General features: G+C 37.2%; 1 protein-coding gene, 1 long non-coding RNA gene and 1 other non-coding gene across 3 annotated transcripts; 1 reads left to right on the top strand and 2 right to left on the bottom strand.

Annotated features, from left to right (window-relative positions):
• Positions 1–8,108: 8,108 nt before the first annotated feature.
• Positions 8,109–8,215, bottom strand: LOC117197221 (U6 spliceosomal RNA). The gene has a single exon (XR_004477760.1). It is a non-coding gene; the product is annotated as a U6 spliceosomal RNA (small nuclear RNA).
• Positions 8,216–11,492: 3,277 nt separating this feature from the next.
• On the bottom strand, positions 11,493–20,328 carry LOC117197126 (uncharacterized). The gene is made up of 3 exons (XR_004477646.2): positions 20,179–20,328; positions 18,215–18,446; positions 11,493–11,724 (listed from the first exon to the last, which is right to left on the bottom strand). It is a non-coding gene; the product is annotated as an uncharacterized LOC117197126 (long non-coding RNA).
• Positions 20,329–20,399: 71 nt separating this feature from the next.
• On the top strand, positions 20,400–33,739 carry GJA1 (gap junction protein alpha 1). Its single transcript, XM_004263870.4, has 2 exons — positions 20,400–20,590; positions 30,835–33,739. The coding sequence occupies exon 2, from the start codon at positions 30,851–30,853 to the stop codon at positions 31,994–31,996; it is 1,146 nt and encodes a 381-aa protein (XP_004263918.1). The 5' UTR covers positions 20,400–20,590; positions 30,835–30,850; the 3' UTR covers positions 31,997–33,739.
• The last annotated feature ends 38,350 nt before the right edge of the window (positions 33,740–72,089 follow it).

The raw sequence follows: 72,089 nt of genomic DNA, 5'->3' as shown, positions 1-72,089 counted from the left end.
CTCGCTGTGCTTCCTCGACTTGGGTGGCTATTTCCTTTCCCATGTTAAGGTAGTTTTCAACTATAATCTCTTCAAATATTTTCTCAGGTCCTTTCTCTCTCTCTTCTCCTTCTGGGACCCCTATAATGCAAATGTTGTTGTGTTTAATGTTGTCCCAGAGGTCTCTTAGGCTGTCTTCTTTTCTTTTCATTCTCTTTTCTTTATTCTGTTCTGCAGCAGTGAATTCCACCATTCTGTCTTCCAGGTCACTTATCTGTTTTTCTGCCTCATTCATTCTGCTATTGATTCCTTCTAGTGTATTTTTCATTTCAGTTATTGTATTGTTCATCTCTGTTTGTTTGTTCTTTAATCCTTCTAGGTGTTTGTTCTTTTATTCTTCTAGCACTTTGTTAAAAATTTCTTGCATCTTCTCAATCTTTGCCTCCTTTCTTTTTCCAAGGTCCTGGAACATCTTCACTATCATTATTCTGAATTCTTTTTCTGGAAAGTTGCCTATTTCCAATTCATTTAGTTGTTTTTCTGGGGTTTTATCTTGTTCCTTCATCTGGTACAAAGTCCTCTGCCTTTTCATTTTGTCTGGTGTTTTTCTGTGAATGTGGTTTTCATTCCACAGCCTGCAGGACTGTAGTTCTTCTTCCTTCTGTTGTCTGCCCTCTGTGGATGAGGCTATCTAAGACACTTGTGCAAGCTTCCTGATGGAGGGACTGGGGGTAGGTAGAGCTGGGTGTTGCTGTGGTGGGCAGAGCTCAGTAAAATTTTAATCCACTTGTCTATTGATGGGTGGGGCTGTTCTCTCCCTCTTGGTTGTTTAGACTGAGGCGACCCTGCCCTGGAGCCTGCAGGCTCTTTGATGGGGCTAATGACAGACTCTGGGAGCAGTCACACCAAGGAGTACTTTCCAGAACTTCTGCTACCAGTGCCCTTGTCCCCACAGTGAGCCACAGCCACTCCCTGCCTCTTCAGGAGACCCTCCAACACTTGCCGATAGGTCTGGTTCAGTCTCCTATGGTGTCACTGCTCCTTCCCCTGGGCCCCGAAGTGCACACTACTTTCTGTGTGCCCTCCCAGAATGGTGTCTCTGTTTCCCCCAGCCCTGTTGAAGTCCTGCAATCAAATCCTGCCAGCCTTCAAAGTCTGATTCTCTAGGAATTCTTCCTCCTGTTGCCGAACCCCCAGGTTGGTAAGGCTGACGTGGGGCTCAGAACCTTCACTCCAGTAGGTGGACTTCTGTGGTATAAGTGTTCTCCAGTTCGTGAATCACCCACCCAGCAGTTATGGGATTTGTTTTTATTGTGATTGCACTCCTCTTACCATCTCATTACGGTTTCTCCTTTGTCCTTGAATGTGGGGTATCCTTTTTGGTGAGTTCCAGTGTCTTCCGGTTGATAATTGTTCATCAGTTAGTTGTGATTCCGGTGCTCTCACAATAGGGAGTGAGGGCACGTCCTTCTACTCCGCCTTCTTGAACCAATCTGCTACTTCTTTTTCTTTTTACACATTTGTTTTTTAATTAATTAATTTATTTTTGGCTGCAATGAATGTTCATTGCTGCACACAGGCTTTCTCTAGTTGTGGTGAATGGGGGCTACTCTTTGTTGTGGTGCGCGGGCTTCTCATTGTGGTGGCTTCTCTTGTCGCGGAGCATGGGGTCTAGGCGCGAGGGCTTCAGTAGTTGTGTCTTGCGGGTTCTAGAGCACAGGCTCAGTAGTCGTGGCACATGGGCTTAGTTGCTCTGTGGCATGTGGGACCTTCCCAGACCAGGGCTCGAACCCACGTCACCTGCATTGGCAAGCAGATTCTTAACCACTGTGCCGCAAGGGAAGTCCAGGCTTTGCTTCTTGAGCCTGATAACTCCTTCTTGCCTAACATCATTCCTATCATCCCTTTGGGTTCAGTTCTTACTTTTTTCTCCCTAATTGCAAAATTTCAACCTGTTTCTTGCTTCCTTATCCACTTTCACTAGTGTTACAATATGTGTTGTTCTGTATCCATGCTTCATTTATGCACGGGACTAACCTCATTTTTCCATGCATAGCATTGAATTGAGGAATTCCCCAGTCACCAGGGAGAGGAAATATTTTATTTATCCTGGGGCCTCAAGTCTTCAGGAGATTTTGGATCTCTGAGACAGTGGTTCTCAATCAGGGGCAATTTTGCCCCTGGAGAGACATGTGGCAATGTCTGCAGATATTTTTGATTTTCACAGTTGGAAAGAGAGTGCCACTGGTGCCTAGTAGGTAGAGGCCAGGGATGCTGCTAAGACTCTAATGGTGCACAGGACAACCTCCAGGAACAAAGAATTAACTGGTCTAAAATGTCAATAGTGCTGAAGATCAAATCTAGGATACTAAGTATATTAGCCTCTCTCACTTCAAGGCTCCACAACTTGGCTCTTCTCTTTACTGAGGTTGCAAAATCATCTCTTCCAGGTAACAAGAAGACATCTGTCTTTACTAACAAAGGGCTCCCCAGTTTCTGCTCAGGCTACTTCCAGCTGCCGATGAATGAATTGGCCAAGGAATTCCTTAGTGGACTTGCTGCTCCTCTCCATGGTCTGATCCCTCCCTCTAGTGGTAAGCATTGCAAATGCAGCTGGAAGGACTGAATTGCCCATGTGCTGGCACCAATACAAGCAGGGTGGTATTGGGAATTGGATTATAATGTTTAACAGACTATCCCCCATGCCCCAAACTTCCAAGAACAAAGATATTTTAAAAGATGTGTTCTTTTTTTCTTAAAAGAAAAAAAAACACATCAGGTAAGCTTGAAAGAAATTTCATTTATTCAGTTTCAGTGTAAAAATTATGCATTTTTTATGAAGATAAAAATGAAAAAAAAAATGGAAACCTACCACTATCAAGTATAACTCGTCTGTTTCCTTTCAGCATTTTAAAAACCAACCCTGGGATTCAGAGCATGAATTTGAGCTCAGGCATTTACTAACTGTGTGATCTTGGTCAAGTAACTTTTCAAAGCCTCACTTCCTTCATTTGTTAAAAAAAAGAAAAAAAGCTCCTTCATCTGTATAATAGTACCCATCCTATAGGGTTTAGTGAGGAGTAAGTGAACTGTTGTGTGTGAATCACTAAGAATTAAGTTATCTGGACACGCTAAGCTCTGCGTTTAGATGGGCAGCATTTGTCACCTTCTTGCTTTGCGTTAGGTGGGGAAAATAATAAGCATGCAGTGCCTCTCCTCTGTCCTGCTCAAAAACTACTCCAGGCCATTGCAGCCTGCTTTGTGACACTCTATAAAAACGTTCTCTCACAGTTACTGTTGACAACCCCATCAGAGGTTTCAACCTGGAAACCTCTGCCTACATCTCTTTCTTGTGAGAGTTGGCTGCAGCAGTCTCCTTGGAGGTTTGGATGCACTGCCTCCCCAAATAATGTCCTCTCATGATCTGAAATTTCAGGGTGTGGCAGCCACAAACTCCCACCAGAAGATCCTTTGGTCAGAAAACTTTGTAACCTTTATCCCACTTGAGCCAGCAGATGGAATGAAAATTATTCATAAATAAATGTGTAGGAAATAAACTCTGAATATATTTAATGTGTATATAGTATATATATATATATAATATATACACATTATATATTTAAACATTAATAACAGGAATTACAATAATTCCAAAATCTTGCAGAAAGACCATTTACATAATAAATGATTTTTATGATTGCAATTGAATGCTACTGTACATGGATATAATCTCTTCACACACAATGGCTTTGACATAATTGCTGACATTCATGTAACTCTTCACTTACTTAAAGCAAAGAATAACTAACATATTCTAATCATAGCAAAAACCTGTTCACTGACCTATGATAATTTAAAAGCTTTCTTACCTTTCCAATTTTAGGAAATTTAGGGGTTATTTTTTAATCCCTTCAACAATTCATAGGTGGTGATTGGATGAATGAACAAATGAATCACTCTGTCAATCAACAGATTTTATTTATGGCTCCTATAGAAGAAAAATACTCTCGTGGAGCATATAGAGCTGACAACTGATTTCATAAGGGACACATTGAATGAGACAGTGTACCTGAAAGCATGATGAATGATGTTTGGAACATAGTAAGGATTTAAGTAAGGTTATTAGAATTTCAGTCTAAATGTAATGCACCTCTCAGTTGCTTATTTTAACATAGGTAAAAATATGGAAATTATAGAGACAACAATATTCTGAATAAAAATTCCTGCCATAAAATAAGCATTCCAAAAATATTTTTATGAATAAGTGAATTCCAACAGTTCTTAGAACTAATTATTATTTTAATAGGTTTTTCCTCATTTTTTCTGCACATTTTTTATAGAGGTGAGATCATACTCTATAAATTATCTCATATTCTGCTATTATGGCTTTCTATTATAAAATGTTCTTTCCTCATAAGCACTAAAAACCATTTGAAAATATTATTTTAATGACTCCCTAAAACACTTTATATCCCTTAATTTACAATTTCCCTGTTGTTGGACAATAAGATTGTTTAAGTTTTCTTGTTTTCTGTTTTTTAGCATTAAAACTAAAGCTGTAATAAACACTGATGTAAATCTGCATCTATTATTTCTTAACATTGATTCATAGGAGAGTTATTAAAGGGTGAAATTACGTAGTATCTATTGATTTTTCCTGACTGGCCTTTTTTCCCCTTCTTTTGGTGGCAGCACCTCACTTTGTATCCCAAGATGTTTGAGTAAAGTCATTTCCATCCCTCCTGGCTGCAGTTACTCATTCAGGACTGAATGGGAGACCCAACACAGGCACCGAGATTCAGCCCTGGTTTTTCTAAGAACTACTGTGGAAGAGTCTTTCCCTTTCATTAGGGATTGCTAATGTGATCTGTTACGAGCCCAATTTTCTAGTGCCACCGGAGAGAGCCAACCTTGGTATGAAGCTAACACAGAGGAAAGGCAGAAGCTAGAGATTTAAAAAGGCAGATTCCTAATAACAGAATTTCAGTAGCAGATTCCATCCTAAAACTAGGATATAATAATTTCTTTTTTGACCTAAGCAGGTGTAAGGTGAGAGTTTCTACAACTTGCAATCCTCAGAGACCAGACTAGTTAAAAGAGTGTAGCATGTTTAAGATTGATGCTTTATTGCTACTTTCAAGAAATTGTAATTTATATACACAGTACCATTTAATGAGGGTATCATCATATCAATGTTTCACATTGCTATTTTTAAATCTCTACTAATTTTATAGGGGAAATGCTATTTTATTTTAATCTATATTTCTTAAACTAATGGTGGTAATTTTTAAAATGTGTTAACCATTTTAATTTGTTTGTTAATCAACTTTTCCCATTTATATATGATGATTATTGATGGGGTTTTATGCAACCTCTATTAGTTTTATACAAAGTTTTCTAGCTTTTTTTTTCCCACATGTGTTACATTTTTTAAAATCTGTTGCTTAACTTTTAGATATGTGATATCTATTTTTTCCCCTAGTGAAATTTCTCCAATTCAAACTTGAGAAAGAGAGAGATTGGGTCAAGATGGCAGAGTAGAAGGACATGCACACATTCCCTCTTGCGAGAGCACCAGATTCACAACTAACTGCTGAACAATCATCAACAGGGAGACACTGGAACTCACCAAAAAAGATACCCCACATCCAAAGACAAAGGAGAAGCTGCAATGAGATGTTAAGGGGGGCTCAATCACAGTAAAATCAAATCCCATAACTGCTGGGTAGGTGACTCATAAAGTGGAGAACACTTATATGACAGAGGTCCACCCACTGGAGTGAAGGTTCTGAGCCCCAGAACAGGCTCCCCAACCTAGGGATCTGGCAATGGGAGGAGGAATTCCCAGATAATCAGACTTTGAAGGCTAGTGGGACTTGATTGCAGGACTTCGACAGCACTAGGGGAAACAGAGACTCCAATTTTGAAGGGCACACACAGGGTACTGTGTGCATCGGGACCTGGGGGAAGGAGCAGTGACCCCATAGGAGACTGAGCCAGGCCTGCCTGCTGCTGTTGGAGGGTCTCCTGCAGAGGCGGGGGGTGGCTGTGGCTCACCACAGGGACAAGGACATTGGCAGCAGAAGTTCTGGGAAGTACTCCTTGGTGTGACTGCTCCCAGAGTCTGTCATTAGCCCCATCAAAGAGCCTGCAGGCTCCAGTGCTGGGTCGCCTCACAAACAACCAACAGGGAGGGAACACAGCCCCACCCATCAGCAGACAAGAGGATTAAAATTTTACTGAGCTCTGCCCACCAGAGCAATACCCAGCTCTACCCACCACCAGTTCCTCCCATCAGGAAGCTTACACAAGCCTCTGAGATAGCCTCATCCACCAGAGGGCAGACAGCAGAAGTGAGAACTACAATTCTGCAGCCTGTGGAACAAAAACCACATTCACAGAACGATAGACAAGATGAAAAGGCAGAGGGCTATGTACCAGATGAAGGAACAAGATAAACCCCCAGAAAAACAACTAAATGAATTGGAGATAGGCAACCTTCCAGAAAAAGAATTCAGAATAATGATAGTGAAGATGTTCCAGGACCTTGGAAAAAGAAAGGAGGCAAAGATCAAGAAGATGCAAGAAATGTTTAACAAAGACCTAGAAGAATTAAAGAACAAACACCTAGAAGGATTAAAGAACAAACAAACAGTGATGAGCAATACAATAACTGAAATGAAAAATACACTAGAAGGAATCAATAGCAGAATAAATGAGGCAGAAAAACGGATAAGTGACCTGGAAGACAAAATGGTGGAATTCACTGCTGCAGAACAGAATAAAGAAAAGAGAATGAAAAGAAAAGAAGACAGCCTAAGAGACCTCTGGGACAACATTAAACACAATAACATTCATTATTATAGGGGTCCCAGAAGGAGAAGAGAGAGAGAAAAGACCAGAGAAAATATCTGAAGAGATTATAGTTGAAAATTTCCCTAACATGGGAAAGGAAATAGCCACCAGAGTCCAGGAGAAACAGAGAGTCCCATGCAGGATAAACCCAAGGAGGACCACGCCAAGACACATAGTAATCAAACTGACAAAAATTAAAGACAAAAGAAAATTATTGAAAGCAACAAGGGAAAAACAACAAATAACATACAGGGGAACTCCCATAAGGTTAACAGCTAATTTCTGAGCAGAAACTACAAGCCAGAAGGGAGTGCTATGGAGAACAGTATGGAGGTTCCTTAAAAAACTAAAAATAGAATTACCATATGATCCAGCAATCCCACTACTGGGCATATACCCAGAGAAAAACACAATTCAAAAAGACACATGCGGGGTTTCGCTGGTGGTGCAGTGGTTGGGAGTCCACCTGCTGATGCAAGGGACGCGGGTTCGTGCCCTGGTCCGGGAGGATCCCACATGCCGTGGAGCAGCTGGGCCTGTGGGCCATGACTGCTAAGCCTGTGTGTCCAGGGCCTGTGCTCCACAGCGGGAGAGGCCACAGCAGTGAGAGCCCCGCGTACCACCAAAAAAAAAATAATAATAATAAGACACATGCATCCCAATGTTCATTGCAGCACTATTTACAATAGCCAGGTCATGGAAGCAACCTAAATGCCCATCAACGGACAAATGGATAGAGAAGATGTGGCACATATATACAATGGAATATTACTCTGCCATAAAAAGGAATGAAATTTGTTCATTTGCTGAGACGTGGATGGATCTAGAGACTGTCATACAGAGTGAAGTAAGTCAGAAAGAAAAAAACAAATATCATATATTAACGCATGTATGTGGAACCTAGAAAAATGGTACAGATGATCCGGTTTGCAGGGCAGAAATTGAGACACATATGTAGAGAACAAACGTATGGACACCAAGGTGGGAAAGCTGTGGGGGGGGTGAGGGGGTGATGAATTGGGAGATTGGGATTGACATGTATACACTGATGTGTATAAAATTGATGACTAATAAGAACCTGCTGTATAAAAAAAAATGTGATCAAATGTATTCTATTTTAAAGAAGCAAAAATAGACCATGTTTACTGTCTAAATTGTATAATAATTTAATGATATTTAGCATCTGTTGCAGATGTATTTATTATTGCAGATTGTATTTGCTTTATCAATGTCTTTGCTTTTGTAATTAAAATAAAATAAAGTAAAATCTGGAAAAAAAAATGGAACACTTCATGAATTTGTGTGTCATCCTTGCGCAGGGGCCATGCTAATCTTCTCTGTATCATTCCAATTTTAGTATATGTGCGGCCAAAGCGAGCACTAGACTAGGTTTTATCATTTAGTACTGTGACTTCAGGCAAGTTACTTAACTTCCCAGAATATCTGTTTGATCGTCTGTTAAATAGATATATAATGCTTACCTAATTTAAGTAGTATGAGGATTAAATGAGATAGCATATTGACATGGTAAAAAGGAAGAAGGGATTATGTTCCTGTGTTACATAGCAATCTTTCTAGATTTCATTGACATCTACTTGTCATTGTTCAATAATGCCAGGACTGTAGTGAGAGAGTCAAACACATTACCAAACCATTCAGTTATAACTAGCAGTCAACTGATGAAGCTTTTTGGGGGGTGAGAGGAAAATTTTATTTACTTTTTCGGTAAAAATAATTTTTCTGACCATCCCGGTCTTAAAAAAAATGGATTCATGATTATTCTTCAGAGGAGCCTCTCCTTTAAATGCTCTGGTTCTAAACATTCCATTAGCTCAAGATTGGTAATAGATTTTGTGTGCCCAACAAACTAAAATGCAGCTTTTTTTTTTTTTTAAGACACCTTTTATAGAAAAATCTTATGGGAGCAGTTCCCCTTCTAATGATGATGGAATAAGATCAAACCAGACTGAATCCTCCACAGAAAACAACCATAAAATCTGGACCTAATACAAATAGCAGCTACGTGAAGCACTGGAAAGTAAACAGAAAAAGATCGACTATAGTGGATTATACTTGTCTAGAAAAGTGGGGTCCCCATTTTTTGAAACTTTTAGCCTGAGACCAGGTGCAAATTGTGCTGAAGGCAGTGGGGACATGATGGAAAATGGCCTCTGGTAAACCAGAATACTGAAGCCAGAAAACTGTGAGAATAAGTAAACTCTGGAAGAAAAAAAAAATCACAAGAGCGTTATCAAATTCTTCCCTACCCATATCTTTGACCCATTAACCACACATGCATGAAACATAGAAAGCATCTTGGCCAGTAGTAATCGAACTGAACGGAGACTAAAGCTGCCACCCAAGAAACAAAGTTTGCATTTTCAATTTTGCATAGATTGATAATTGAAAGGATTTATCAGACTCCACAGAGCACACAGTTGGCCCTCTCTATCTGTGGGCTCCACATCTGTGGAATCAACCAGTCGTGGATTGAAAATATTCAGAAAAAAAGAAATTCCAGCAAGTTCCAAAGAGCAAAACTTGAATTTGTCTTGTACAGGCAACTAGTTGCATAGCATTTACATTGTATTTATAACTACTTACATAGCATTTTCATTGTATCAGGTATTAGAAGTAAATGTACAGATGATTTAAAGTATACCAGAGGATGTGGGTAGGTTATATGCAAATACTATGTCATTTTTTAAAAGGTAATTGAGCATCAGTGAATTTTGGTATCTGCTGGGTGTCCTGGAACCAATCTCCCGTGCATACCGAGGGATGACTGTACTCATGTAAGACTTTTATTAAAGGCAGAGGATATGGTACGTCGAGAGGAAAAAAAGTTAAAAAAAAAAAAAAGCACTGAGGGTGCTTGAAACCTCCAGGCACAGCTCCCCAGGGTCTGTTATGTTCACAAAATGAATATGTATTTCACCTTGGGATTGAATTGCCAATATTTCTCTGATAAATCTTGGTTTCAGGAGAGCTGCCCAAAAGTTTCTGGCAGACTCTTTTATGCTCTTCTGGGTATAAAAGCCAAGCCCAAAAGTTTAAATGGTCATGTCAGGTGTAATTCATCAATAAACAAGCTGATCTTGGGTGCCTCCGGGGAAGTTTTGAACTTAAAACAGAATATTATAAATCATTAGTTAGCTGACTGATCTTTTCTTGGCCAGGATAAGGTGCCAAACTTCCAGATGTCCCTGGAGATAAACATAGAGCTGTTCTAGTCCAGATCTAAAATAATTTTATCCTACACAAATTCCAATAAGATAATTGCCTGCTAAAACAAAAGAAATGACACACATCGGGGGAAAATAATAGAATCCAGAATCTCAACAACTTAACGTTTATAATCCCTAGGGTATAATGAAAAATTGCCTGACATATGAGAAACCAGATAAATGGAACATATTGCCAATAGAAAAGAAAACCAATTAAGAGCAACTCTGAGATGACACAAGTGTCGTTACTAGAAATTAAAGGTTTTAAAGTGGCTATTTTAACTTACCTCAATGAAGTAAAACAAAATATATTCACGATTGAATAAAAAGGTAGGAGATCTCAGCAGAGAAATAAAAATGGTAAAAGAAAGACCAAATGGAAATTTTAGAACCAAAAAATATAATATGTTAAAAAAAATCACCAATGGTTGGTCTTAGAGGAATGGAGATGACAGTAGAATGAATTTGAAGATAGATCAAAAGAAATTAGCCAATATGAAGAGGAAAAAAATAGAGAGCCTCAGAGATCTGTCAGATGATAGCAAATGGTTCTATATGCATAATGGTTCAAAAAGGATATGAGAATGGAACTATAATAGAAAAAAATTAATTGAAGATATAATGGCCAAAATTTCCCAAATCTGATGAAAGACAGAAATTTTCAGTTACAGTAGTTGCACTATTGAAAATGAAAGATAAAGAGCAAATTGTGGGGAAGCAAGAGAAAAATGACATTTTACATATAAGAGAATAATAATCCAATTAATCAGCTCACTTCTCATAAATTATGAGGCCAGAAAAGAGTGGAACATTATGCATGAAAATACTTAAAGAAAAAACTGTCAACCCCAGAATCTATAACCAGTAAAAATATCCTTGAAAATAAAGGCAGAATAAAAATCTATAGAACCATCTTAATGCCATCTCAATCAAAATCCCAACAGTTCAATTTTCTTGTTTATCTTTTAAATACTTTGTGTGTATGTGAAAACTGAGAAGATGGTTTTAAAAAATCATATGGAAATGCAGAGCCAAGTACAGCCAAGACAATCTTGAAGAAGAACAAAGCTAGAGTACTTATATTATCATATATCAGGACCTATCATAAAAGTATAGTAATTAAGGGAACATGTTATTGGTGCAAAGATAAACAAACTGACCAATGGAACAAAATACAGAGTTCAGAAATAGACCCAGATATGTATGGTCACCTGATTCACAACAAAGATAATACTGAGAAAAGGATGATCTTTTTAATAAATGATGCTGAGTAGACTGAATTTCTATAGCAACAAAAATGTATTCTGACCCCTAATTTATACCATACACAAAATCAACTTCACAGGTATTGTAGATCTAAATGTGAAAGATAAAACAGTAAAACCTTTAGAAGGAAACATGAGAGTATCTTTTTTTAAAAAAATATTTATTTATTTATTTGGCTGTGTCAGGTCTTAGTTGTGGCACAGGAGATCTTCGTTGCCTCATGCAGGATCTTTAGTTGTGGCATGTGGGATCTAGTTCCCTGGCCAGGGATGGAACCCAGGCCCCCTGCACTGGGAATGCAGGGTCACTGGACCACCAGGGGAGTTCCTAGAGAATATCTTCTTGATTTTAGTTGGAGAAGGCAAACATTTCTTTAAAAGATTCTAAAAAGTACAAACTGTAGAGAGAAAATTTGACAATTTAGACTATATTACATCTACAATTCTTTTTTTAATCAAAAAGAAACCGTTAAGCAAGTAAAAAGGCAACCCAGAGAAAGAAAAGCTATTCACAATACACTTACCTGACAAAGGACTCATAGACAGAATAAATAAAGAACTCCTACAAAATGACAGACAACTCAAAAGACCTGTACTAGAATGGTCAGAGGATTTTTATTTATAAAATCCTCAAATTGGAAATTACCCAAAAGCCCATTAACAGTAGAAAAGATAAATAAATTGTGATATAGTCATACAAGGGGATATTACACATCAATAATAATGAATGATCTATGACGGCCTGCAAGAATATGAATGAAAATGAAAGAAGGCAGACACACAAATAAGTTAACACATTAGCATTATTTTAATAATCATAATAAAGTTTTTAATAATCCCCCCAAAAAAGCCAGACACACAAAATAGTACATTCTTTAAGATTCAACTTAATTATTAAAGAGAAGGAGAAAAATAGGAAAGAATTAATAGTGATTATGCTTATGGAGGAAGTATTAATGAAAGGAAGGGCCTTCAAGGAAAGCTACAGGGATGTACTGATGTAATTTTCCATTTCTTGATATGACTGCTGGTTAAACAGGTGTATCTGATTTGCAAAAGTTCTCCAAACTTTACATTCAGGATATGTTCCCTCTTCTTTAAGTATGTTATACATCAAAAAGTTCGTATAAAACAAAAGAGAGGCAGAGGGAATTATCCAAAGCAAAATTAACTAGCAAGTCAGTGGCAAAAGAGGAGTTCTAACTTCTAGCCTGGAATGCAGATCCTTTCACTCAGAGGCTGGGGACAGAGCGGGGGCTGGACAAAAAGGCCATTATCAGAAGGACCATTTGGTCTGGACCTCCTATTCAGGAAGGGCCCCAAATGTGAAGTTTTTATATCACTTCCAAATAAGATTATACATATAGTTAGGAGATAAACTGACATTTTGAAGAGTATGTTCATCAAGAATCTTTAAACATTACCAGCTCATCCTACCTTATGATAAACTATTAAGCAATTATATACTGTTTTAGTAGATCCTGTAATTTATGATATGAATAGCAAAGTTATATATCTTTATGGGGGCTTATATTAAAGTTATTAACTAGTTAATTTAAATTTCAAAGTATATCAAGCATTTTATAATATGGCTTTGGCATGTCTTCATTTTTAAGGATATTGGAAGCCCCTCCAAATGAATCTGACTTATTAGAATTGCCTGTACGTAAAACCACAAAAATATTAAAGAAATAATAGGGTTTCCATAAATGTTTCTTGAACCTGAATCCAAACTTGCAGTTTTCATTGCCTAATTAAGGTCTAAAATAAAGATTGATTCTATGTCCTATCTGGTTTAGTGGTCAATTCATTAAAAATTTCTGTTAAAACTGGCTATAATTTAGAATTTAGTCGAAACACACAATATGCTATCTTTTTATGGATGAGTGTAATTGAAAAGTCTGATTCACAAACCTGTAGTCTTTTCCCCCAATGGATAAACTGTTTCATAAAAAGCCAAGAAAGTTACTGAAACTCTTTATATAGAAATCCGTAAAAGGAGAATCATATCACTGAGCTATATCCATTGCCTCTATTAATGCTTTGGAATTTAAAACAAAAACAAAAAAAACTTCTATAATCTATAATAATCAAAGCTTGATTTCTTTCACTTTCCACATGTTAATATTTTGAACTTTAATATTTAAAATCCATTCATACTTTATTCAAGAATGAAAATAAAAGAACTACTAAAATTATTGAGGGGAAATCAGTTATTGGAATGAATCCCATCTAATAGATTTAAAAAGTCACCTGAATCTTCCAAACACATCAAGTTTGCTGTTTTTTTTTTGTTTTTGTTTTTTTTTTTTTAAGTTTGCTGTTTTGACTGGAAATTTTATAAAACAGGATTGCCAGGAGAATACTGAAGACCAACTGTTGCTGATGCTTGTAAGATCAGAAGTTAGGTGATAACAACCTCCTGTCGGTATTTCAACATGAGTGGCCCAAGGCCAGGAAAATGACAGGGGTGCAGGGGTGGACTGAAGAGGGTCAGCGTGAAACACAAAGGAAAGCCCACTGAATATGAATCAGTCTGAACTTCACATGATGTAGGATTCAAGTTACTTATGAAGCAAATATTTAGAAAGCATTATGAAGCATTAAGAACACATATTAACTTCAAACAAAAAGCATTTAAAATAGCTATGCCATTTTTAAAGGTAGATATATAACGTCTTGAGATGGGGCCATTCAAATGTAAAATTGTTAAAATATCCCTATATGTTCTTAAGATGCTCCAATTCTTCTGGTATCTCCTTTCAACTCATGGCTTTTGCTTCCATCTCTTAACACCAGGAAGCCAGGAGCTAATTCCATTTTCCAGGGTACTAAGTTGCACTATAAAAGCAATACACAGTTTCCCTGTTTTATGATGTCTGTAATTTACTTTTAAAAACTTCAGCAAAGATGCAGTACTATAAACGTGTGTGTTGGTTGGTTGCATACAGAGTTAGTTACATGTAGAGTATGGGTACTTAATCAAGAATTCATGGCTTGGCATGGGTGGCAAACATACATCAAAAAGGCCACCTCAGAGAGGACTACAAGTGCTTCTGTATTCATGTCTTTGAAACACACCAGATATTTGCTAATTAGCATCCTGAATGTCAGATATGGATTTTTACTGATGAAATTAGTGATTTGTTAATTAGCATAATGGTTGGTAGAAACAGCCTCTCCTTGGTGAAATGAGTGGTATTCAGTTTACGTAGATTGGCTATAATCTAGAGACATTTGCATGAACAGAATTTAAGAAACTATTTACTTGACCCCCAAATGGTCATGTATCCAGTCATTGGTTGGGAGGATATCCGGTGGCTGAGTCCTTCTATTACAATCAAGTGCTGTTTCTGGAATATTGTCGCTTCTGCTTTAAAAGAACTTTTCGGGCTTCCCTGGTAGCGCAGTGGTTAAGAATCTGCCTGCCAATGCAGGGGACACGGGTTCCATCCCTGGTCTGGGAAAAATCCCACATGCTGCGGAGCAACTAAGCCCGTGCGCCACAACTACTGAGCCCACGTGCCACAACTACTGAAGACCGGGCACCTAGAGCCCGTGCTCTGCAACAAGAGAAGCCACCACAATGAGAAGCCCGCACACTGCAATGAGTAGCCCCCACTCGCCGCAACCAGAGAAAGCCCACATGCAACAACGAAGACCCAATGCAGCCAAAAATAAATAAATGTATTAAAAAAAAAAAAAGAACTTTTCATGCAAGGTGGTAGTCTCAGCACCTAAAAAGAACAGAGAGTTGGGACATTGTAGAGAATACAAAGCAAGTTGTATGAAATGTTTAGAGTCTGCTTACTAATAGATGTTTATTAAATAAGTGTCTAAATGTGAAGCCAAACTTGGTCTAAAGCTTGTTTTGTTTTGAGCTGGTACTGGTGTCATGAGGGAGTAGCTTTAATACACCTCAGTCTTTTGTGATGTGCACTAATAGGTGCCAAAAAGAACTAAAGGTCAGTTCTATCAAATTTAGGTGAGTTCACAGGCCCCTTGATTCATTTCTGCTCATTCCCATAAGAATTTATATCCTCAGGCTTTTCAAACTGTTTGTAAGTCACGACGGTAAACTAATTTTTGTTAATTTTTCTTTTACCCTTTCCAAGAGTATACTTTCATCTCCATTTTCACCTTCTTAAAACTCCAGTGTCTTAATCCAAAGGTGGAACTTAATGATGGAAAACCTAGCCTCTACAGGGAATGAGTAGGTTGATGGTTTTGGTCTGAAAGAGCTTTGCATGTCCTTAAGCTGTACTTCACTGGGTGATAATATTCTGACTTTATATTGAGCTGACCTTGGCCTCTAGTGTTTTGTTGTAGGTGACAACATGAATCTCCAAGAATTTAAAAAGTCACCTAAAACTTCCAACAGATTGGACCTTGTTTTTATATCAGTAACCACTTTCCTGCATAACTAACAAACCCTCAGTAGCATAGTTCCTGAGACATAAATATTTGCTAAATAAATTAATGTAAATATTCACAAATGATCCAAAAAATTAACCATGCTTAATGAAAAAGGTGAACAAAGTTAAAGTATTAAATAAATGGTTTACCAGTTACTTCTTCTGATGCTGATTTTCACTCTGTACAGTAGGTGGAGCCAAAGACATATTTATCTACTGGCTGGGAGTCTTTCCCATTAAACAAAACAACACAAAAGATTCTTCCCTTGACAAATACTTTGTGTGTAGCCTCACAGAAAAATTCACTTGGAAATAGGTGTAGGCTAGAGAATAAGTTCAGATTTTACCCAGGTTGAGACAACCTTTTATCCTCAAACCCCTCTCAAGGATGACAGAATGATAAATAAATGGCAAGCAAGTTTCAGTTAAGTGAGTACTCTGGAGTTCCGAAGTAAATTGTCAGACCCCAGAAATATATCTATTGAAAAAGGAGTCTAGGGCTTCCCTGGTGGCGCAGTGATTGAGAGTCCGCCTGCCGATGTAGGGAACACGGGTTCGTGCCCCGGTCCGGGAAGACCCCACATGCCGCGGAGCGGCTGCGCCCGTGAGCCATGGCCGCTGAGCCTGCGCGTCCGGAGCCTGTGCTCCGCAAGGGAAGAGGCCACAACAGTGAGAGGCCCGCGTACCGCAAAAAAAAAAAAAAAAAAGAAAAAAAAAAAGAAAAAGGATTCTAGCACAAGTGGGTAATATATTGGGAAATCTACACTATTCCAAAGGAAATATGGTTGACCAACAGTCACTTTAAGAACTCATTTTCTGGCTGGTTTTACCAATTTGGGTAGAGTATTTGCGAATTTGCATACTTTTGGGGTTGCAAATTAACTTTTTCTCCTTCCTTACAGTCCAATAAACATTAGATAAAATGGAAATTTGGTACCTGGTTAGAATTATTCTGCTGTTAATGAAAGGAAATCCATAAGACAATGCCATCTTAATCCAATACAAAATCATCCTAGACCCTCCCAGTCTTTGATATTCCTTTTATTCTTCTACAGCTGCCTTTGAATTCCCACAGAGGTATTGCAAACTTCAACTCTGATCAACTTGTTCTAATCTGAGAGTCAGCTGATAACCTCATCTACTTTATTTGAGAAGTTACTTTTAAACCTTAGCTTTCTAAAGCACATACTCTCTACTTTAAAACATTTTTTTTTCCTTTATGGTCTTCATTCACTCTTGTTTGAAAGGAGTAACTGCCCTTTTATCCAAAGTTAAGACTCCCCCAAGTACCAGGGTGATATTTTCCTTACAAATAAACCCACTTCCCTTTACCTGATTCTACCTTGCCTCTTTCTTCATTCTTTTTCTTTGCCTGTATTAAATGAGGAAATCCACTGAGGCTGTGTGAGTGCTGTCTTTTTGGCACACTGCCTACATACCATCTCAGTTATAATACCTGTACCTGTGGTTTCAAATAGCAATTCTATGAGTAAAACCCCATACCTCATAGCAATTTTAAACTGAACTCCACAGCCCATGTTTGAAACTGCCAGCCAGATATCTTCACCAAGATGTTTCAGTTCTTCATACCAAATTTTCCGAGTTGAAATCATTAAATATCTTTCAGTAAATCAGTTCCTCCTCCGGACTTCCTTTTTGTGTGTGTGTTAGTAACATTTTCGCAATCAAAACTCCAAAATCAGTTTCCATACTCCTCTCTTGTCCTCCCCATTCAATCTATCATCAAGTTCTGGTAAATCTACCTTCTTGTCCTTTCTTACTCCTAGTACCCTAGTTCAGATTCTTATAACTAACTCACTCCTCTACCATTACAATATTCTCCTTACTAATCTTCAATCTTTATCCATCAATTATTTTTTAACATCCATGCTACGCATTGAAGTGGGAGTAATCCATCAGAGTTTGTGTGAGATAAGCACTCAAAATCCTTAAAAATTAATCCATTCATCTCTTAAAATTTCAAAAATTGCTATTTTGAAACAAAGGTAAAAATCAAAAAACACAGTTGGTTTTCATATTAAGAAATACTTCGCACGATTCTGAAAAATAGTCTACTCTTCACTGTGCCAATAATGTGTGTCTCTCAATACACAGAGCAACATGGATAAAACGGAGTCCAAGGCCTGGCTCATGGTGGCACCTAAAGAAATTCTGCAGAGGACAGAACTCTAAGTGACTGTCCCTCATCTCTCAAAGAGCAGTGTTGCCTAGCACATCAGGCCGCATCCATTTCTTCTGCATAGACAGGGCCTGGCAGTCAGAGAATATACATTTCTGAAAAGTCAGTGTTTATATTAATGAAATGGCATTGGCATTTTTAAGAATATGAGAAAAACATTAAAAAAAAGCTATCCCACAATTTTTGCAAAAGATTCCGATGGAGATAAGCTTCTAAGGTCAGATAAATGGGATACTTTTAAAAATGTATATTATTGGTCAAAATACAACTCACCAGCACTGCTACAGCATGAAGTATAATAGGAGTTGCTGCTAGACATTTGGAGAAGCTTCGAGGGGTCCATGAAAGGAAACTGTTGTCAATGTTCCAACAAGGAAGCCATTCAGCGGCCCAGGTCTTCTTGAGCACTCTTACTCATAGGATCAAATCTTGGTGGCATGATTCCAAAAGAAGAGAAGATCACATAGAATGTCTTCATCTTTTATGAAAGATTTTGTGGAAATCACTTTAGAAATAAAAGATATAGTACAGTCCATATGTTAGGAGATCTTATTATTTAATTGCTGGCTAATGCTATGACTAATCTCTTTGGCTTAGAAAATGGTTCAAGCAATTTCCATGAGTAAATTATTTTGGTATAAAGAAGTTCTTTCTTTCTCTTTCCAGTTGGTCACATAAGCAATAGACTAAAAGAAAAGGTTCCAGAATACTTAGATAACAATTTCATTTTATACACCTAACAGAATTGGAAATAAACACAATTTTTCATTAAAAAAACCCCTGTTATAGAATAGCCAATTACAACTTTTCTTTCATGTAACTAATTCTGAATTAGCATTTTAGGAAATTTAAAAAAATAAAATGGATGATTTCAGTAATCATTGCACTTAATAAATCCTTTTACAAAAGTAAACCAAATATTTACGTAAATTAAATAGTTAGGACAAAACAATAAACTCATTTGAAGGAAAGGACAATGTAAATCCAAGACCAAAACAATATTTATGGATTGCTGAGCATGAAAACTTGAAAGTCAGACTATAATTTCCATTTCTTTTTTCCCCTTCTTTAACATAAAGAAAAATGTACCCTTAGAAATAACATAGCCAGCAAATAAGAGAGCAAAACTCTGTCTTAACACTACAACATTTCAAAAGGTGTTTTATTACTTATTTCAATGAATTGAAACTTAGGGAGAGGTATCTATATTTGCCATCCTCTCCCTTTCTGATATCTGTACTACTGAGAAGAGGAAAGAGTATTAAGGCTGGATGAGTTTGCTTTGTTTCCAGAGAATAATGGCCAAGAGATTTCCCTGCCCAACCTCAGGAGCATCTCTGAAGCCAGTTTATGGGAATTGTCCTACCACAGCCCTCTAGTATGGCATCTGGAGAGTCCTCAAAGGACCTACCCACTCTAACATTGAGGCCACATGACTCAGGCTATTATAAACCCTAATGCAGAGTGCCGAAGAGGGAGGACCATGGAAGTAGTGGAAAAGCACATAAAAATTATATGCAGACCTCTGCGGTCATCAGGCAGAAAACTATCCAGTGGGTTTTAGAGAGGGAGATGGTCTCAAGGAAGGTTGATAGTTTCGGGACCCACTTAATGCCAACTTAACATATGAGTATTTCATAAAAATATCCTGACATTTCACTACAAAAGAGATTTCATTTTTAGTGAGTTGGCATGAATGGGGCTGAGATATTATAAATCTTCAGTTCTCTGGAGATCTGGTAGAGGTTAGATATCAAGATTTTCACAGTCAAAATGTATTATATATTATACAGTTATAACTATTGTTACATAAAACTACATTGGTTTTGCTAAACTGCAGTAAAGAAAAAAATTCGAAGCAGTCACGGGGATGGAAGGTGGATTTGGGATGGGCATACCACCATAAAATGTTCATTTCTGACATTTCTCTCTCCCATCTCCATTTCCTCTGTTCACTCTCCCTACTTAAACTAAAAGGAAAGGAATTAGCTCATCAAATAACTCACTCATACGCACCTTTAACTTCACACACCTTGGCCAATAGGCAACAAGTATGCCTTGGCTATACTCTTTTCCACCACATTAATTTACTGTAATATTTTCTGTAAAATTTTAGAAAAGGTAGTAATATTCTAAAATACACTGCTTTTTATCATCCCTGGACTTTTGGTGAAAAAAGCGCTAACTAAAACCCATAATTGTTTTTGTAAGGAGCAACTACAAGCAGTGGAACTCACGTCTCTAATGCTATTTCATTTCTCTAGTCAGCAGATTTAAAGTACAGCTTTATCCGGGCTGGTTACTCCTCTTTGCTTCTTCTCCCCCACCCGTCCACGTTCGCCGGCCTCCTCTCCACTCTCCTGCCCGCCTTTCCTCTTCCCCGCCCCTTTCTTTTAGTCCCTCCTCCTTGTTGAGTCAGTGGCTTGAAACTTTTAAAAGCTCTGTGCTCCAAGTAAGAAAAAAGCTTTTATGAGGTATCAGCACTTTTCTTTCATTAGGGGGAAGGAGTGAGGAAAGTACCAAATAGCTGAAGACTTTTAAACTTTAAATAGACAGGTCTGAGGGCCTGGACTTGTTTTTGCATTTGACTTCATTCTCTGAGGAGTTCAATCACTTGGCGTGACTACTTCACTTCTTTCAAGAGAAACAGTAAGTTTTTTAAAAGATCTTTACCTATTCCTTTCTTTTTCTACAAGAAAAACTTTTCTAAAGTTTTAAAATTTGTTAAATGTAGCTTTCACATGATATTGTAAAGGGAATGATGAACTTGAAAGTGTCTATAGTTTTAAACTTAAAATTGAACTTACGGTATTTACTTTTTGACTGTTAAAAAGTTTTCTTTTAATAATGCAACAGGTAAATAAGATTCAGATCTTTCTGATTAGAATCAGAATATTAGAATAAAGTTACTGGATATTTGGTTCTCCATTTTAGAGGATAATTCTACGTTTTTGGGTAATCAGTAATAGTCTAGGTGCTTTGTAACTTTGAGGGGGGCGGGGTTAGGGGGCCTAGGTTGGGGGGTTTGACTGACAACAGCAGAAAAATCAAAGTGCAAATTTGCTTAGCGTGCTTGCTATAGAATTCTACTCTTTGTACTTTTTCATATGGAAATCTTGATTGATGTTCTATAGCCTTGCAAAGCAAACTTCTTAACAAAGTGCTTTGTTAAGACGTTGCTGCTTGACTTCCACGTGGTCCCTTCCTAGAATTTTACCCGGTAAACAAAAAGGTATAAAAATCAGAGCTGTAATATTGAGGTTCTTAAAGCAACAGTAAAGGGTTACTTTGTATTAGCACCCACTATGCAAAAATCTTGAGACCCTCAGGAGAGCCACCACTGAGTCGACCACGCTGGCAGTTCCGGAGGTGAAATCCCTTGAATGGGTGGTGGTTACTTAACAAAGCATTAACAGAGAGAGAACGGACGTTTAGAAGAGAGTATATGCCAGGGTGCATTTCCAAAACGGTCTCCTAAGACAGGGGCTCCTAGAAAGAATAGGAAACGAAATTTCTTAAATCGGCGCCTTAGAGGGAGCTACCTCCCCCCAGCCCCACGCCCCCGCCGCCTTCCGCTTGTCCGAACCTGTAGCAGACTTCAGAGCTCTTGGGCAACATTTTTGAGTTTGAGCCGCAGGGTGCGGTGCTGCCAGTAGGCAAAGATAACACTGATTTGTTATTTTAAAGGGCTCAATTTCTTACATGCTCTTATGGGTAACACACATTCTGTTAGCCAGAAATGCAACCGTGCGTTTTCGTGTCCGGTCGGGATTTTGTCTGTTCTAACTCCACAGACTAATTAGTTTAAATTCTTGGTGTGACCCTGCAGTTTGAAGTATTTGCACCAGAGAATGCTGAAAAGCAAATAAAAATGAAAGCTTTGCGGAACGAGGACGGGGGCCTGGGGCCGGGAGGGCTCGGGGAGCCTCCTGCCATCTTATCATCTGCCCGGCTCGCCCGGGGCTCCTGCACTGCCGAGCCTCCGCGCTTTGGAAACGTTTGCTGAGAAGTTTCCCTCAAATCCTCACGGTCAAACCCAGCGCAGGTCCGAGTTCCGCCACTGGAAAGGAAGGGGGAGGGGGAGAGAGGCGGGGGTGGGGGGAGAGATGGACTGTGGCCAAATGGTAAAAGAAGAGCAAGTGATTAATTGAATTAAATGTGTCAATCTAATTTCCCTTCCAAAACCCGCACCCGCAGTGTCCTTTTTTTTTTTTTTTTTGAACTTGTTGAATCCTACTGTATAAAGCATAAGGAAATCTGAGTACCTTGGGAATTACCGTGCCTAAATGGCACTTGTAACTCTTCTGTAAGTTCTCAAAACTTCCCAAGAATAGGGATGGGGTGGGGAGAGCGGAGGAAGCCCCATAATGAAATGAGTAAAGAGCTCATGACGTGTCCAGAGGCAGATCAGAATTCGGAAACTCAAACCTTGAGTTCCCAGCAGCGGCTCGCCCACCCTTATCCTCTTGGCTGGCCATCCAGATGTTTACAGAGCATCTCTGATAAAGCTTATCAAAAGCTCTCCTTGACCAACCTCATCCTCACCCTCAACCCTAGGGCGTGTCTGTGTTTCTCTCCAGGAGTACAAAGTGGGGGTGGGAAGAGGAGAGCTATAAACTGTTGGAAAAATAGATGTGGCTTTATTTGGAGGTGGGTTTAATTTCTTCTGCTTCCCAAACCAAGCTGGTAATGAAAAGATGCTTAATCTCACCCTCTGATAATCGGGCACACTTGAACTCAGTCTAAAATGCCTCAGGCAGTTTGAAGAGTAGATTATGAAAAATTTTTAAAAAGCCTAACTTATACAAGGATTGCTAAGAATAAAATCCTGCAGTAATGCAGAGACCTCATTAAATTAACCCTGTCTCAAAGAATGAAAAAAGCCAAGTAGAAAACCCTTCAGGAGAAAGGGTAATTCTTCTATGTAGGCCAGATTGCCAGAAGGTTATTCTGTCCTAGCAGTGTGTATGTCTGGTGCTTTGTAGTTTCCAAAGTCAGTATAGTTATCACCTGTCCTTTGCCTGGAAAATGCAGTGGTAATGCTTTGATCCTACTCTCTTCACTGTTTAAATATGTTCCACATTTTTCTACTACCTTTTATAGTTTATCACTGCCACCCCATCCACTCAATTCCTGGCCCTTTACAGTGTAATTCTTACATTGCTGACCCTGGGAAACACAGTTCCAAGCAAGTGTCTGAAAGGGTGTGTTTTCAGATATCGAGAGTTGTTTTGTTACGTACATGTTTCCAGTTCCTGCGTAGAGAAGGATGGAAACCTCACATTACAGTGCATTCCTTCATTTCTCTGATGATATCCAGAGGGGTAGCTTGGTATGAGCCTCAGAGCCTCTATGTATGATACTGAGGGAAGGGAATGATAGGAAAGTCACCAGTGATTAATGCCTTCTACTCCACCTTTCCTGTTCTGATCTGACTTCCCTTCAAGATTCTTAATTGTTTGAATAGATTGTTGGAGCATATTCACACACGTTAAGTTGGTTCAGCTCTGGGGAGACAAGTTATTAATTATTAATTATCTAGTGTTTACCATTAATGTCAATATTCAGTATAGATAAGTCAAGTTTAAAAAAATATCCCCAGAATTTCTCCTCAACAGAAGTCCCCCCCAACCTCCTTCGGGTAACTACCTAAATTCTTCACTTTGTCTCCACTTTGCCTGTCTAGATTCACCATTTGGCTATGTGTGTACATACTGTCTTTTGCCAAAGTTAAAACACAAACCAGGGTGAGCTATATATATATATATATATATATATATATATATATATACATATAAATTTTTTCTTTAAGAATTTCTTAACTTTCAATAACTTTCACATCCAAGTTTTCCTAGCTTTCTAAATAGTTTCTTAAAAATATGTGTTTTGGGACTTCCCTGGCAGTCCAGTTGTTAAGACTCCGCACTTCCACTGCAGGGGGCACGGATTTGATCCCTGGTCAGGGAACTAAGAACCCACATGCCACGCAGGATGGCCAAAAAAAAAATGTGTTTTATGGAATGTTTAAAATTGACAGTAATATAGAAAATATATAGTGTTTTTTAGCAATTTCTGTAAGGCAGATACATTCTATAGTATATGACTTTTTCCATGATTTAGAGGAGATGCCTCCAAATAGAAACACAAAGACTCTCTTCATGGTCCTTTCTCCCTATTAATTGATAAAGGGTAAATTCCTCCTTCTCATAAATCTCTTTGAGGTTGCTAAAATAGCAATATTGTACTCATTGCAGGAGCATCTAGAAAACTAATTTTGATTACCATTAGGCAAATGTTAATCACTTCTTAGTTGCTATTTTGCTAAAGAAAGGATGCCAAAGTTAGAAAATAAGTGGGCTATATCTATATCTAAAATTCATTTAAAGAGTAATAGCTAAACTTTATTGAGCTTTTATTAAGAGCTTCATGTGCATGAGATATTCATTCAATGCTCATTAAGGAAAATAGACTGTTCTTAATCAATACACTTGTGAGGGCTCTAAGAGTGTGTTTATATGATGACAAAATAACTAGGCTGTTCAATAAAAATAGTAAATTTGGAGGTGACATTTGGGGGAAGCACCAAAACTGATAGAAATAGCGTTATTTTAAAGTCCATCCAATCACAATCTAAGAACATGGCTTTTAGCCTGCAGCTTCTGACTTAGGCTCTTTCCTCTAGCACCCCTCAAGTGACCATTAGAAACTTCCGTTAGTAGGGGAGTTGAGTGGTAGCTATTGGACTAGGGGAGGGGATTGTCTCTTTGGATGGAGTCCCTCACTCCTCAACTCCCATCTCATCTCATTGTTCTGTGGAGGCTGATGTGTGCTGACAGGGTGATGAAAAAGGGTGAGGGCCGTGGAAAGAAGGCTTGTTAGTGTGTTCCCCATCCTACCTCCCTCAAAAAAGCAATGCCACACACATCAGATACCTGCAGAAATGTAGCAGTATTTCAGTCTTTACAAAGGAATCTAAGGATAATCAGGGAGCCATGAGACAGAATTTTAAATAGAACAGAGGTTTACACGGAATAGGTTTGATACATCACAGAGTTAGGCTAACTACCCAGGTATAAGGAAGCAAAGGTTGTATATTACCTGATGAACTGGGAAGATACATTTTCTATGGTACCTGATTCAAATCACTTAACTGCCTAACATACACTCAAACTATATAGAGATGTTATATTAACCAGGGTTGATATCAGCTGTTATTCTTCCCCAATATTCTTCAGAGCCCCAATCTTACCCCGAGATTTATCATTCTTAAAATAAACACAAGTTTTAACAGATTATTTCTTCTATTGCAAGACACTGTGGGGTCTCTTTCGGCGACAATTGAATTGTGTAGTCCAGTCAGAATTAGAATACTGCAGAATTGGACCGAACAAGTTTTTTTTTGGTGGTGTTGTTTTAAAATCTTAACCTGTAAAACAGCATAATAGTGAAACTGCATAAATATCTATGATACCTGGTGCAGTTCTGCAAGAATCCCAAATCACTATGACCTTGTGTAATAAATTCAAGACCTTGTTTAACAAATTCTTTGTTAAAGAGTCTGTTTTCTTAATTCAGTCATATTGCCTGTTCAGGAATCATTTAAAGTATGTTGTTTCAGACAGTTCTCTGTTACAGCAATTATCACTTGAAAATGTAATAGTCCGTGTAATATGAGATGCTGACAATACCACTTTTTTTTTTTTACTGTGGAAGTCTCTTTTTAATTAATTTGAAACTTCAGAAGTTTGGGATATATAACTATAATTAAGAGAGTCCCAAGGAGATAGTAAACAAACAAACAAAACTGGTGAAACCTAGTACCTTTCTTTGTACAAGCCGCTTTTAATTCATTCAATAGATATTCACTATCTCTTAACTCTTTTAAGCACTGGAGATACAGCAGTGGACAAAAGAAACTCCCTCATGGAGCTCACATTCTAGCTGAGGAAAGCAGATAGTGAAAAGTCCTTGTCATGGAGGCAGACAAACAATAAACAAGTAAATACATAATGTGCCAAGTAGAGCCAAGGGCCATTAAAAAAACAAAAACAGAACAAGGGGAGTAGCAAGTGACAGACCTAGAGTGCTGGCTGATGAGGTGATACCAGAACAAGCCATGGGGATGGAACCAAGCTGATCAAGGCAGATCGGCTTGTTAGTTTTTCAAGACTGACTGAGGAGAATAGATTGGCGAGCAGGGTAACTAGGGTCTTGACATATAACCTGAAGAAAGGTGACAAGTAACCTGATGATGGCTGAGATCAGGCTAAGAGCAGGGGTGGTGGTGAGACTCATAGTCTGTTTTGGGTGGAAGATAAAACCTATAGAATTTGCAGACAGGTTGAATGTAGATTATGTTAATTATGTGTGGGTATGAATATTACCAAAAACACATCTGGCTGTTGTAACTATAGAGGAATGGTCACAACTGAGCCCACTCAAAGACATTTACTGCAAGGGAGAGGGGTTCTTACAAAAATTAAAGAAAAACATTAGGAGAGTTTACAGTTTAGTTTTGGGGCTTATAGTTTTTTTTGTTTTGGCCGCACCCTAGGGCATGCTGGCTCCTAGTTCCCCAACCAGGGATTGAACCTGTGCCCCCTGCAGTGGAAGCTCGGAGTCTTAACCACTGGACTGCCAGGGAAATCCCAAGGGGCTTATAATGTTTGGTTTAGGATATTAGAAACACACAGAGTACTTCTGCCCCACCCCACCCCCCAAATCCATTAAGTGGATTTTTATCAGGAAGCACTCCTATTTACCTTTATTTTATTTTAGTTCCCCACTCTCAACTCATTACAGTGTCTCTTCTTGGGAAAATCTTTAAAATTGGGAGTAAAATATATTCTAATTCTCCTAATAATTATTAGAACATTAATGACACAGCAAAGTGTCTAGCTTTGGCACAGTGATTTGTTTATATGGCTCTGGAACAGGGGACGGTCAAAAGTAACTTAAAATAGAAGTTTTTTTTTTCATTTTGAATAAAGCATTTGAGTCCTTGTGCTCTTGGGGAGCAGCCGATGGAGGTGGAGGGACAGGGGGCTGTACAGTAAAGGGTAAGCTCAGTTCCCAGTTGCCCAGAGACCTCTGCTCCCCATACTAACCCTGCCCCCCCATCCCCTTGACCTTTTTAGACACTCAATCCCTTTCTGCTCTCCTGCCATTTCTCCACTCCTAAATATTTTGAATGAGAGACGAGACAGAGCACCAAAAAATGTCAAGAAACATTTGCCTCTTGGCCTGAAAACTTACTTCAGAATCACCTGATGCATTTGTTTAGAAAAAGAAAAAAAAACAAAAGAATGATTCACAAGCCACCCCCCACCCTTACCCCATAATATTCATTCAAACTGGTGAGTGTCAGGAATGTATGTTCTTAACACATGCTGCTAAGTGATTCTGATGCCCTTCGGGAACCTGCAAAGGGCCCAGAGGGTCCTTGCGTGGGTCACACCTGGCGTGACTGGTTTTTGGCTTCTAGTCTAGAGGGCCATGAAGAGCAATGGAAAATGTGATCTAACATGGTACATAGAGGACACAAGAAGGACGGTCCAGCTACTGTCAAGCATATGCTCCTAATGAGAAGTTTGTACAACTCCTTAACCTAGACCTTAATCTACATATAAATTTCCACCCTGGGAACCTAGAGGTGAAGGCATGAATATACAGGATATATGCTCAACTGCCATGATGTTATCATATATCAAATAAGGAATATACCTGTCTCATACTAGTGAATGTGAATGGGGTATATAGTCTGTAAATCAATGCTAGGGATTCTGTAAACATAATTATGACCTCTTCTTATAAAAGGGCATTACTTTTTCAACTATGACTTGGAAAAATGAAAATGATAATGGGGATGAGGGGACAACCAGTTGATAGAACTTTTAATTCACAGCAAAGTGAATGACTACCAAAAAGATAACGACATTATGAGCCATCACATTAAACATTATCTGATGGTCTCTATGATAGTGCTAATAACAGGTATCTACATGTTGCAGGATACTAGGTCTCCAATTGGATAATTCAACTCATTCAGGTAAAAGAGTATAACTCAGTTAATGCAAATGACAACTGGGTGGCTGCTTAAAGAAAAGACAACTTGGCTACTACCTAGAGAGCTGTCCAGTGACACAGTTCACATACTGTGGCACTATAAGGTATTTTTGTGGAATCTCAGAATTATATGAAACTCAAGTTTTATTTTTCCATAGAGTGTAAAGAAACTTAGTAATTAATTGCCACAAGCATCTACATATTTTACTTTGAATAAAAACGAAACACTGACTAAAATGACAACTTCTCAGTGTACCTGAAGCACGTTAAGTTTTTCTTGAGCTCGATCATCGCGTGAATGTGAAGAGATGTGTGCAGTTTATCATTTTATACTTGATTGTTTTTGTCATTCACCCCCACCCCCACCCCCCCAAAACTGGAGTATTGAGCAAAAGCAGATGACACTGGCAAAATATTGTAATTCTCTACACAGAATCGGGACCAATTTACACATCATCACATCGAAACTGTCTATTGATAGAGCTTCAAAAATTCTGTCCTCACGGACTGTGCTTCTTCATTCCCAGTGTAGTATCTTCTGCTAAATTGTAGTTTTCTTTTACATTCTCTCATATCAAACTGTCCATCAAAGCTAAATTACTGCCTCTCTTCAAGCTTTTCAAGCTTTCCCCTGGCTATTTCACTCTCTTTGTCAGTCCTACAAGCCTTTGTTCTTGTTTGACTGCTCTTTCCATACATCAATTTCACTTTCGATTCACAATCTAAAATGGCCCTTCCTAGAGGTGAAGCTCCCTTTTTTATGACCACTGGCAGGGTCATAAAAAAGTTATTTACTGTAACTTGCCCACCCACCTCCAACCTTTACCACTGACCTCCAACCTTTACCCATCACCCACCCCCCTTTCTTTGGCACCAGTCTCTGGGCTGTCATCAAAAATACTCACTGACTGCTAATTTAGATAGCTGATACATTTTCAGTTTATGAATCAGCCATCTCTTCTTTGTTCCATCCAGGAAATCCCAGGCCAGTATCCAATTCATTTTTTTCTGCCCTCTATAGCCAGGAGGTACAGCCATTAGACAGAAATGTAATATTGCTTGGTGGGGAAGAAGATTCCCATGGACCTCATTTACTTCCCACAAGGAGAAGATGGCTTATAGTTTAATACCAGGTGAAAAATTCTTTATATCCAGACAACAAACATATTTCCAGGAAGTCTATATAATCCTACTTTTAGTTATACTATTTTTTTTTTTTTTTTGTGGTACGCAGGCCTCTGTTGTGGCCTCTCCCATTGCGGAGCACAGGCTCCGGACGCGCAGGCTCAGCGGCCATGGCTCACGGGCCCAGCCGCTCTGTGACATGTGGGATCTTCCCGGACCGGGTCACGAACCCGTGTCCCCTGCATCGGCAGGTGGACTCTCAACCACTGCGCCACCAGGGAAGCCCTAGTTATACTATTTAAAATTCAGTAAGCTCCTGAAAAGTCTCTGCTTTGCTTGTTTTTAATTATTAAATAATCTTTGACTACTTCATCCCATTCTGAACCCTCCAATTACTCTCTGCTGAAAATTAGACTATATTCTCTCTGGCTGCCACATGCAATGTTATTCATTTCTTACCAGATTTCAGCCCCCGCTAAGATTGTATATGTTAAAGCACGGAAACATTTCTAACGTTAACCCAGCTTTGCTATAATTTTAAGACCAGTGTCATGCATTGGGAAGCCTTGGTCTTGGGATTGAAAGTCTTTTTCTGGCTCTACGGATAGCTGAATATTTCCTATATACTTAAGACCTCAATTTTCATCAGTTAAAAGGACTATTGGCATTAGAAGAATAAATTGAACTAAATAACTTTTGGGATTCCTGTCATATCAGCCCCAATAATGGGTAAGTCCTAGGCTTGAGATATCTAGGTATTGATAGGAAGTTAAATAGAGCGCGTGGGCTGAGGACCCAAAGCCCAGTAAAGGAACTTACTTGTACAGCAATCCAAAGATTAAAACCAATCCTTTTTACTAGAGATAACACTAAAGTTGTCTTTTTATTTCTCAGGCTATAATTAGTATCGAGGTCAATTGAACTCTTACTTGAAATGTGATGTGCATTTAGTCTTGTTTTTTGAAAGTACGTTCCTGCATCTAGGGACACAGTGTGTCAAAATGGTGTGTTTCAGCACAACGTATTTTCCTCTGGGCAGAAGACAGACTTCTGAACCACATGAGTCACTGCTTAAGAAGAAACAGAGAAGTATAAATGACTACACTGTAGAGTATGCACAAATGACACTTGAATTACCAAGGAGAAACATTTCAGGATACAATTAGGAATAAAGTACTATATGTAATAGGAATGAGGTTTGAAAACAGGTTGCATGCATGTGCATGGGTATGGGTGTTCTTACCTCAATTCTTAGGTACCCATGCTTTTTGAATACCACATATCAGCATTTTGCTTGGGTGTGCATGCAGACACAGGCCTATCAGGTAAGAACAGTCCTCTAATTGGACCGTCCAGGGGGATAAAATAAGCAGAGACACTTAGCGCAGACAACTTCTCAAGTCATGTGGTAAGACAGTGGTTGAGCAAGTAATACATCTTCGCAAGGTTAAGATCGCAATTTACTCTGCACATAGGCTCTGCTGTTTCGAAGATGTAGAGTATCTCAAGAAAATTTGAGAGCTCTTTTCAGGGGAAAATGGAAGAGTTCGCACTTGTGGCTTTTTTGTTTGTTTATTTGTTTGTTTTTGAAGAGTGCTAGAAAGATAGATCTTTTACAGTACTTTGACTGCTGGCTGAAAGAAACTGTATATTAAACTAACAATCTGTGGCCTATGATCATTTAGTTGTCTTTTTCTTTTCAGGTGGTGCCCAGGCAACATGGGTGACTGGAGTGCCTTAGGCAAACTCCTTGACAAGGTTCAAGCCTATTCTACCGCTGGAGGGAAGGTGTGGCTGTCAGTCCTTTTCATTTTCCGAATCCTGCTACTGGGGACAGCAGTTGAGTCAGCCTGGGGTGATGAGCAGTCTGCCTTTCGCTGTAACACTCAACAACCTGGTTGTGAAAACGTCTGCTATGACAAATCTTTCCCAATCTCTCATGTGCGTTTCTGGGTCCTGCAGATCATATTTGTGTCTGTTCCCACACTCTTGTACCTGGCTCATGTGTTCTACGTGATGCGAAAGGAAGAGAAACTGAACAAGAAAGAGGAGGAACTCAAAGCCCAAACTGATGATAGGAATTTGGAGATGCACTTGAAGCAGATTGAAATAAAGAAGTTCAAGTATGGCATCGAAGAGCATGGCAAGGTGAAAATGCGAGGGGGTTTGCTGCGAACCTACATCATCAGTATCCTCTTCAAGTCTGTCTTTGAGGTAGCCTTCTTGCTGATCCAGTGGTACGTCTATGGATTCAGTTTGAGTGCTGTTTACACTTGTAAAAGAGATCCCTGCCCGCATCAGGTGGACTGCTTCCTTTCTCGTCCCACAGAGAAAACCATCTTCATCATCTTCATGCTGGTCGTGTCCTTGGTGTCTCTTGGCTTGAACATCATCGAACTCTTCTATGTCTTCTTCAAGGGTGTTAAGGATCGCGTGAAGGGAAAGAACGATCCTTACCACACTACCAGCAGCCCACTGAACCATGCCAAAGACTGTGGATCTCCAAAATATGCTTATTTCAATGGCTGCTCCTCCCCAACCGCTCCCCTCTCACCCATGTCTCCTCCCGGGTACAAGCTGGTTACCGGAGACAGAAACAATTCTTCCTGCCGCAATTACAACAAACAAGCAAGTGAGCAAAACTGGGCTAATTACAGTGCAGAACAAAATCGAATGGGGCAGGCAGGAAGCACCATCTCTAACTCCCACGCACAGCCTTTTGATTTCCCTGATGACCACCAGAATTCTAAAAAGCTCGATGCTGGCCATGAACTACAGCCTCTAGCCATTGTGGACCAGCGGCCTTCCAGCAGAGCCAGCAGTCGTGCCAGCAGCCGACCTCGGCCTGATGACCTAGAGATCTAGGTCCAGTCTTGAGAGCATAAAGATTCCACTCAGTTGTGGAGAAGAAAAAGGTGCTATAGAAAGTGCACCTTAGGTGTTCATTTTTTTTCCAGTGGAGGTGGTACTCAACAGCCTTGTCACGAGGCTTAGAAAACACAAAGACATTAGAATACCTGGTTCACTGGGGGTGTTAGGGATAGGCAGGTGGAGAGGGAAGGGATGAGAGAGGTACATGTTGGTATTTAATGTAGTTGATTCAAAGAACTTAAATTTTAAATAAAAGTTGCATTAGGTGATCCATAGTTAAGGGCTTTTTCCTCCCCACACACCCTTAAGAATACTTCTGTGTATGTGAAAGACTGGGTGGGTGATATTTTTGGTTAAATACTTTTTTGTTTTACCAAGAAACTGAAATAACTTTGGCCAGGAGAAAATACTTCCTGAACATCCTACTTCTCTTTATCAAGAAGAAGACAGAGGATTGTCCTTATGTCCCTGCTAAAACATTCCATTGTTAAAATTTGCACTTTGAAGGTAAGCTTTCTAGGCCTGACCCTCCAGGTGTCAATGGACTTGTGCTACTATATTTTTTATTCTTGGTATCAGTTAAAAGTTCAGACACGGCCCACAGAAGAAGACTTTCCATGCATTTGCAAATCTCAGCCAGTTTTATGTACATTCTTTTTTACATCCACGTTATTATTACCATCACTTTGCATCATTCCTCAACTACTATTCACATTCATTTAATGATTTCTGTAGACATTTAAAAAACAGTTGGGATATCACTTACCATTTTTTGAGTTAAAGTCAGGGAAGCAAGCCATGCTCAATGTTTAACAATCACTTGTATGTGAATGTGTGTGGAAGAGTGTGTTTTATTTGTCATGTATTGGTACAAGCAGATGCAGTATAAACTCACAAACACAGATTTGAAAATAATGCACACATGGTGTTCAAATTTGAACCTTTCTCATGGATTTTGTGGTGTGGGCCAATATGGTGTTTACATTATATAATTCCTGCTGTGCAAGTAAAGCACATTTTTTTTTCCCCTAAAATGTTTTTTCTCCATGTATCCTATTATGGATACTGGTTTTGTTAATTATGATTCTTTTTTTTTCTTTTTTCTTTTTTTAGAATATAGCAGTAATGCTATTGCTGAAATGAATGATTTTCTTTTTCTGAAATATAATCATTGATGCTTGAATGATAGAATTTTAGTACTGTAAACAGGCTTTAGTACTTAATGTGAGAGACTTAGAAAAAATGCTTAGAGTGGACTATTAAGTGTGCCTAAATGAATTTTGCAGTAACTGGTATTCTTGGTTTTGTCCTACTTATGCACATTAATTCAGAACTTTTATTCTATCATGAGTTTGACAGTCTTTTGGAGTAACCAGCAACTTTGATGTTTGCACTAAGATTTTATTTGGAATGCAAGAGAGGTTGAAAGAAGTTTCAATAGTACACATGTAACTAATTTATTTGAAATCTATCCTAAAGAAATCTACCAGTTTCTTCAAATGTCTTTTTAAAATTCATCACGGATGATTAGTGAAAATGCAGAGTATCATACTTTTCTTCTTGCATGTCAACTACATAAGCAGTTTTGTACAATGAGAAATACTAATTTGTTTGACATTCCATGTTAAACTACTGTCATGTTCAGCTTCATTGCATGTAATGTAGACCTAGTCCATCTGATCATGTGTTCTGGAGAGTGTTCTTTATTCAATAAAGTTTTAATTTAGTATAAAGATAGCCTTTATATCCCATGTGATTTTTTAAAACTTTTATTGCATCAATTCACAATTATCAAAGACATTTCCATTGGTTATGAGGATATGGGCAAATAAGATTCACAAGATTCCAGAATCTTTAAAAGGACAGTATTTATTATTAGCTAGATTCAGTGCAACATTGATGAACATATTTGGATATTTATTCAACAGAGAAGGTAAAGTATTAGAGTGTTGAATTTGGAATATAAAATTAATGAGATGTGTGATAGAGTCTAAAGTGAGTAATTTAGTAGATCCATACATGACAGAAGTAAGCATAAAAAGATGAGGGTGCTAAAATTTTAAAGCTATAGGGCCTCCCAGATATAAAAGAATAATGCAGGGTTGGTTTGAGTATGGTTATGCTGTGTGACAAAAGAATGAAATAGATCTATGATTCTATTTTTCCAAGACATTGTGAAAACGCAGAAAATATGAATTTTAAAATTCTTAACACCCAAGAAAAATTGAACCATTCATAGGGACAAGAACAATTCTGGGCAACTGATAGTATTGCTGTAGTTTAAAATATAAAATGTATTATCACTTTTAAGTCACATTTCAACAAAGTTTTTTTTTTTTTTCCACACCATGTGGCATTTGGGATCTTAGTTCCCAGACCAGGGATCAAACCCATGCCCCCTGCAGTGGAAGCACGGAGTCTTAACCACTGACCGCCAGGGAAGTCCCAAAAGCTTTTAACTTACTAACATTGTTTACATGAACACATCACAAAGCAAACTAGTAAATGCCTGGAACATAAAAATATTACTAGTTTAGAAATAACCTAGTTCAGTTCAGTGGCTTCTTTTTTTTTTTTTTTTTTAATTAATGAACAAATGTTACAGGATGTGCCTAAAGTCAAAGGATTGTCTACTAACCAGTTTCTGAGTCAATATAATTGGTAGTATCAACATGTCTTCAAGTATTACCATTTGTCTGGCTGAGAATCTGAAGGGAGAGGCAAGTTTTCTCTGTGCATGTATGTGTTTGCATTTACTACGGGGAATAAAGAAATGTGGTTTATTTGAATGTGTGTGTGTATTCACAAACAGTTCATAGCGTACAGATGGACAAATAGACTACTGAATGTAGGTTTCTGATGTACGTGTGTGGAGGTGGGAGGGCAAGTTACATCTTTAAAAAAATAGTCCATCTTAAACATTTCCCAAACTTTAAAGCTTCTCACTATTTAAAAAAATAAAATCTAAGTATATTATAAATATACAGTTTTAAACTACAGTTTTAGTATACGAAATTGAAAATCAAACCTCAGGTCTCCCCATTCTCCAACAGAGACATCAGCGAAGTTCTAATTCCAGAGGAAATCACTGTTAAAAATTTGAGAAACCAGCCATATATCAGACACTTTGTTAAGTAGTGGTGATTATTAGAATGACCCCATAGTCCCCTGCTCCATGAAGCTTACAATGTGAAGCCTTCCAGAAGTTTTAATAATGATGTTCCACTCCGTTTTGCTTACCTTAATTGGCTGCCTATTTTCCACAACTAAAAATTAAATTGAGCTGTGTTTTAAAATTATGAGAAAACTATGCAGTTTTATTCCACAAATTTTTATTAGATACTCATTTTTGGCATAAAATTTCAGGTTTAAAAAATGGGAAATTTTTGAATCTTCTAGAAGCAGTAGAACTTTCTGTTGTGGAAATGTTCTATTCTGTGCACTATGGTAGCCACTAGCTACATGTGGCTATTGAAACACATGAAATATGGCTAGTGAGTCTGAAGAAAAGGATTATTATTTTTTTAATTTAATTTAATTAATTTATTTTTTATACAACAGGTTCTGATTAGTCATCTATTTTATACATACCAGTGTATACATGTCAATCCCAGTCTCCCAGTTCATCACACCACCACCCCCCTCCCCCACTTTCACCCTTGGTGTCCATACATTTGTTCTCTACACCTGTGTCTCTATTTCTGCCTTGCAAACAGGTTCATCTGTACCATTTTTCTAGATTCCACATATATGCGTTAATATATGATATTTGTTTTTCTCTTTCTGACTTCACTCTGTATGACAGTCTCTAGGTCCACCCACATCTCTACAAATGACACAGTTTCGTTCCTTTTTATGACTGAGTAATATTACATTGTATATATGTACCACATCTTCTTTATCCATTCATCTGTCGATGGGCATTTAGGTTTCTTCCATGACCTGGCTGTTGTAAATAGTGCTACAATGAACATTGGGGTACATGTGTCTTTTTGAATTATGGTTTTCTCTGGGTATATGCCCAGTAGTAGGATTGCTGGGTCATATGGTAATTCTATTTTTAGTTTTTTAAGGAACCTTCGTACTGTTCTCCATAGGAGCTGTATCAATTTACATTCCCACTAACAGTGCAACAGGGTTCCCTTTTCCCTACACCATCTCCAGCATTTGTTGTTTGTAGATTTTCTGATGATGCCCATTCTAACTGGTGTGAGGTGATACCTCACTGTAGTTTTGATTTGCATTTCTCTAATAATTAGTGATGTTGAGCAGCTTTTCATGTGCCTCTTGGCCATCTATATGTCTTTGGAGAAAAGTCTATTTAGGCCTTCTGCCCATTTTTTGATTGGTTTGTTTTTTTAATATTGAGCTGCATGAGCTGTTTATATATTTTGGAGATTAATCCTTTGTCCGTTGATTCATTTGCAAATATTTTCTCCTATTCTGAGGGTTGTTTAGAAAAAGATTATTTTAATTTTAATTTAAATAGCTATATATGGCTAATGGCTATTGAATTGGGAGGTGCAGTTCTAGAATCTGCTGGGGAAAAAATAATTAATATTGGGTGGAAATGGAGGAAAGGATGGTCATGTTAGAAACTGGAAGGAGAAACTTCAGGGTCATTTTTATAGTCTTATAATAGTGTTTCTTACTCTGTAAACAATAGGAAACTTATTTAAGCAAAGCCTCTGCTTTTACATGAAATTACCTAGTCTTGTTAGATAATCATATATTTTATATTACCATCATTTTACCTCAGAATTTCATGCACAAACTTATGCTACCTATTATTAAAAGTGGTAGGATTGCCCCAAGTCCTTAAATATTGGGAAGAAGTCTAGTGAACCCTCTTGGTTCACTGCATTATCATCCTAGCCCCTGTGGGTCCTCACAAAGCTTCTAGGCCATGGGCTGTTCTTTCACCTTATTTTGAGAAACTTGCTGAACCCCTACCTGCCCAGGGTGCTAGGTCCTTGCCCACACACTGCCTCTCCTAAAAATTCCAAACTTCATATTCCAACATGCCAAAACATCTGTGCTTTGTACTTGGAGGGAGAGCAAAATAATGAAGTTTGGGGGCTTATTAAAGTCTTAAAGTGGGTTCTTTTCATAAACAGCACACCCAAAGTATAGAAACATGTTTATAATCTTTACTGGCTCCAAGATTCTGTTTTTACCTTTTCTTGGTTGGGCAAATATAGCTGAGCCCCTTGGCATGTCAGAATTTGCAGCTGGCAATTTTCAGAACTCAAGAGCAGACGTGGAACTTTGCTTCAAGGACAGTAGAGTAACAAGAATATCACATAAAGAAGAAAGAAAATTTGGAGGAAAATGTTTGCATTTGTTTCCTGGTCTTCAAAGTGTTGAAATTTTAAGTCAGATTATTTCTTCTGGTCTCCAGATGTTTCTCTCAAATGACCCAATGCTTATTTGGGCTGTGACGTGTAGAGTAATTTCAATGCCCACACACTTTCCTGTTGAATATAAAATCTGTCTCAAGAGGCACCCACTTTAGAAAGCCAACCCTGGTCTCAGGTCTTATTTAATGTAATGAGCCATCTGTCCCTACAAGACATGGAATGAAATGGAGCCTGGGCGGGTATTTGTGCTGGAATCTCTTAGTCAGTTACTTTTTACAAAACTGTTCATCAGAATTAGTAGAGACAGTAAGAGAACTTCTAGTTGCTATGGTAGCAGAAACCATGAGGGTTATTTTATTTTAAAAGTAAATGGAGAGAAATGTAAGACTGCCTTCTGCTTTGAAAAGCTTGGGTCAGAGTTATATATTTCATATATTCAGGTATATTTATGAATTCTGAACACAGTTAACTAATTTAGAAACCCTTCCCTGAAAAAATTTAAACTAACCTTAAGCCTGTGAGAAAACAACTTCAACTGAGGTTAACTCAAAGAACTCTGGAGGGTAAAAGGTATATTTTGAGATTCTCTAAAACACTACTTGAAGTCTCAACTCCACCCAGAGTCCTAGAGTATAAATTGGCCATTGCTTTTGAAGACTTTGATGTGATTGTGGCTCACATTCAAGTTTTTCTCAACTCAGAGCAACTGGAATTAAACTGACCTTTATAATTCGTTAACATATTAATTTCTAATCATTCAAGCTACTCCCTATATAAAGACATTTTCAAAGGTAGACACAACCAGAGAGCTAGTTAAAGAAAATGTTTATTCTGAGACAATTTTTCATATTTTAGCCAAGCTTGTCAATGACTGCCCTTCCTTGGGCAGGTTAATTCAAAAATATTTGGGGGAACCATGAGTTTCAAATTTCAGTGAGACTGAGTAATTTGGAAGTTAAATGTAACTACATCCAGCATCCTGTCATTTATAATTCAAGGCAAATATAAAACTATAATAGATATTTTCCTGTTATATTATTTCTGTATACTTGAAATATCATATAATTTATAATTTTATAATTCATAATTTGTAAAATAAAAATGACAGCAGATGCAATAAATTATAATGTTATTGAAGTTATTTCTTTCAGTTTAGAACTTTCAATCATATTTCTTCTCCATTTTCACATTCTTTATTTCTTCAGTCTAATCTCTCACTAGAATTTTCTGACTTGTGATAGCTTAAAATATAATATATACATTCTATTCCTCTCAGGTTTTGTTCATAGCTGGAGTTTCAATTATGGAATTTGTTTCCTACCATGAATCTACAGTAGAAGTTAAAACAATTTCGGTGATATAAAGCTTCCACCAAATTCCTTTCTTTCTTTTTCTTATACACATTTAGAACAATTTTGTTGTTGGGTTTTGTTTGTTGATTTTTTGTATCAAATACTTCCTTTTGCCATATATAACTTATAGCTTGTTCCCTTAAATATTTACCTTTTAACAAACAAACTAGTGCAAGTTAAACATTTAGATAGTAACTGGAATAATCTAGCAGAAGTTTAACATTTGTAATTAAAGAGTATCATCAGAAACCATCAAAAAAATTGTTTAATGTTCATTTTTACTCTCGTCCTCACTTGTCTGGAGGACTTGCAACACTTTATGATTAAAGAGTGTAAGAGCTGTACGTGATGGTTATCCAAACTTCCAAACGCGGCAAATGCGGGAAGCAGGCTACCATTTGGCATTTGACCAGTCTTTTTAGTCAGCATTATAGCCAAACTCTGCCTCTAAACTGATGATTCTACGTGATAAATAGCTATGATGTGTGAGAGAAAAAGAGCTAAAAAAGCTATAATGTGTTATAAGTAACATCAAATTAAAGAAAGATTTCTGTGTGGGAATATGTTCATATAAAAGTATTCTAATCTTGTAAGATAAAGAAGAGTAGTTCTAAGAGAAAAAAAGTATAGTTAGCTAGTTGACTAAGGAACTTACTGCTTTTTTGCTTGCTTACAGCAGCATTTTAGCTTTGGAAATAAATTATTAAAACAAAATTTCACTCTTTCAATTTGTTATGAATCAGTCTACCATAGTGCTAACCCCATAGTTTGTGATGACAAAAATAATCTGATTCGTTTAGGTATTTAGACAGTGTTTTGTTTTTCATTCAAAAAATATTTTGAACAATCCTCTCAATTTGTGGTTAGATGCAAGATGACCTTTAAAAAGCAGGCACTGTTTTTAAAAGCCACATTACATTAAAGCTGCAAATGTTTTCAAGAATTAGAAACAGGAATGTCTTAAGATTTTCCAAAATTCCCAGGACTTCTGGGGAATTTCCAATATTTGTGAGACATACACTCTGTTGTCTCTTAAAAAGTATTCACAAAACTTGGATAATCAATAAAAATGTGCTCTGTGGTGAAATGATATGTCAAGCAAAAATGATGTAAGTGGAACTAGATGAGAAATTTATAAGAAAAGGGTGTCTGAAAAAATTCTTACCACATTAAATAAGATTTGGTCTTGTGTTCATCCTTGCACGCTACACATTTTTAAAAGATGCTGCTTTAAACAAGACTTCTGCCCTTTCTTGTTATTTTTAGTATCTCCTCAAACCATAAATACAACCATGTGTCAGGGCAAAGCTGTACTGATGGTTTGGACGTGGAGTACTCACTTTTATTCTAACCATTCAGTTCCATTTATAGCAAGTAATGTGTATTTTTCATCAATGATCAGATTTTGCATATTTTTAGTTGTTTGTGGACCAGAGGTTTGAGGAGTAGAATACTCTTCCTCTCACCTTCTTCAGTGCCTATAATTTCAAACATGAATTTTTTAAGTCTAGGAATACTTTTTAAAAAAAATTTACATTTATGGTTCTAGGGACTTTTGAAGTTGGCAGAAGCACAGGTAAACTGAAACTGACGATTTAGGGAAGTGTTTGTCATTTATTTACCGTGTGACCTTGAACAAGATATATAACCTCTGAGCCTCAGTCCCCCAACTCTAAAGAAAATAGAAATTCATTCCTGCAATGTTATTGTGATGATTAAATGAGATGTGAGTGACGTGTATAGGACAGTCCTTGACAAATTGGTGGCATTAACTAATGGCTACAATTTCTTTCAAAGGAAATGAACAAAGGGAAAATTAGTATGGCTAGGAAAAAAAAATCCAGCGTGGTCAAATTCTGAATGTCAAAATATTACCTCTGTGTTTTCTACTTCTGTAAAAAACTGTAATAAGTAAAACACTGATAGGACAATTTGTGTAATCAGAAGCCATTGAAAAACAAACCTTAGTGTCTGACACCACATTTGGTGATATACATGAGGTCTAGAAAATTAAGACCATTACAAATATGAAAAGAACACAAGGTGAGAATACTTTAAATAAATTCAGTTCTTACAGTAGATAGGGACACATGGTCACTTTCAGAACTCTGAGGATTTGATGAATAAATATTAACCTTATAAAGAATAAGGGTCAGAATGTGTCCCCACCATAAGACAGCTAAAAGGAGTTTATTATTAACATAAAGGAAAAGAATGGAGAAGGGAGACAGCATGAATTTCCAGTTTAGAAATCTTTAATGACTCCTTTTGTCTTTGTGGAAATGACTGCAATCCCTCAGTCTGCCTCTAAGCAGACTGGATCTGCTGGATCTGACATTTTTGCAGTCTCATCGCTCTTCATAGCCCTCTGTCACAGCTGTTCTCGACTTTTCCTAGTACCTCCAAATCTCTCAGTTTCTTCTCACCTGTGGTCCTTGCACAAATGATTCCTTCTGCCTGAGTCACATTCCTTCTCTTTGTTGACCTAAAGCTAATAGACAGCCAGTTATTTCTCCAGCAAAAATGGGTTTATTTGGGATCAGCAGAGAATTGCAATTCGGGGTCTGCAACCACAGGGAGCCACAGGCAAGGCCCACACAGCAAGGGAAGGAGGATGCTTTTATAGAAGGGAAAAGGAAGTTGGGAGGGCTGTAGTAAACGAAGAGTCCATGGTTTTTCCTTGGCTGTGTTGTTGTCAGGAAAGAAGAGGAGCCTTTCTTCTTCCTGTTGGGCTCTGCTATTGGAGCTGGGTGTGAGAGTCTTCTGACTTTATATTTAATTGAGGTTTCTGCTTATTAATTTCTTACATCTTTCACTTAGCTAACTCCTACTCACCCTTCAATTCTCAACTGAAATGTTGCTTCCTCCTGGGACCTTTCTCTGATTTCCTGGGGCTGCCCATTTTATACTTCCATGGCACCTTGCTCTCTTCTTTACAATGTGGGCTGAATGGTTTAGTGTTTGACTTCCCTAATACAGATTTTCCTTGGCTTAAGATGGGGTTACGTCTTGATAAACTCATTATAAGTAAGAGTGTATTTAATATACTTAACCTACTGAAAATCATAGCTTAACCTAGCCTAACTTGAACACGCTCAGAACAACCTAGCCTAACTTAAACATGCTCAGAACACTTACGTTAGCCTAGAGTTAGGCAAAGTCATCTTTACACAAAGCCAATTAAAGATAAAGTGTTGAATACCTCACATAATTTATTGATTACTGTAATGAAAGTGAAAAGCAGAATGTCTGTATGGGTACAGAATCGTTGTAAATGTATTGGTTGTTTACTCTCGCGATTGCGTGGCTGACTGCAGCTGCCCAGCATCATGAGGGAGCATTGTACTGCTATCGCTCACTTGGAAAAGATCAAAATTCAAATTCTGAAGCATGGTCTCTACTGAATGCGTATCACGAAGTAAAACAATCATAACTCCAACCATAGTAAGTCAGGGACTCACTATGAAAACAGGAGCCTTTTCTTTCCTTTTTCTCTGCAGTATTGTTGCTGCCTAGTGTTTTGTCTGGCAAAGTAATAATATATTGACTGCTAATTAATGAATGCAATTGTAGCAGATACAATTCTCTGGCTCTAAGTCAGGTATACCTCCATTAGGGAAATAGACATATAGGTTGAAACTAGCCACCCACATCAAATTCTTCCCCCATTTTCTATGCTCATCAAACTACCTCCTCTGTATATTCATATATGCTTTTCTGCACAACAAACCTGAGAGATAATTATTATCTTCTTTTTACAGATGTGTAAACTGAGGTTAAGAAACTTGACCAAAGTCAGTAGCAGTAAGTGGCCCAGTTAAGTTCTGCAACCATATCTGCATCCTTGCCCACTCTGCTCTCCCAAATGCCCTCGTTAGTGAGCGGACGAGGTTGATCAGAGAATGTGAGGCTCTGGGCCAATATTTACATCTATTTCTAATAATAAATGTATGCAGTGGTTTCCTAGTTTTTACATCTGCCTCATATTTGGAAAAAACATCAGGCCTCAATTTCAGAAATAGATCAGCTCTTGGTAAACTGATATTTGAGCTATAAAAATTTAGAACCATACCGTGACCTACAGTGATTTCACTAAGACATTGCTGTTGTGTGACACCCTCTGTGAATAGTCAAGACCAGCTCTGGAGAATGGCTCTATATCCATCTGGTGGCGTCAGTTGCAAATTCTCCTTCCTTTTTTCCTTTCTTCTTTTCCTCCTTCTTTCCTTCCTTCCTTGCTTTGTTGCTGCTCCTGTTACTGTTGATTCTTCATCCTCCTCTTCCTCTTCCTCCTCTTCTTTTCCCTCTCCTTCTTCTTTAGTTATAAAAGCAACATCTTCTCATCACAAAAATGCAAAGGCAGGGCTTCCCTGGTGGTGCAGCGGCTGAGAGTCCGCCTGCCGATGCAGGGGACATGGGTTCGTGCCCCGGTCCGGGAAGATCCCACATGCCGCAGAGCGGCTGGGCCCTTGAGCCATGGCCTTCTGAGCCTGCGCGTCCGGAGCCTGTGCTCCGCAATGGGAGAGACCACAACAGTGAGAGGCCCACGGAACGCAAAAAAAAAAAAAAAAGCCAAGGCAGAAGTATGTAAAAAAGTGAAGGCCCCTTCCAACCCACCCCCTAAAGAGAATGAAATTATACACAGGTATACATATAGCTTGTGAATTATTTTATTTATTCTTTACAAGAAACTTCCAAAGTATATGGACCTACCTCATTTTTAATGGTTATATAATATTCCACAAGGATGAATAGTCAGTACTGTATTTAATTATTCCTCTATTGTTGGGCATTTCAGTTTTTTCCCAATTTGCCATTATTACAAATAATACTACAATACTTGTATGCATATTTTAGCCATGTTTTTAAAATTAAAAGAAGAAACTTTAGTAGGCAGAATGCTCTTTTTTCCCTAAATAACATATCTCAAATATTTCACTATGTTCCATGATCAGCATGTGGTTATTAACATTATTGACATTGTGTTAAGCTCATGACAGAAAATGTCTTGATCATGATGGGAATTTTTGGTTCAGTATAATATGAGGCATTACCTTTCGGAATCTCCAAGAATTTTGCTAAGGGAAGATCAGTAGCTCTGCCAGAGACCTTTATTTCATCTTCACCCAGCAATTCCTTTTCACTTTCTGCCTAGCTAGCTGCCTGATACAAAGATCTATAACTAAGGGAAAAGATAAATTTCAATATGACATACTATAACACTATGAAGACCAAGGAACAGCTCATACTGCCAAACTTCTATGTCATTCCTTCCTAATAAATACACAGTGTAAAGTCGTTTACACTGCAAGTAGAGCACACACCTTTTCCTTTGTTAAATTATATTTAACAAAATAATAAAAGTAGTGAGTATTTATTAGAGAAAATTTGAGAGAAATTTAAAAGTTAACAAAAAACAGGAAAGAACAAAATCATTTAATCTCAACATCCAAAGGAAAGAATGACTAAATAGATTTTATTTTGAATCTATGAAAAAGTTAGCCTTTAATTTGAAAATATTAGTGACCATTTTCATATTAAAATCTACATCCTTTAATTTTTTTAGACTTAACCTTAAAACATAAACATTTTTGCATTAACAGAATCTTTTACAATGTCATTAAGCATTTGAATCATTATCTAATCATCTTCTACTGTTGAACATTTAACTTGTTTTCAGCTTTTTACTGTGATAAGCAAAATTTAATGAACAATTTATTTTTTAAATAAGATTTGTTTCTTTAGGATAAATTCTAAGAATTAGAGTCAAAGATTTGAATATTTTAGAGATATTTTTGAACTGAGAACTATAGAACTATAGTTCTGAGAACTGAGAACTATAGTGAGAACTATAGAACTATAGTTCTGAGAACTGAGAACTATAGTGAGAACTATATTTGATACATTTTTATTGCTGTTTTGGTAGGTAAAAATTCTCATTTACCTTACAATTACATTAATTAATAGTGGCAAGAATAATATAGATATTTATGTAGATATGCCTATGATATTTTTCTCATATGAAATGACTATTTATGACCTTAGCCTTTTGCTCTTCTGTGATCTTAGTATTTTTAAGAGCTTTTTTTAATAATAAAATGTTTGACCACTTGTCTTTTTTTGCTATGGCTCTTTTTCTAGCTTATTATATGATTTTAACCCTTAAAACATTTGTATGTTTTGGGGATGAAAGTTTTTAGACTTTGTATAGTAAAGATTTTGATTTTTACTTTCAAGATTAGAAAACCCTATCTTTTACCTAGGTATGTTTTACCTTGATATTTAACCACAATTTTATTTTAGCTGTTCATTTTATGCTTTTTATTTTACATTTGACTTTTTACTACTCTTGTATTTTTGGAGTAGAACCTAGTTAAGGCATCTATTGACTTTTTTTCTGAGTAGTTGACCGATTGCCTCTACACCATTTTCTTTTTAAAAAGCATCCTTTATTAAAGTGAAAACTATGGTTAGTCCCATGATAAAATATTCTGCATATAAGGACAACAAAACAAAAGATGAATAACATATTTACCAAATTCTCAGGCACCAAGAGCAAGGGAAGGGGTGAAGTCAGAGTGTATACAGGGAGATCCCTACCTGGACAGGTGAAGAGGGGTTTGTGCAGGAAGGTGAGTACTCCTATAAAAAGATCAGCTATGGGATGGGAAGAGTCAACTCGGACACCGTGGTGCTTGGAGAGAGCTCTGCTGTCTATCAGCTGAGGGAGTTGAACCAGATGCTGCTGTTCTCATACCATGCTCCAACACAGACATTTCAGGGACTCTCCTGGGAAAGGGTCAAGAGCTAGGAGTTTGTAGCTCTCTTCTCTCTCTTCCTTCAGCAAAACACTCTGCTTTGTTTCAATGTGAGATTTATTTGAAGAAATAATTCCAGTGTTTTTTAGAAAAACGTTTTTACAGAAATTTTCAAAACTACTTGAAAGTAGCAAAAATCATATAATGAATCCCTATACTTTCCCAATGATTATTTTGTCTTTCTTATTTCATTTCTCCTTCACTCTTTTTTTCTTTTTTAATCTTGAATATTTTTTTTTTTAATCTTGAATATTTTAAAACAAATCCCAGGTATCTGGTCATTTCACCTGTAAATAATTGAGTATACTTTTCTACCTGAGAAAGACACCTCCTTTTTTCAAAATATAATTACCATGCATTTATCACATGTAACAAAATTAAAAATAATTTCTTAATATTGACTAATACTCAGTCCATAGCTCACGGTTGTCTTTTTACAATTGATTTCTTTGCATTTGAGACAAGACAAAGTCCATATGTTGCATTTTGTTGTGTCTCTTCAGTCTCTAACCGTCTCTTCCCAACTTTCTATGACATTGAATATTTTGGCCAACACAGTTTTTTAAACTGCCCATCTGTTTCTAATTGATTTGACACTTCCCATATTATATTATAATTTACATATAATAGAGTCAGTTCCGGTCCATCAAATCTGTTTTATTGAACTGTGTCTAGTGTTGTGTTATAATGGCATCATAAAAGTTATTTTAATTTCAGAATAGGTTTTATTATCGAGGATCTTTTAGAGCTCAGTCTACTATTTCACAGTCTATTTTTATTAAATGTTCTTACCTACTTATTCTTCTATATGTTACCTTAGATCCTTAACCTTTCTGAAAACGAAAAAGGTGTTTTTAAATCCAAAGGTTTGGGGCAGAGGCTCTTAACAGACATAAAACTTGACATAAATGAATAATTTCTAGAGTTATCTATTATTTTCAACTTTTCTCCACATAAATATTTTCTGGTACCAAATCTAGAAACCACATCTACTCAATACCTTTATTAAGTTCAAAGGGAAATGTTGAGGAAAGAAATTATTTCCTAGTAAACCAACTGAACTTAATGCAAAAGAAAAGAAATGCCATGAAGGAAAATTGGGCTTGCTGTGGTTTAAGCAACAGATGAAGATACTTTTCTCTGCTGGACTGAATCCAGGGGAAAAGTGAGATGGGAAGCTAGAGATAATAATGTTTATGAAACCAAGGTAAGAGTTTAAAAAAATTTTATTGATTTAATAATCTCGATCAAGAAGGAACAGAATAGGAATGAAACGCAAGGGGTTAAGCATAAGCATTTTCACTCATGCTTTAAAAAATTATTCTCTTTGAGATCCAGCCCCCCATTGCAGAGAGAAATTTAGATGACCAATTATTTTCATTTTATCCTCTGTCTTGGCATGCTAAGTCCACAATTTATTGCTACGTTTACATACTGTGAGGATGAAATCCCAAGCTTTGGCAACTTGTTTAACTTGTTTGTAGGATGAGATCTGATTGATTTTGACATCTATGGTTGCTTAGGGATGACTGGCTGATTTCTCAACTTAACGTAGGACACTGTATTAAGGTGAAAGGCAATTAAAGATAAATTAGCTAGATTTTCTGAGGATACCAAAATGTGGGACCCCAAAGTATGGGCCTCAAAAACACAACTGACCCTCTTCTTCCTGGCAAACGTCTTGCATGTTAGGCCAGCAGAATGACCAAGACTAACACGGGACATCAGATGATTTCTGCAGTTGTTTTTGCAGCAAAGAATGAGAATTCACTGGATTGGGTCATATTAGGAAATCTAGCACCTGTCATTTTAGTCAGTTGCTGACAAAGGCTTGTGTTTTCTCATATTTTAATTTGACAGGTATTGGCATCTCTCACAAATTACAAATATGTTAATACAAATTTCTTCTTGGCATGATGGATTGAATACGATCTCCCCACTCTACTTCTTGGCCCAAAACCAACAAAATACCTGGAATATGGTACCTCCTGAGATTTTTGTGGGGGAAGGAAGTTAGGTTTTATCTCTTTTCTTCTCCTTGTTTTACCTTTCACATTCTCTTTTTAACAATGTTATTGCGTATTACTCAGACACGATTCCATCTTGCACTTTAACTATTAATCTTCAGTTTAAGAAAAGTCCTTGGATGTCTGGTGGATTGAGCTGCAGGCCCAGACAGAGGTCATATTGTAAAAGGAAGCAAGGAGCCTTCTGGAAAAGAAATTATCCTAAGAGTGCCAGCACAGCCCTGAAAATGTCAGGCTCTCTTCCAACTCCCTGTTTCTGCATATGTGATTCACATTGTCTGCAGTATATTTCTTCACCTAACTAACCCTTTCCCATCTTTCACAACGTATCTTGGTCATCATATCTGTTCTCACTAGCCCTTCCAGTCTAGGTTAAGTACTTTTACCCTGTGCTTCTATAGTCATATACTCCTCTCTGTCATAGCACTTATTATACTATGTTGTAATTGTCTATTTTTGTCCCCTACCTTTTCTACTAGAATATCAAGTAATTGATGGCAGGAACTGGGTTTATATTCACTGTTGCTCACCAGTCCTTCCCATCGTGTGTTGCACGCATAATAACTTCTCAGAATAAATGGAGTTCTATTTAAGGATATTATCTCAGGAAGAGAAAAAAGGGACAGTGATTCTGAGTGAAGGAATGTGTCTGTCATTGAGACAATCTTTTGGCCCAGTTTCCATGGATTCATTACTTTGTCCTGAGAGAAGTGTTGGTGAATGAAAACTGAGAGGTGTGTTTTATTAAAACTCCTGTAAGATGCAAGGAGCTCATGGCAGCATTGCTTTAAGATACACATAACTGGGCTTCCCTCGTGGCGCAGTGGTTGAGAATCTGCCTGCTAATGCAGGGGACACGGGTTCGAGCTCTGGTCTGGGAAGATTCCACATGCCACAGAGCAACTAGGCCCGTGAGCCACAACTACTGAGGCTGCACGTCTGGAGCCTGTGCTCCGCAACAAGAGAGGCCGCAATAGTGAGAGGCCCACTCACCGCGATGAAGAGTGACCCCCGCTTACCACAACTAGAGAAAGCCCTCGCACAGAAACGAAGATCCAACACAGCCATAAATAAATAAATAAACAAAAACAAAACAAAAAAAGATACACATAACTGAATATAATACATTCTTTTCACTCTCCTGATCACCAGTAGGAGCAGGCACAGCATCTAAGTATCAGAATCCTTAGCATCTGGTGACCAAAGTGATCCAAATAGAAAAGATGGCAAATCTTCCACCACCATAGTACCAGATAGTTTTGTTTCTGAGCACATGGGAGACAAATTGGTAACTTTCTATTCATCGCCCTTGTTCTTTGTTTCTTTTCTGCTTCCCATTTTTCTGTCTTCTCTAGTGTTAACTGAGCCTTTTATGATTCCAGTTTCTCCCTTCTCTTAACATAACAATTATACTTCTTAAAAACTTTTTAGTGCTTACCCTAGAGTTTGCAATATACATATACAACAAATCTAAGAACATCTTCAAGTAACACTATAATGCTTCATGGACAGTGCAGGTACCTTTAATAACAGAGTATTCTCAAGTCACCTCTCCCACTCTTATAACATTGATGTCATTCATCTTACTTATTTAAAAACTATAATTGCCCAATACATTGTTGCTATTATTACTTTAAAATAGTTGTCTATTAGCTCGATTAAGAATAAGAAAAATAAAATATTTTTATTTTACTTTATTTATTCCTTCTCTGACCCTTCTCTTTATGTAGTGCCTGGTATTAGGTCCGGGCTGAATGATAATAACCCAAGATTATAACATAGTTTTGAAGGTAGAGAGGGAGAAGAAAGGTAAGTGGTGGTTTAAGCACACTAATTCCCTCACTTTTCACAGCTGGGAATAAATACATAAAGAAACAGGGCTCTATGATTTAAAGTTATAATGGAGAATTCCCTTGCAGTCCAGTGGTTAGGACTCCACGCTCTCACTGCTGAGGGCCCAGGTTGAATCCCTGGTTGCGGAACTAAGATCCCACAAGCCGGGTGGTGTGGTCAAAAAATTTAAAAAATATTAAAAAAAGTTATAATGGAACCACTGTGTCCTTATATATCTCTATAATTTTCTGAGCAGTTCTTTACTTTTTGGCACTAAAAGATGTTCAAGGCTCATATTTAACTCTGCCTATACCAGCCCCAGAATCAGTCATTACTTCAAGTAGTCCTGGGGATATCATTGTTTTAGACTCTTTCAGTGGATAGATTTAAGAAGGATGTATGTATCTACTAATGTACATGGGCCATGTGTACATGTGTGCGTGTATCTAATAGTCATTTTGAATTTAAAATCATAAAGGGAGAACCACAGAAATTAGCTGTTAATGTGCTTGGAAATGTAACACCATCTCCTTCACAAACATCTTCTTTATCATTTTCTAGTTAAACATGTTTTCCCTCCAGAACTACTATTCAGCATAAACTATGATATTTTTCATTCCAATCCTTTTGATTATTTTTTGTTGACATTTCTGAGATGGTGTTGTTATCTACCTTTTTTTTTCTTCCTTAATAAGTTCTTACAACTTGTATGGAAAAATATATTCAATTATTTAAAAATTATTTAAAAATCTACTTAAAAACAAAATTTTGGAACATGTATAATTTAGGGAATTTTATACTTTATAATCATAAAATGTGATACTTTATACATGCTGAAAATTTTAACCTGAGGGAAGAATATTACCCCGAATATATATTCAAATTTTATAACTGGGGTTTTTTAGACAATTTTGGTACTGTACGTCAAGTTCAAATGACCTCATCAATGATCTTCTTCCGAAATAGATACATTATTTGCAAATGACAAATGAAAGATTTGGGAGAGGGGAGAAAAATATTCTCACTCTCAGTTGTTATCTCACAGCCATTTGAAGTAGGCAGTTGTTTATGCTGATCTTGAAAACCCAGTAAAATTCTGGAACTGTTATCTAGGGGTAAACTTTTCCACTATCAATTTGAAAACTCAAGACATGTTTTAATATCATTACTCTATCATCTCACTGTAGAGTAAATATTTAAATCTTGCTTCTGTTTAATAACTTATATAATTAGATTCTTGTGGAAATATCATTAAATTTCAACCATACCTTGTAACATGAAATTAATCACTGAAAAACTTACAGTACTTTTTTCTGTCATAAAAATTTAGGTTGGACACTAAACATAATATGAAAACTTGTACAAGTATCCAGTGCCTCTTTAATTTCTCAGGTAATCTGAATAAGGTGAAAATTTGGGATATTAATATTGGTTTGTGATGATTAAAGATTTAATAATAGAACAGCATGGCAACTGGATATACATAGACAATTTTATGAGACAAATGAGTTAATTTAAGAGATAAATTTTGTGTTTTAAAAATATTTAAAATATTTTTACTGTAATTATAATATATTTTATTTATATTATAAATATAGAGGGGAATATCTCTTAGGTCATTTAGAGCAGAGGACCCCAACATTTTTTGGCACCAGGGACCAGTTTTGTGGAAGCCAATTTTTTCACGGAGCTGGAGGTGTGGGGGATGGTTCAGGCTGCGATGCGAGCGATGGGGAGCGGCAGATGGAGCTCTGCCCGCTTTCCTGCTGCTCACCTCGTGCTGTGTGGTCCGGTTCCTAACAGGTACTAGCCTGGAGGTTGCGGACCCCTGATTTAGAAATTTGCAATTGCTCTTAAACATGTCTTTTCCTTGATAGGTAATCTTATCTAAGAACCATAACTAATTTTCTGTAAGAAACATGCATCATCTCTGACTTGTCAATCAACCAATAAGCAAAAAGTACCCTATAGGAATTAAGACAATATATGTAAGCTGTTTATCTAAGATATATTAGGTATATCTTTTTTCTATCAAATTGTTCCATTAAGCTTAAAGAGGAATGGATCAATGGTATCCTAAGAATGTTCTCAGGTTTATCTGTTTTTGTTTCAAGCAAAGTTTGCAATTTTCACATAACTTTTTATTTTTATTTTAGGAAAAAGAAAAGATAATGAGAAAAAAGTTTGTAAATGTCTTAGTTCCTTTTATGAAGTATTGCAACAGAAACCAGCAATCACATGTACAACCATCAACTCTGAATATAATATGAATTATATGTAAGAAGTAGAATTTACCTAGATTAGTCTGCCTGTTTTTTTTAAATTATACAATCATATTATAGAATACCGTGGCTTCTACAATTTGAGTCAATTTAGGAACACAAACTCCTTCTTCCATAATATAAGGAAATAAGAATAATTTTTCTATGTAAGTCATCTAGTATAAACAAAGTTCACAGACTGATTTACTTTTATCAAAAGGTAAAATGATTCATTGTTATATCCGATCCTAAGTAGTTCTGAAACACAAAATAAATTTAGCATGTACTTATACTATTTGGGTTTCCCAAAACAAGATATTGATACAAAATGTATTAAAATGGCTGAAGTTTATGGCTAAAGAAAAGGGAAATGAATAATTAAATATAAAAATTTACCAACTTTATTATTTCTAATTTTACAACAGATTCAGGTGTTTAAACCTGATTGGTTTCTTGATCCTACCCACTATGAACATTACTCAGTCTTATATTTCAACACCCTCAGTGTCACCTTTTCTTTGGTGTTTCATTTTGCAATTTATATGATCATTGCATCCAACTGCAATTGTTCTTCAGAAGGTTTCATTCCACTATCATAATGAATTATATTATCTTTAGTAAGTTGAATATATACTTGTTTTTGGGACTGGGCAGATTTTTTTCAGTTTTCACTTACAGTCATCAGCTTTGCCTATGATGAACCATCCTTAACCTTTTGGAAGCTTTCAAACATAAAAATGTTATAAGCTGAGCAAGGTTTTCCATACATTGTTATCTCTCTCCCTCTCTCTTCTCTCTTTTATTAATTCTTTCTTTTTTCTTAATTTTTAATTTTATTTATTTATTTTTGGCCTTGTTGGTCTTTGTTGCTGTGCACAGGCTTTCTCTAGATGCAACGACAGGTGGCTACTGTTCGTTGTGGTGTGTGGGCTTCTCATTGTGGTGGCTTCTCTTGTTGTAGAACACAGGCTCTAGGTGTGCGGGCTTCAGTAGTTGTGGCTCGTGGGCTCTAGAGCGCAGGCTCAATAGTTGTGGCACATGGGCTTAGTTGCTCTGTGGCATGTGGGATCCTCCCGGACCAGGGCTCAAACCCGTGTGCCCTTCATTGGCAGGCGGATTCTTAACCACTGAGCAACCAGGGAAGACCCTAATGCTTTCTTTTTAAAGTTTTTGCATGATTTCTTTTTCCAAAGCTATAATATGACTTGGAGTTAGCTGTTCTTGAATTCTGCTGCCTTTTGCATCTTCGTATACCTGAGTTCCAAACTTTAAATATGGGTAGATCTTCCTTAGAAAATTGAAGGCATGAAGTCAAAGTCCAAGACTTCTTTGTTTTTTTTTCTCACTTATTCTTTAACTTTTTTCTCTTTAACTTTTTTTTCTCTGTTCTCTGTTATTAAGATATAATTAACAGGACTTCCCTGGTGGTCCAGTGGTTAAGACTCAGTGCTCCCAATGCAGGGGGCCTGGATTCAATCCCTGGTCAGGGAACTAGATCCCACATGCTGCAACTAAGAGTTAACATGCTGCAACTAAGAGTTCACATGCCGCAGCTAAGGATTCTGCATGCCACAACTAAGACCTGATGCAGCCAAATAAATAAATATTATAAAAATTGACACAGCACTGTATAAGTTTAAGAGTTCAGCATAATGGTTTGACTTACATATATCATGAAATGATTACCACAGTAAGTTCAGTGAACATCCGTCATCTCACCTCACTAAATTAAAGAAACAGAAAATTTTTTTTTTCTTTGTGATGAGAACTCTTAGGATTTACTTTCTTAACATCTTTCATATATAATATACAGCAGTGTTGATTATCAAAGGCTTCTTTGGATAACTGCACAAGGTGGATGAAAATCATCTGGGTACATAGACCAACCTGACGCGTAGCCCATTTCCACAGCCAGTGCAGAGCTCTGCTCCTGACTTTTCCTGGACGCTCAGTGAGCCCCACATACCCAGAGAAGCACCGTCGCATGTGGGGATGGTGCAGATAGCCACCCTGACACAATGAAACAACCCCAACTATGACACCTGGAGTCCATGTGCCCCTCCTGAGTTTATCACGCTTGCTGCTCTGGTTTTGTTTTGTTTTGTCTTTTTTGTTTTTTTAAAAAAACATCCCTCTTAGAAAACATCACATGATTTTATTTTAGATTTGGGTAACGCATAAAATGACAGCAATTTGTTTAGTCTCTGTGCAAGTATTTGTAATGTTAATATTTTAAGATACAGTCTGCAGTATCTTCAGTATGTTTTCTTTAGGCTTTCATTCAGCATTCAAACATGCCCAAGTCTCTCCCATAAAGAACACAAAACAAAGAAAACAAAAAATAACCTTTCTCACCTCAGCCTCTGTCTCTTTTTTCCTCTCCTTCACAGCCAAACTTCTTAAAATAATCTCCTCTATACTCTGTTTAAACAGGTCCCGTTTACTCTTCCAGCCACTGAAATCCACTGCATGTTCAAGAAAAACCATTCTCATGTGATCATTGATGACATAAATTGTCATAACGAAGGAACAGTTTTCTATCCTTGCTTGGTCCTTGGGAAGCATATGTCACTATCAACAGTTCCCTCTTTGGGGCTCAGAACTGTCTTCTGGAAAATACTTGGATGTCTCAAAGGAATGCGAAATACAGCACATTCAGGATAGGATCAATGACATTCCCCAAAACTGTTCCTTAGCTGGAGTTCTGCAGGTCATGAATGGCACCACTATCTACTCCATGGATGGATATAATTTCAGTCAGTAATATTTACATTTTTACTACTTCACAGTGTGTATATACATTGATTTGGGGGACACAAGGATATTTTTTGGAGTAGAATGCAAAACATAGCATAATTTCATTAACTAAATAAGAAAAAATGTATACTTTTTTTCCCCAGTCAAATTGAGAACTTGTTTTGCAACCAAAAATAAAGTTTGTAAGTAGAACCTAGAATGTGTGCTGCTTAAGCACTTGGAAATTAGGGAAGAAGATGGCTTCTGAGAGTTAAACTAGTAAAATCTATAATTCTTCAATAAGATTAGTTATCTATGGGAGTAACCAAAAGTTGCTTTAAATTTTTCACTAAAGACTTGGGAAACACCCAATATACTAACATAGCATTCTGGGTGTAATCTCACTGGAATGCTTAGTAAACTCAAATATAATCAATTGTAAAATGTATGGAAAGCTCAAACTGAAAAGATATTTAACTAGAAAACAGAAAATAAAATTGCAGCGAGTCAGACATTGACATGTATCTAGTGAAAGTCTTGAGGCAGGTATCCCATCCATTTGGTGCAGATGTAGGCCTCAGACTCTTGGAACTTAGTGCCACTAGATATTTCAGTTACATAACAAATTCCCCCTTCATGTTCGACTATCTAATCATAAACTGACTTTCTTAAACTGACTTTCCATGGAGACCAGTCTACATGAAAAGAATACAGCTATGCCACACATATTTACAAGTTCCAAAATATAAATAGTACACAAATACATTAGCCCTGAAGCTATACCTTAGTCTCTTTTGAGTTAGCTAATCCAGTCATCTTTGACTTCCCAATTTTAAACTCATCCATGATTTCTAGGCTCAGACTCTAGAATATGGAGGTCTAATTAAATAATTAAATGTCTCTCCTTGCAGGGAGACAACATTTACAGTAGCCCCTCCCCTGCAGTTTCACTTTCCTTGGTTTCAGTTTGGGACCCTATGTCAGTCTTGGTCCCAAAATATTAAATAGAAAATTCCAGAAGTAAACAATTCATGGGTTTTCAATTGTTCTGAGTAGCACAATGAAATCTTTCGCCCTCCCGCTCTGTCCTTCCCAGGATTCCCAGGTATCACATCATCTGCTCCTGATGTTCAACCATTGACATCATCAAGGCTTAATGATCCGGGGATCACCTGAAGCTAATGATCCTCCTGACATATTGTCAGAAGGTCAATATGTCCAGTGCTACATCATGATGCCTGCATCATTCACCTCACCTCATTTCATCAGGTAGGCATTTTATCATCTCACATCATCACAAGAAGAAGGGTAAGTACAGTATAATAAGATGTTTTGAGAGAGACAAAGGCCGTATTCACATAACTTTTATTAGAGTATGGTGTTATAGTTATCTACTTTATTATAACTTGTTAATCTCTTGCTGTGCCTAATTTTTTAAAATAAATTTATTTATTTTATCTATTTATTTTTGGCTGCATTGGGTGTTTGTTGCTGTGCCTGGGCTTTCTCTAGTTGCAGTGAGTGGGGGCTACTCTTCTTTGTGGTGCACGAGCTTCTTATTGCAGTGGTTTTTTTAATTGTGGAACACGGGCTCTAGGCGCACGGGCTTCAGTAGTTGTGGCTCGTGGGCTCAGTAGTTGTGGCTTGTGGGCTCTAGAGTGCAGGCTCAGTAGCTGTGGCGCACGGGATTAGTTGCTCCGCAATATGTGGGATCCTTGAACCCGTGTCCCTTGCACTGGCAGGCGGATTCTTAACCACTGTGCCACCAGGGAAGCCCTGTGCCTACTTTTTAAATTAAACTTTATCATAGATATGTATGTATAGGAAAAAAGTAGTATATATAGTGTTTGGTACTATCCTTGGTTTCAGGCATCCACTGGGGGGTCTTGGAACGTATCCGCCATGGATAAGGGGAGAAGACTACTGTACTAGCGAAATCCTTATACATTTGTGTAATTGATCAAATCTTTTTTTTTTTAACATCTTTATTGGGGTATAATTGCTTTACAATGGTGTGTTAGCTTCTGCTTTATAACAAAGTGAATCAGTTATACATATACATATGTTCCCATATCTCTTCCCTCTTGCGTCTCCCTCCCTCCCACCCTCCCTATCCTACCCCTCCAGGCAGTCTCAAAGCACCGAGCTGAACTCCCTGTGCTATGTGGCTGCTTCCCATTAGCTATCTACCTTATGTTTGGTAGTGTATATATGTCCATGCCTCTCTCTCGCTTTGTCACAGCTCACCCTTCCCCCTCCCCATATCCTCAAGTCCGTTCTCTAGTAGGTCTGTGTCTTTATTCCTGTCTTACCCCTAGGTTCTTCATGACATTTTTTTTTCTTAAATTCCATATATATGTTTTAGCATACGGTATTTGTCTTTCTCTTTCTGACTTACTTCACTCTGTATGACAGACTCTAGGTCTATTCACCTCATTACAAATAGCTCAATTTCATTTCTTTTTGTGGCTGAGTAATATTCCATTGTATATATGTGCCACATCTTCTTTACCCATTCATCCGATGATGGGCACTTAGGTTGTTTCCATCTCCGGGCTATTGTAAATAGAGCTACAATGAACATTTTGGTACATGACTATTTTTGAATTATGGTTTTCTCAGGATATGTGCCCAGTAGTGGGATTGCTGGGTCATATGGTAGTTTTATTTGTAGTTTTTTAAGGAACCTCCATACTGTTCTCCACAGTGGCTGTACCAATTCACATTTCCACCTTGATCAAATCTTTAACCAGGGTTTTGCTGTTGAAACTCTAGAAACAAATATATACTAATAAATGTTACTTAATTGACTTACTCCTTTGCCATTTCTACAAGAACAGTACCTTTAATGTGTAACTTCTATTAGTTTTAAACTTTACAATTTTCTTATTATATCACAGACTGGTAACTATATCACACACTTAGCATTAGTTACTCATATAGGTATTATGCCTATTCTTCTTGCCCCACCATTGTTAATTACCAAGATGATCTCATTTCATTTCATTGTTCAACATGAATTACTGGTTGAAGCCTAGTATGCTATTTCAGAACACATCCTGTGGTCTGATTCTAATCTCTTGACTTCTCTGGACATTTCAGATCGTATTTCTCATCATTTATTTTCCAAAGTTAGGAAACTGAGATTTTAATTTTTCTTTTTAAACACATTAATGTTTAATAAGCATCATGATCAAAAACATAATATAATTGTTTTCTCTTTTATATTTCCAACTCTCAATATATCTGTCAGCTTGGATTCCTTTTTTTTTTTTCCTTAACTATTTTCCCTCTCCTGGTAAACTATAGTTTTACTTTCTTTCCTTCCTTTTTTTTTTTTTTTTTGCCTTTTCTTCTGAGCCATCTCCAATATTCAACATAAAGAATGTCATTCTGGTTGCTGAAGATGCAATTTACTGTTCTTTGATACATAAAGACAGGTTAGCTCTCTATAAATTAAGGGATTTAATTGAGGATAAGCACTCTACTTGTATCCTTGAATTTTCAGTGCTTTGCACACGACTTAAAACAAAGTGGGACCCAATGGTAAATATTTTCACTCATGAATAAAACCCTTCATTTTCTCACATCAATGTAATAAAGAAACATTGACAAAGCTATATATTTTACTTCCTAGCCATATCTGAAATGTGTAATTATGTGGCTTGAAAGGTGTTAAAAAGTAGACAGTTACATATGAATGAGCCTCACAGCTAAATATGTCTATATTTAAAATTTTTTTCTACTCTTACATTTAACAAAAAATAGTATGGGTGTATAGTCCTGTGATGATGGAGTCTATAAAACCCCATTGAAAGACTGAAAATTTTGCCATTTTATATTTCTCGTTGTGTTTGTGCATTCACCTTTGTATTCTTTTTTATGCCTCATCTCATTTTCTCCATCAAACTTAAAAAAGGTCAGAATCATCACTTGCCATTGAGGTGGTCCTAAAGACAATATTATTTCCATATAACGTAGAACATAGTGTGCTATGAAAGAGATATTCATGGAAAAAGAAGTTTTTCTCATCTGCCTTTTCCTTCTGCCATTATCTTCCCACAAACCAAAATTATAATAGTTACTGGTAGTATTTTTTAATTTTTTGCTCTGTGCCAAGTACTGTTCTGAGAATGTGTGTATATTTAATTTCAAAACAACCACAATTTTTATTCTCATTTTTTTTCCCAGAAAAAAAGGAGGTCAAAAAGCTTCTTTGCTAAGCATCATACAAAGGCTTTTTATTTATTTATTTAAGTACTGCCCTTTGTATGCTAGAGGCTCCATAACTCCATAGCATATAAGGTGTATAGAACTTCTAGCATCCTTGTTAAATTATCCTCTTACTTGGTTTGCTCCAACCTGTTCCAACATTTTTTTTTTCTAACTTTTATTAATTAGTATTTTTGCTATCTTTGTAAGGCATTTCTGGGCCTACTACCAGATATAAAAATACAACATAAAGTATTGTTAACATTTACTTACTTGTTGATACACTAACCATGAAATGGCAGTGCCTTGACATGGCATCTTTATTTTACTGAGATGATAAATTTTTTATTTGCTCATTATGTTTCATCGGTGAGTGGTCAAACATTTATTAAATAGAGATGAAGTAGATTAAGCTTAAGCTTAGAATGCTCTTTTCTTTCTGAATAATTTTGTATTATTTCCAGTAGATACCTGCATTAATGACTTTTTAAAAATTAGTTTCAAAATAGCATCATAACTAAAATTTTATCTATGTAGCTTTGTGGAGATATGGGTAACATTTAAAGTTGCTCATATAATCTATTTTAAGAACTTAATAACCTGGATATTTTGTTTTCTGCTACATTTTTTAAACTAAATAATAGGCAGAATAAGTAGAGTCACTGCCAAATCTGAATTTTTTGCAAATTTTTATCACATCTTCCTATTGTGCTCTTTCATTTCACTTTAATTCCTTTGGTTCATTTTAATTCTATGTAATTACTAAATACAACAATGGATGATTATAATTTTTTAAAGATAACAATTTAATAAACTTTAGAAGAATTTTCCTGGTCCCATGGCTAACGAATTTTCTCTCCAGGATACTGTTTGTCTGGCTCGTTCTTCAGTTTTTACAACAGAATAATTTAAATTTGGAAGTTAATTGTGGGAATAAGGGTAGGAATGATGTTTACCTTTATGCAAAGCAATGACCTATGATTACAGGAACCTAGAAAAAGCTGTTGGGAGAGATAAATGCATCTATTGAGAAAGTGTTTGCATTCATTTAAGGTTGAGGCAATCTGGTTAGTTTGCATAAAGGGAGGTTTTTATGATGAGGTAGGTACTTAATTCTTTCAGAGAGATTGGGTGTATTCAGGTGTGGTCTTGTCTCTACAACCTGGAAGACAGTTTCACCTCCCTGTTTTTTAAAGTCCAGTGTGTCTGGTAGATCTACATCAACCAAAGCTCTGCTAGGAATAGCTCTTCAAGGACATTATTGAAATTTGAGACTTGTTTATATTGTCCCCTCCCTCTGTGGATTAAATGCTAATAACCAGTTTTTTCTTTCTTCAACTTAGATCTTTAAAGGTTATATCTGTTACTCTGAGTCAATAGAAGGGGTATGTTTGGACCAGTAGCTGTGCAAACTTTTTTTGCAGTAGATAGCAGTAGGAAAAAGTGTAGGCTTTATGCTTGTAAAAACATTTACGGTCTCCTAGCAATCTGCAGTGATGCTATGCAAGTCTGACAATAGATGAATGTTTTCTAATGTCATAAAACTTTACAGTAATATGGGAAACTTACTTAACTGTTTGCCTCAGGAGTTGATGTTCTGATTCTAGAGTTTCAGAAAGACTTGACTATAAACTAACTTTATCATAGAGTCATCAATTATTAACAGTAATATATACTTAAAGCAATAGACATTTTGTCCAACCTCTATATTTTTTCAGATGGGAAAATTGATATGTTGAAAGATTAAATAAACTTTTAAAGTCATATGATTATTTTAGGTATTGAACAGGGATTAAAATACTCACTATTCTCATTTAAAATCACTGCTTTTCCACTATAGCTTTGTATGTCACCTAAAATGCTTAGGGTTGAGGCTAAATTGACTGGTGGGCTGGAAAAGAAAGCAAGAACTGTAGAGTATCTGAAAAATAACTTGTATATTTGAGGCATATATGATAGGATACAACAATGCATAATCAGTACAAATGTGTGCAATTCTATGAAAATTACCTGCTTCTCAGCTGGAATTTGGGCACAGTCTGGATGCAGCTGGTAGGTGTATGCAACTACCCAGTTTGTAAACATAGAGAGTGGATTGGACCACTGTCAAAAACTCATGCCTGTAGGATTCAGGAATCAGGAGTGGACCAGGTGGCGACTGTGTTGAGCTAGAGAGCAAAGGATCACCTATAGAATGGGCAATGCATACTCAGCTCCAGCTGATGTAATGTAAAAATGTGAGCCCAATGTTGCCAAATCTTCCTATTAAAAAAGAAAAGATAACTGGATTTTTAAAAACAGTGTATTTACTAAATAAAACCAGCCTACATTTAGAGTTGCCAGGTCTAGAAAGTAAAAATACAGGACCTCCCGTTAAATTTGAATTTGTTTATCTGTTTACCTGCATTTTATCTGGTACACCTAACTGAGTCACCTGTCTCTTTGCAAACTCTTGTTTAAGGAAACAGTAGGTATGTTGACGCCTGTGATATGTATCCACCACTGAGGGTCAATTGTGTTCACTTAGTTACCACGTATTATTTTCAAGATTTTTGGTCAGAGATGGTTAAAGCCTTTCACACAACAGTAAATTGTTCAAATATTATATTTTTAAGGTAACAAATTTCACGTTAAATATGTCAGAACAAAATATCTGAGTTTTTAAAAATTACCTAAAGAATATAGCAAAAGTGAATAAAAAGACACTTTTATTGTTAGCTTCCAGGGAAGATTAATGCTTTCAATATAAGAAATAATTATGTGAAGATTTTCTGGGAAGAAAAAATTCCTATATATTATTACAAGCAAACACGATAATAATAGAGGCAGAATGCTCAGTCTCCTTGAAGCTTTGCCCCTGTCTGCCCATAAAACCAGATAGGCTGAGAACAAGCTACAACGCATCCACCAAAGTTATAATTAACATTAGCTTGAGAAAGAGTCGTGGATCCACTTCATGTCGAATTCCATTTGATCTTAATTGAAAGGAGGCGCGGAGTTACAGGAAACAGACCCTCGCGTTGAAAAAGCCATGGTAATATGTTTAGTATTTCCCAAGGAACAGAAAAAGGTCTTGAGAGCACAGACGCTTGGAAGCGGAGAAGTTAAGCCTGGAAGCGGAGAAGTTAAGCCTTTAACACCTCACAGCAACAAAACTCATCTGTCAGGCTTTGAAGGCCTTGGCTCTGGGATTTATTTTCTTCTCATCTAAGATAGGCCCAGAAACTTAATTTTGTTTTTGAAGCGAGTAATTCTCCTCAACATTTCATCAGTTTGTTTTTGATTACCTTCTAATGCTTAGCTACCTCTCACAGGGTACCCATCTAGGACCTTCTCTGAATAGAATAACTTTTCCAGAGAAAGTGCTAAAATAGAAACAGACTGAATAAAGCAATTTTAAAAAAAGTAATTAATTAATTAAATTACGACTGCTTTTGGGTCTTCATTGCTGCGCGCAGGCTCTCTCTAGTTGAGGCGAGCGGGGACTACTCTTCGTTGTGGTGCACAGGCTTCTCATTGCGGTGGCTTCTCTTGTTGCGGAGCACGGGCTCTAGGTCTGCGGGTTTCAGTAGTTGTGGCTTTTGGGCTCTAGAGCACAGGCTCAGTAGCTGTGGTGCATGGGCTTAGCTGCTCCGCGACATGTGGGATTTTCCTGGACCAGGGCTCGAACAGGTGTCCCCTGCATTGGCAGACAGATTCTTAACCACTGCGTCCCCAGGGAAGTCCCTGAATAAAGCAGTTTTAAAGACAATCAACTCATCAAATGTTTACGTTTCCCAAGCAAGAGGCATCCTTCTAGGCTTGGGTTCCTGCTTTCAAGGAACATAAAATTTGAAGGAAGAGATGGAGACACAACAGTAGACACATAGAAAGGAATACAGGACGAACCTCTTCATTCCTTCATAGGAGAGGGGTGATATTCACTGAAGTTGATTTTTGACTGGGTTTTTAGTGGGATCTCAGTTTCCCAACCATGGATTGAACCTGGGTTACAACAGTGAGAGCTCCGAATCCTAACCACTAGACCACCAGGGAACTCCCCTTGAAGGGGGTTTTGAATGCTGGATAGGAATTTGCTAGACCTATAAGGGAAGGAAAGTCCTTGTAGCAGAGTGACACACTTGAGCAAGAGAATAAAATTGTGCGGTGTGTGAGGTGTGTGAGGACTAGTAAGCAGTTTTGAATCGTGCATAGACAATATTATTGAAAAGAGAGGGGAAGAGGCATGCAGTCTGGAGACAGGCGGCGAAGGTCATTTCATTTGCTTGCAAGTACGTTTAGACTTTCTTCTGAGCACTGGAGAGCAAGAGATGATTAGATAGATTGTGTTTTAGAAAAAGACTTGGCCACAGAGCATAGATTGGCAGGAGAGAGGGGAGGCAGAGGGGCTGTGGTTATAAAGCAAGTTAGAAATATAAGGTGTGAACTGGGGCTGGGAAGTGGGGATTAAAAAGTTAGGAGCAGTGAGCTGGTGACAGAGAAGTTTCAGCATGAGAATGAGCCTGGAAATAAAATGAGAAAGAGGAAGGAATCCTTCTAAACCAACTGCAGACTAGGGCTGGTCTATAGGCTAAATCTGCCTCAGTCAGAGGTTTATAAATTAGGAGCATTTTTTTGGAGGAGGGAGTGTGGTTCAACAAAGTGTTTTTCTTTTATTCTTCTGATTCTAGGTAACTTTTATTTAGAAAAAAATTGTACAAGGACACAATTGTTTAAGGATACCCATACATACGCCATATTGCTGTCAATTGATAATTAATAATTATCAATTGTTAATTTTTCTACATTTATTTTTCACTTTTTTTCTTTCTCCCCCCCCCCCTTTTTTTTCCTGAGTCAACTGAAAGCAAGTTTCAAGCATCAGGTCACTTCACTCCTAAATACTCAAGCATATATGTCCTAAGAAAAGGGATATTCTCCTAGAAAAATCTCCATATCATTCTCAAACTCCGGAAGTTTAATATGATACAGTAACATTAGCTTCTCTACCATCCATATTCACATTTCCCAGTTGCCCCAACAATGTTGTATGTGTGTGTGTGCATGTGTGTATGTTTTAAATCCAAGATCCACTTAATAATCACATATTGCATTTCGTTGTGATGTCTCTTTAGTCTTCTTTTCTGTAAAACAGGGTCCCACCTTTGTTTGTCTTTTGTGACATTTTGTGGCATTTATGATGAGTTCAGTTCAGTTGTTTTGGAGAATGTCCCTTAATTTTGATTTGCCTGATTGTTTCCTCATGATTAGATTCAGGTTAAAACTTTGGGGGACTGTAGTGTACAGACTTCCCACTGGATTTTAGCAGGAGCACATAAGTCAGTTTCTCTTATTGTTATTGGTGCTGTGAAGTTTGAGCACTTGCTCAAAGTGGTCTGCACTCGACTTCTCCATTGTGAAGATGTCTTCTCCCTTTTGTAATTAGAAAGTTCTCTGTGGGGTGATGCTTTTTTAAAAAAATATGTATTTATATATTTATTTATTTGGCTGCTTCGGGTCTTAGTTGTGGCATGTGGGATCTTTAGTTGCTGCATGCGAACCCTTAGTTGCGGCATGTGGGATCTATTTCCCTGACCAGGGATCGAACCCAGGCCCCATGCACTGGGAGTGTGGAGTTTTAGCCACTGGACCACCATGGAAGTCCTGGGTGATGCTTTAACATGCTATGTCTACACTGCTCCTTAACAACCTTTCACCTAATGCTTTTCACATATACTGGTGATCCTTAACTGGCTGCATAACGTTAAACAAATTAGGAAATTGCTCACAAAAATCTGGATTCCCAGGTTCTTGTTAAAAATTGCAAGATGTGGCAGAACTGGGCTCATATTCCTGAGCTGCAGTAATTGCTAGGAAGGGATCAGCGATGGTCTCCTAAAAATGTGACCAAAAAACTGTGGTTTTCAGTTTGCCACAGTTTCTACCTTTCCCAGTTGTTTACCCTGTCCTATTTCACTCACTTAGGGATTCTATTTCTCCTCTATACCATTTGAGATTTCTGTCCTTGTACTATGGTTTCTAATTTAGGGCTCTGCATGGTTGGTGGTGATGAGGGATATGGAAGCCTGGAGAAGGAGCCTAGGGAAAAATATTGACAGCTTTGGTTTTAGCTGTTTCTTGAGGTAGTAATCGTTTCAGAAAGGCAGAAGAGACATCTGAACTGGAGGTAAGATTTTGAATTCTAAGGTGCTAGTTGAATGCATGGATGCAATCCCTCCTTCAACATATTGTATATTACTATAATAATGTTACCATATGATATGATCATTTACTACAATCCATGTTCCTTACTAGTCAATCATCCATCTTTTACCCTCTGCACTTGGTGCATATTAAACACTCAATAAACTTTACTGAATGAATGAATAGATGAATGATTCATATGAATGAAGCCACTTATTGTCGAGAGACATTTAAAGAGGGACTGATTCATAAGCCAGATAACATGAACCTCAAAGGGTTGAGAAGTGAGGGGAAGGTTGACATGATCTGTAGATTCTGTGGGAAGAGTGATATGGTGGAATGAGCTGCCTCTGCTCCAGGTAGCCCATGGTGAGAGAGATGTCATCGGGAGAGAAACATTTCAGTGAAGGCGGGAAGGTGGCCAGAAGGATCTATGAATGAGACACAAGTGAATGGACATTAGCAGTGAGGTGAGGGGGCAAAAAATGATATCGTGATGTCAGGTTGCTTTGGTGACAGGGAAAAACAGAACATTTGGATTTAGCAAACTCTTATAGGACCCGAGATCGATAGACCCTTTCAGTTCATTTCAGCTGTCACTGAGTACCTGCTTCAAGAGGGACAAGGCTGTGAGTGGTACTGGGGCTATGGAGATAAATAAGATGTAGAGTTGCCCTTAGGGAATTCAGATTCAAAAAGAGATCAAGAGGTAAATAATGATGAACAATTTAGTGCCAAAATGTGCAATAAGAAATATATGTACAAAATATAGCCCAGTAATTAACTTCATACCACCTCGGGAAGGGGTTGGTTGTAGAAAGGATAAGAGCATCCTTTGGAGTCAGATAGCAGTAGGCTCAAATCTTAAATATCACCTCTTCCTGGCTGCATGTGTGACCTCCCCAAGCCTTAGTTTCTTGATAACACTTTATAAAGTGTGAATGATGCTTGGGCACTGTTATAATCTTTAAATGAAATAATATTCATATGGCATTTAGTCTGTTGGTGCTTGGATGTCAGTAAGGACATGATATCTTTATCAGAGATGTCCTCTTGTTCACATTCTAGAGCAGAGCTATGGGACATGGTGTACTGTGGCTTGATATTTTTAAGAGCTTGTTTTACTTTTGAAGCCCTGCATAACTTATTGTGTCTTAGCATACACAAAAAATTTCTTTTTATCTTTTAAATTGCCACTCGTACATTGTACTTTTTGAGGGTTTTTTAAACTCAAATATTGTAATGAGAAAATTTATAATTTATGTGAGAGAATTTACCTTTTTGGATATAAAAAGCATTTTCTACCTACAAGAAATAGAGCCTCTTGAGCTTTTGCTTGTTCTGGTACAGGACACTAACCAGCAGGTGTTCATTTAAAATACCTGGCTAATTTCCTTGACCTTCTCATTTTGAATAGACACAGGAGACATAACACAAATGGTTTGTTTTGATATCCTGGCTGTCAATATCTTTAAAATACAGGCTCTGTATAGAAAAAGTCTCTGATTCCTTTTTATGACTGCCACATGAGTGTTCTGTTTTAGAACTATTACTCTCTGTAATGTGCTATAGCGTGATCATTTTTGCAGATTTTCCCTAAAGACTGGTCTGTGTAACTAAAGATCATGTTGATTTCCACGTAGCATCCTTATAAATATAATATTTGTTTGTAAATTGTTGAGCATAACAGAGGCCAGGCAAAATTGCAATACTGACAATGGGAGATTCATGAAAGCTTCTGAAGTTAAGGTCTGTTTTCGTTTTTACAAACAATGTATCCTCAAATTGCGGATATGAGATACTGGATGAGCTCAAAATGACCAAGTCACTCCCTGGTTGGACATTCTGTGCTTCACAAAATGTAATCCCTCTTTTAGAACTCTAGAAATAATGCAACATTTTAGAAGGATGAGTTTACTCCCTCCAGTGCCTGAAGTTAGTTAACCAGGATTAAGCAATAGATGGGACAGGACCCCCTAGACAGTTGACAATGACTGATGAGTGACTTGTATGTGAGAGAGTTTGGAAAGTATAAAGTCAATATAAGTACCAGAGAAGAGAAACTAAACTTTAGAAGTTGTTTCTATTATTCTCTATGTGTCTTATTAATCAGGTTAGAAATTTTTCTGAGTAAACAGTCTAATATCACTGATACATTGAGGATCTCTTACATGCCTAGCAACAGGTTATGTAATTTGAGAATTTAATAACTTTAGTAAGAACAAACATGCCAGTGGATCCACAAAGCTGTCTGAAATCCTTTCAAAACATGTGGTGGGTAGAAACAAATAAAGAATATAGTATAACAAATAAGGACCCCTGTCCATTATGACCTATAATATCTTTGAAAAGGATTTGGTCATCAAGGGTCTCTAGGATGAGTCAGTAACATTAAACTAAAACCAAACATAGACTAACCCATTTCTTCAAAGTGGGTTTTAAGACTATTATCAAAATATTAGGAAATTATTTTTTATTATGATAAACTGATTCTTATTCAAATTAAGGTTAAACAAGAGAAAATAATTTTAAGCTGTAGCAAAGAAGGAATTTAAGCTGGAATTTAAGTGCATTTTTGGATTTGTTGGTTGAGCAAATATTTATGCTCGGCAATCTGAAATATATTTGGGGAAAAGGTATTGAACAAAATAGGAAAGGACACTACTCTCATGGAGTTTACATTCTAGAGGGAGGAGGATAAAGAGATAAACAGATTGATGAACAAGAGTGTTTCAATACTGAGCACACTGTGGGCATCTGAAGTTACACTGCAAATCTTTGGTTCATTGTTATTTTTCCCTGGACTGGACTGTTTTCCATTTTAATTTGTTGGTGAAATAAACTTGCTTCTAAAACTGTAGGTAGGAGAAAAAAGAGATAATGTAAAAATTAAAATGTCATTCATCTGGCTTTAAGAGCAAAAGGAAATGGATACTTGGCTGAAGACTAAGTAAGGAAACAGTGGAGAAATCTTCAACAGTTACAGATTTAGCCAGCAGTTATGCCTGGACCAGGACTGTAAACAATTTGTACTTTTAAGTTCTCCAAATTCTGTCATATTCATTAATCATATTTTACAATTAAAGCATTGCCAAATTCATGCCCTTGAAAGTTTTTCTAAACCTTTCCCCCCCTTTCCACTCCTATCTCATAATCATTTAAATTTTATATTTCTACTTTTTGAAGTTTCTATCTTATATTTCTTTTCCCCTATTAGTCTAATTTGGACCATCGTTCAAGCTAATAAAATCATGTTTCACCAGATCATTTAATCTATTTCTTAACCAAGGAAGGATTCTCAGCAAATATTTTCATGCACATTTTTTATTACATTCTTAGAGATATATGTTAGGCTAGAATTCTGGCAAGTTTTAATAGACCTCAAAGGATCAGAAATTAAATAGATTGTACTCTGTACGCTGTTTCCAACTGAGTGAGTTATTTTACTAACATCATAACTAATGAGCTCATTTGGGATACATAGAAAAGTTGCTTGAAAGTTAGTTCAGTAAGCCTTAGGAACACAAGAGTAAATATAGAATGCTTTGCTTTGTTAATTATTAACTATAAGGCCCATCTTTCTTGTCTCTATTTCTTTTATAGTCTTTAATTTTTGTTTTCATATTTTTTAATCTGTCTGGTGCCACAAGAATGTAAACTTCCTGAGAGCAGGACATTTCTCTTTCCTATTCAATGCTGTCTCTCCATAGCCTAGAAAAAAAAGTCTGCCATGGTAAGCCCTCAACAAATATTTGCTTATAATTTGATTAACTTTATCAATCAGTTTTCTAACAAGGCACACTAATTGATTTCTTTTGGAACTAAAGTAGAAGTAAGGATGGCAATGTTAAACACACTCAGTAACTTTCAGCAAGTTTAAATTTATAGGAGCATTGATTCAACCACAGAAATGAATTATCATGAACATGCCATGGATTAGTGAGGAAAACAACCTCAATTCTTCTCCTTAATCTTCCTCTTTGGCCTCTTTCTTTCAGCTACCCTTTGCCTATTCTCCCCAGCTCCACACTGTCTTACGCTTTTTTTTCAGTAGCCCTGCAAATTCACTGCCAGTCAGAAAAGTTGAAAATGTCCTTCGACACTCAACAGTGGCAGAATGATCTCCTTAGAACTTTGCAAATCCCCTATCTTCATCTAACTCATAGAATAACAACCTTGTTTCAGGCCCCAAAGTTCATGGGCATCCCCTAAATTTATTATGATTTGAGGCAAAAGAATACTCAAAAACAAAGAAAATACAATTCCTGATAGTTTTGAGAGAAAGTAGACAATTGTAAGCAATATTTCTAGCAAATAAAGAAAACATACTGAAGCATTATTATTTGGTAGAAGAAAGAAAATTAGGGAGAGTCATTTTAAAGAATATTTTCAGTATTATAGATTCTCTGATTAGAAAATTAATCAGGTAGATTTCTATGAATTTATCAACTTAATTTTTATCATGTATGATAGAAATAATGCCATGACAGAGAAAATGACCATTTCCTGAGATTAACTAATAAAAGGTAAATCATAATGGTAAACACTGTATATCTTGATAAAGTTATTCTAAAATATGGACACTGTAAAAACAGTCATACTATGAACAAACAGAAAAAGAAATAAAAATGCTTCTTCTGCTAAGAAAAGATGCTCAAACTCAGTCACAATAAGATAAATGTAGATAAAATTATACTGAGATATATTTTTTTACCTATCAGATTTAGAGACAACAAATTAGAGGACATAGTTGGCCGGGTTGGTTGATGAATAAATTGCTTAGATCTATTAAAGTTACAAGTACACATATTTCTTTTCTGTTTCTTTAAAGAATTTTTTTTTGATGTGGACCATTTTTAAAGTCTTTATTGAATTTGTTACAATATTGCTTCTGTTTTATGTTTTGGTTTTTTGGCCACGAGGCACGTGGGATCTTAGCTCCCCAACCAGGGATCGAACCTGCAGCCCCTGCATTGGAAGGCGAAGTCTTAACTACTGGACCACCAGGAAAGTCCTTACAAATACACATATTTCTTGTTCTAACAATTAAACTTCTAGGAGTTCATCCTACAGATATACTTGTACATCTGCAAAATGATAAAAGTACAAGGTTAGCAATCGTAGCATTTCATATGATTCAACATAGTAGCAAAAGATTGGAAAAAAATCTAAATATTCAAAACAGAGAATTGATTAAATATATTGTATTTTCCTGCAATGTAATGTTATGCAGCCATAAAAAATAATGAAGAAGATCTCTATGAACTTATATTAAAATATCTCTCATCTAATATATTAAGGGGAAAAAAGCAAGGGACAGAATAGTTTATATAAGGTGCCACCATTTGTTCAAAGAGAAGGAAGAAAATGATATATGAGTGAATTTGCGTCAAAGACCTAGGAAAAGACAGGCAAGAATGGGACAGCACGGGTTGTTGTTGGGAGAAGGGGTGGTGGGTGGAGAACTAGGTGGATAGGGTATAAGTGAGGGAGGAAAACCTTACTTTTATCTTCTTTGCCTATTGAATTTTGAATCATAGGAATATATTAGCTTTAAAAAATATATAGATTATGAAAACAAAGTCAATTTTAATAGCTATAAAGTAAATTGTTAGTGTATACTTACAATTTATTGTACACAAACTGATATTTAAAACACAGACCTTAAAACATAATTTTATAGTAGGTGACAGAACCACTAATATATTAATCTTGACTTTGATATTTCCTCAGATTCTCAAAAAGTGCCTCTCATCCTGTGTGCTTGACCTTAGAGCTGTTCACCTGCCTCTCCTTTAGGACTTGATGCAAAACAATGGAATTTGTATAACTATTCATGTAAGAAACACTCCATATTCCAAATAAGTTTTAGAATTTGGCTCTTACCAAGATTATTCCCAGCTCAAGTAGAAAATTTCTGATTCAGTAACCTCTCTTGCCATGAGTTAACAATGGCTCTTAAGTATATTGAGTTCCACCTAGGCAACGGTCAACTAAGGACATCCAAATCTCAGCTGTGTCTGGATGTGTGCAGAAGTCAGGTATTTTGCCTCCTGTTAATCATGACCCTACACTCAGATAGGAGACCAACTTTCTATGCCTGCACAATGCTATACCCCCAGATTAGGGTTGCATGCATACTTTAGAGAGAAGCAAAGGAGTTAATATCATGGGAATGAGTCTGGTAGTGGGGGAATGAGTAGGCAGTAGAGAAAATTGATGGTTGGTACTTGGTTTTCCTCAAAGCCTGGAAGATCAAGCTGAATGAAAAATATGTTCTTCCACTTATGTTGCATTTCTTCTGCGCCTACTCTCTGTTGGAATCCACTGTCCCATAACAAGCTGAAGAGTCATAGTTTATCTAACAGAGACAAAATCTGACAACAGGATATCACTCTAACCCGATGTTGGATCTGTTAACATTTGAGACAGGAACTTTTATTTAAATAGAATTGTCACCATATTTTAGTTTAACTGATAATGTTATGGTTTGGGTGGAAATGCTGTTTGTGTGGCTAAAACTTCAGGCTGTTTGCCAGGAAGTTTGTCTTTTAAACTTTGATGATGATCTTGTTTGGAAGAAATAAGACAGACTCTGAGAGACCTAAGAGTGAAGGTTAAAAACACCAAGTGAAAGTCTTCCCTGGTGGCGCAGTGGTTGAGAGTCTGCCTGCCGATGCAAGGGACACGGGTTCGTGTTCCGGTCCGGGAAGATCCCACATACCGCGGAGCGTCTGGGCCCGTTAACCATGGCCACTGAGCCTGCGCGTCCGGAGCCTGTGCTCCGCAATGGGAGAGGCCACAACAGTGAGAGGCCCGCGTACCAAAAAAAAAAAAAAACACCAAGTGAAGAGGGGAGACAACTAAGGATAGGGACAGTTCAAAAATAACAAAATCTGCTTTCTACAGGCAATGTGCTTTGAGGAAAAACAAAAGGTTCTTGGTAACCTGAATGACTCAGATGTTGCCTGAGCTTTCTATTTTATTATTATGGACCTATTTATATACTATATCCTTCACTTTTGCTTAGAAGTATGTAAGTGATATTTCATTTTCCATCTACTGAATTAAAAATGTTCTTTATTTACATTCTTCAGATTTTATGAAGGTTGTGGGGATGAACCATTTTACATTTCTATGTCTTCTCTGGTGAAAATTCTACCTCTAGAAACTGAGACTCTTTGACTGCTACATACAATTCTCTTGGGAATGATTCACAGAATGCAGTGTTGAAGGAGGAGGAAGTGGTGTCCGTACTGCTTCCGGACGTGCGGATACAGTGGTTTAGGTCATGTCTTAGCAGAA

This window comes from Orcinus orca, chromosome 12, assembly GCF_937001465.1.
Source record: "Orcinus orca chromosome 12, mOrcOrc1.1, whole genome shotgun sequence".
Classification (NCBI taxonomy): Eukaryota; Metazoa; Chordata; class Mammalia; order Artiodactyla; family Delphinidae; genus Orcinus; species Orcinus orca.
The sequence above is the reverse complement of the archived record's forward strand: the minus strand, read 5'-3'. Positions and strand labels throughout refer to the sequence as shown.

Excerpts from the sequence above, each read along its gene's own strand:
- GJA1 (XM_004263870.4), top strand. The coding sequence starts at position 30,851 with ATGGGTGACTGGAGTGCCTTAGGCAAACTCCTTGACAAGGTTCAAGCC.